Source organism: Scardinius erythrophthalmus (genome assembly GCF_964197995.2).
Source record: "Scardinius erythrophthalmus genome assembly, chromosome: 2".
NCBI classification, from domain to species: Eukaryota; Metazoa; Chordata; class Actinopteri; order Cypriniformes; family Leuciscidae; genus Scardinius; species Scardinius erythrophthalmus.
In genome coordinates, this window is record NC_138222.1 from 2749679 (window position 1) to 2821767 (window position 72089).

Here is a 72089-nt window from a genome sequence, read left to right on the forward strand (position 1 = left end):
CATTAGCAATGGAATAAAATACAGGGAATATATTTGTGTTTCAATTCACAATATGAACAGCTGTTCACTTTGACTTTAGCCTGTAAGGTTAGGTTTAGAACATGGCGTTATCTGTTCTGACATACAGTGTTAAATCATTGGTAAATTTGGCAGTAAAAATCCATTGTTTTGGTCTTGTTTGAGCTTGTGTGTAAAATAAGTTCAAGCATTTTAAATTTGTGTTAATTGTATGCATTTTGTGTTAAAGCAACAAGAAATGTGTTAATAGTATAGCTTACACAGGTGGATGTAGTGCTAACTGTGTTAAGAGTTTTGGAAAATTGTTAAAAGTATTGAAAAATCTGTCATAGCAATCGTAAAAAACTGTAAATGACTCACAGTATGGGACTGCGCGATCAGCCGACTTGGCGCAGTTCTCCAGGGTGTGGGCAGTGCAAAGAATATGCACAAGGGAGTCCCCGATGTCAACAATATGATGTATTTTTGGAACGAACCCGTTGTAAATTCCAACGTTGACGGCGGCTCCGTCCGTGCATACCGAGACCAGCTTTGTCTTCCACTCCGTTAAACTGCACGCATGGAACAGTTGAGTCCATCCACTATATCCTGTGCTGTTCGATTGGTGCCAAGATGAATTAATCCAAGGAAATCTGAGCTGAAATGTCCGTTGCTGGAAACAGAAACAATGTACACGATTTCCTGTTCCGTTTTTGTTATATCTTCGGATCCATCGAAGAGCACACCCCAAAATTCAGCTGCTTGCAGTTTTTCTCTCAAATCTGAAGTTATTGTCTGTGTGATGCACTGGATGATGCGGCTCCCCCCTTCTCGAGAATGATACGCGTTCCCGACATTACAGATTTTGCCCGTTGCTTGAACACTATAGACCCATGCTTAGACTAAAGTAACACAACTTGAAGCTTTTGTTACCATACCTCAAACACATGTACCCATACCTTAAACAAAAGCGCTGCTTTGCACTCTAGTTGCAATTCTGCAACACACTTACTCCTTTATGCAACACACTTGGTCCTGCATACTACACTCTATTTCATACATAAGACACTTCGTTCAAAAATGAAATCTCAGGGTGCCATTTGGAAAACACATGTATCCAAAATACAAAACACATCGGGTAATTGCAACCACTCAAATACACACATGAAGACACTTACTTGCAAAACTGAACACCAATCAGCCAGCTACAAAAAGCCCTCAGTTTAGCCATTTCAAGAACTTTGCAAGCATGGATGGAGGGAGAGCAAGAGGAAGAGGAAGAGGAAGATGTGGAGGATGAGGAGGACGAGGATGATGAGGAGGATGAGAAGGACGAGGAGGATGAGGAGGATTAGGAGGGCGAGGAGGATGAGGAGGACGTGGAGGACGAAGAGGACAAGGTCAAGGTCAAAGAGGCCATGCACCCACCCCTATTTCTGATGATATAAGAGCAACTTTGGTGGACCATGTCATCAACTATGGCCTGACTATGAGGGAAGCTGGGCAGAGAGTCCACCCACATCTAAGCCGCTTCACAGTGGCATCTGTAAGAACATTCTGACTAGAAAACAGGTATGTCTTCACCTCTCTACCTTCTACTCTACTCAGATGGTATTTACAGCACTGTACTACAGTATATCACATTACCACATCATGTAAAACAACAGGGTATTGCAGGGTGCTAATGCTCCTTTTGCAGCCAAAGTGGTAGTTTTTGTGAAACATACCATGATTACTTATATTGAGATGTTTCAGTACAGTGGATGATACAGTATATACAGTAAAGTACTGTAAGAAAAAGAAGCAAACCGAGGACAATTTGTGGTTGTATTTCTCTAGAATGACTAAAAGACCTTCTGGGGGAGGACGCCAACGCCTGTTCACACAACAGCAGGAACTTGCCGTTGTGGACCTAGTGAGGGCAGACAATGCCATCCGTCTCCACCAGCTACGGCAGAAAATACTTGCAGACAGGCAAGTGTTCAACAACATAAACCATGTGAGCATCACCACCATCAGACGCATCTTGGGAAAACACAACATCACCATGAAGCAGCTCTACAGGTTCCCATTTGAGAGGAACCATGTCAGGGTCAAAGGACTTCGAGCTGAATATGTACGGGTAAGTGTAACTGTCCTTTACATTTACAATACAGTATTGGTGAAATCCAGTAGCAGCTGAATATGTACCATATCAGTACCACATGGATCCATTCGGAGAGCTACACGGGTACCTGTGTGATGGGGTGAGGGTTCTGTATGTGTAGCACTGTAGTACAGTAATATGTTTTTTTTTTTTGTTACAGAGAATCTTGGCCATGGATGGAGCTGCACAACCTCATGAATTCATTTTCATTGATGAAGCTGAATTCGACCTGAGCAAAACAAGACGAAGGGGTCGTAATGTAATTGGCCAAAGGGCAAATGTGGACAATTTTTTTTTTTGCACAATTTTGGGTTGTTTGAAAATGTGCCTCCTGAAAATATGCCTTCTGAATAAACAGTGAAAATGAAAGACTGCAGTGTTTTATATAAAGTAGACTAGTGTGTTCCCCCTACTCTGAAAGTGTATGCATATGATGCAAGTATGTGTCATTTTGTCATCAGAGTTACATTTTGACAAAGAATGTTAGGTTTTGATAGCACTAGCAGAGTTTAGGTTTTGATAGTAGAGTTTCAATTTGACACAGATGTGAATGGTATATTTCCCAGTGTTGTGTCATGTTTACTTGTGTGTAGAGTTTTGGCACAATGAGCGAAGTTTTGCAAAATGTATTCAAGCAACGGGCAAAAACTGTAACTCCAAGCCTCTTCAGAAGCGGAATATCTTCCTCATATGAACGCATGGGACGTCCATGTTTCGCTTTGTGAAAGGCTAAAAGAAAAACATTACACAGTGCCCGATGTTGTTCTTCATTCAGTTTTCCTTTCCATTTGTCGAGTGGACCACTGGGCCTCTGGTCCTGGCTGCTTCTGTTTTCATTATCAATTGCTTGAACTATCTTCTGGTGCTCTCTGCTATTGGCATGTTTATCAAACGCTGGGTGATTGAAATTTTTGGTACCTGTATAAAAAGCGCCGGTTTTGTCCGCCAGAGTGGGATTTCCACGGCACATTTTGCACCACATCTCTGTGCGTTCAACATTTGTCTGAAGCCAACTGACCTCCTGCAGCCACTTTTCAGAGAACACGTGCTTCTTTTGCGGTTCAGACTCAGTCTGGCATTTCTTTGGAGGTGGAGGGACATCAAAATAAGTGCTCAATGGAGCTTGCTTCTTGGACATTTTGACGTTCTGAGGCCTATCAAATCTTAGGTACGCAAATGAGGGTTGTGGCAATTCATCTGGTACGCATTGTTTAATTGGGTCGCGCATGCGCACCTGCGCACCACTTGAATCCCTGAATATAAGCCTATTTATATTTATGTATCTGCGTGAAAAATCAATAAATACATATAATTAACACTAACCAAAAAATCATTGGCTTATCATTAATGTTTCACTCGGTGGTAATATTTAATACTTGCTGAGCTTCTGATTAATTTAGCTATATGTATATATATTTAGCTATATAAAGAGTGCTAATGACTTTACTTTTAATAAGTCCCATCTTATTTATCAATAAATTAAAAATTGAAAAGGTCATTCTTTGTCATTTACATTGGGCAGGGCATTTTGAATGTATTATATACTAATTCAATTATATTTATATACACTCTTATATTAATCTTCACTTTTGAGTTTGTTTATTTATAAAGCACATTTCAACAGTCACAGGACTGACCAAAGTGCTGTACAATCATTAAATAGAACATAGCATACGGTTAAAATACACAACAGCTGAGAGGTTACATGTATAGTATTAGACAATTGAACTATAGACATATATTCAACATCAAGTTAAAATTTAATCTGGGTCCCACTACTGAAAAGGCTCTATCTCCTCTACGCTTTAACCTTGTGCAAGGAACAGCAAGTATATTAAGATTACTGGATCTTAAGACACGGGACGGGCTGTATAAGTGTATGAGTTCTGATAGATAACTTGGAGCAAGATGGTGCAGGCATTTGAACACGAGTAGGAGAATTTTGTAATCAATCCTATATTGGACAGGTAGCCAATGTAGAGCTCGCAGGATGGGTGTGACATGATCAAATTTACGTGTTTTCGTAAGAAATTTGCCCGCAGCATTTTGAACAAGTTGAAAGCGTGTGAGCTGGGCTTTTGAAATGCCGCAATAAAGGGAGTAATCCAAGCGTGAAGTTATGAACGCATGGATGGCTGCCTCAAGGGATTTTTCAGGAATAAAATGTTTGATTTTGGCAAGAAGGCGGAGTTGATAAACTTTTATATTACATATATTAGTGTAAATTAATGATATTATTATATTACAGTTTTTCTGAATTGCTAAAACACATTTCTTGAAACTATCACTCACTTTCTCAAAACCTTAAACACAAAACCAAATTTTCACACCACATTTAGAGAACCTCTGGCTCTTCTGGCAAAATCAAACAATTGCCTCAAAACCATTTTATCTGTGCTCAAAATCAAACAATGCTTCCAGATCATACACACAACGAGTCAATATTATAAACACTACAGATCATTCATTACACACTACATCAAAAAATGGAGAACACAGAATCCAAAGCATGCAGTTACAGAAAAAAAGTATATTGTAACAAAGTAAACAAAATTTGCAATTACGTAAAAAAGTATAGTAATGACTACTAACATTAGTAAGGTGAATAAATTTCTGTATGCACTGCAAGTATAGTATTGTACTGAATATTGTATAGTTTTGAATGTCTGGATATTCAGCACTTGCATACTGTAAAAATACAGTGACCCAACTGCAAAAGCCAAAAAGGTTACAGTAAAAAACTCTACATGAAAAGCATGTTACAGTCACTCAAAAGAGTTGAGCAACTGCAAAATCAAGGTCAGTGAGAGAGATTTTACATGTATTCTGCTTCAGCATCGTGTCTTCATGTTCTGGTGGAGGAGTTTGTCCACATCACAGACACACTGTCGTCTCTGGAGGCAAAGAGAAAAACCCTAAAGCCAGATCCAGCCTTGACAGTGTTCTCCACACATGCTCTTCATCATCCTCATCCTCTTCCTCCTTGTTCACCACCTCTTACACGCACTCTTCCTCCTCTCTCTCTTATATCTTTTCAATCCATATAGGTATCAACATTCAGTGCAACATTTTGAGTCAATTTTGGCACTCTAAACGGACTTGTATTATGTACAGTTGGTTTGGTCACATCATTAGAAATAAGTGTGAACAATTTTGAGTCGTTGTGTGTAAATGATGACAAGAGTGTTGTAGTTGTGTTTAACTTTTGCCTGTCTGTGTTTAGAGTTTTGAAACACACGTGCATCACAGTGTGAAATGTGTTTTAGTGAGCGAGAATGTGTTTAGAGTTTTGCAAAAAGGGTGCATGAGATTTGGAAACAGTGTTTTAACTGCCTGAACTTGTTTAATGTTTTACAGAAAGAGTGATTTAATTGACAACTTGGTTTAGGCTATTGAGAATTTGGTTCAGAGAATGGGATTAAGTGTTTTAGCAATTCAGAAAAACTGTAATGATATTATTTAGGAGGCAAATTTTAAATATCACTTTTAATTGGAAAAAGCTTATCAGAGAACCACAGACATTCTGTACCACACAGTGGCGGAGCCAGAGGGGGGTCCGGGGTGGCACTGGACACCCCTGACATGCGATTGGCCACCCCGGGTGCCACCCCAAAATTTTATTTGCTACTGGCAGTTGCTGACGCTGATTTAAAAAAAATAATAATTACGTTCGCCGGCAGCGCGGCGCGCGCGCGTTTTCAAACGGACGAGCAGAGGACGAGAGATAGTTGCAAGATACCGAACTTCACCGAATAAGAAAACATCATATTTAAAGTAAATTTTTAAGGCGAATATATTCGGCCTAATACACGCATACAGTAGGCTACCTTGCCGTGTGTACGTTACAGTATACAAATGTTCTAGCTAATGTGAGGATAGGAGATCAAAACGGAGGCAAAGAAGAGCAGAAACAAGCGATATCATAATGCGATCACTAGGACTGTGAAGCTTTATGGGTGTAGGGTGCTGATGGACTCGATCTACTGTGTTTTGATCATCATTAAATTAAATCTGATCCTGATGTAGTCTTTGATAAAAATGCGATTTTCTCAGCTTTTTGCTCATGTTGCTTTTATGAAACTTGCCAACTCAATTCAAGTGTTGATAAAAAAGACGCATGAAGCTAGAATAAAACAGATTTTTTTTTTTTTTAAAGCACAGGGTCTGTTCTTTGGTATGTTCAGATATTCATACAACAAAATATTCTGGGGTGCCATGAAATTGTGAAAATTACCAAAAACACCAATTTTTTTTTATACTGGGAGAATAGTTATGATAAAAATGTTGGTAATTGATGATTGGAATATGAATATGATTTGAATCATATTTTAAACATGGCATATTTTTTAACAGGGTCAATTAAACATGAAAAGAAAGAGAGATAGGCTATAAGAGTTATTTTTAATAAGCACAAGTCCAGTCATTTTATGAAAAAAGGTTTAACAAATTGCAGCAGAAGCAAACTCAAATAATTTTGTATCCTCAATATGTCCTGAGTAAGGAAAAAAAGTCCAGAAGAATTCCATTAGGGGAAAGTTTTGAAAACTGTTTCTGGGGATTCACTTTTTATTTTACCTACCTTTTGTCTTCTGCATTCTCCTTACCATTGTCTCCTGTTCTTCCCTCAGACTCGTCCCCCAGAAACAGTCCCACAGACCCAGCCCAAAACTCAATCTCTTAAAAAGTACTTCCTGCCTCTATGTATTAATGGTCATGGGTAGCCTAAATGGGTTCCATTCAGACATTAACATTAAGTATTTTACAGTTATATGTCAACAAGATTCAACAAGACATTTTCACCAGGCTAAACCCAATGTTTAGACCTGTTGTGGTATTTATGCAAATTAGCACATACATAATTAGATTATGCACCATTTGTCCATGTTAACAAACAGTTTTAAAAAAAAACTTGTAATACATTTTTTGTTTGTCTTGATGTAAGTAATCAACTCAGTAATTTTCATGGTGATATCTAAAGGTTAATTTTTACCCTATTCATGTGAGAGAAAGAGTGAATAGGCTATATTTGGGTCTTTTTCTAAACTTTCCCCTAATGGGATTCTTCGGGACTTGTTTTTCCTCACTCAGGACATATTGAGGATACAAAATCAGTTGAGTTTGCTTCTGTTGCAATTTGTTCAAGGTTGACCCCCATTTTGGCTTAAAATGACTGGACTAACAGGCAGATCAGATGCAAACAGACCCCAGTCCCTGCATCACTACTGGCTAGTCAGAGTCAGTGTGGTCAGACTTCAGAACCATCAAAAGCTCAGAGCATCTACCAGACACAGGCAGTCAATCACATACCAAATTCAGGAATTTAAGTTGAGAAGATTTTGCCAGATTAAAAGGATAGTTCACCAGAAAATCAACACACAAAAAAAAAAAATAGAAAGAATAATTATAAATTATTATAATGAAATAATTATGTTGTATTAAATCTTCCTAGGATAAGATTTTATATTGATGGGCAATAAAATTGTTTAAATTTTTCAAGTACATGTCTGCTTGATGCCTGCTATATCTAATTAAAAAAAAATTGTAAATGTGAGGGTTTTTTTGTAAATAAATGCAGCAGTTCATAACAGACACATGCTACGGTATCTTATCTCCTTGGTGCTTCAGCTTTGTTTTCTGCAAATATTTTGGATGTTCAACACTTATAGACACAAACAGAGTGACCCAATTCCTTCCATAAGCTTTTCCACTGTATGTGTGTGTGTGTGTGTGTGTGTGTGTGTGTGTGTGTGTGTGTGTGTGTGTGTGTGTGTGTGTGTGTGTGTGTGTACTGTGTACCCCCGCAAGTAGCAGTGGCCACCCCCTGGCCACCCCATGTATAAAACTCTAGTTCCGCCACTGGTACCACAGGAATACCTCTACATTTATTCCTGTCTCTTCTAGTTCAGAAACTTGAGCACATATGCAGGTATGCACATGAAATTTTTGATTGATAGACCAAACCCACATTATAATGTCACAGGAGGTGGAGAGTAGCGCTGGAAGTGAACTTCATATAAATGTGCTTAAGAATAAACTGAGGATCCAGACTCTGTACATCTTTCATTCAGGCAAAATGTTGACCTACAAGGTGACAGTTTCTACTGGTGTAGAGGTGATTGCTGAGACAACGAACAGCATTTTCTTGACGCTGATAGACTCAAATCATCAGAGCAGTGACAGAATCCTGGTCAACAAATCCTATTTTGCTGATCTTAAAAGGGTAAGAACGTAAAAGATTATTTTTTATTTTAAGTAATTTCTTTATTTCTATTATGATATTATATATATATATATATATATTTCCTTTTAAATTATTTGAACATATTTAGTTGTAATTAATTTTAGTAAATTTAAATAATACATATTTTTTGTTTTGTTATCTTTCTTTCTTTCTTTTTTTATTATTTATATAGCACACATAATATAACAGACGTTGCCCAAGGTGCTTCACAAACAGTAGGATAAAACACTTAATTAAAAGTTACATATAAACAAGCAATGGAATATAAACATAAGACAGGAGACAGCTACATACTGTATCACTTTCACACAAAGGGCTAAGCCACTTCAGACTGACCCCCATGCTACATCTAATAAGTGGGTTTTTAACAGCGACTTAAACACAGCCAACGACTTTGCTGATCTGACAGAGTGCGGGAGGTTATTCCACAGTATAGGACTGACTCGAGAAAACGCTCTGTCACCTTTACGTTTAAAATTTGTTCTTACAGTCACAAGGAGATTTAAATTTTCCGATCTCAATGACCTGGACGGAGTGTATACAGACAACAACTCAGAAAGGTATGGTGGTGCCAAATTATGTAGTGCTTCGAAAACCAGAACAATGATCTTGTAATGCACTCTATACTCGACTGGCAGCCAACTTAGGATCTCAATAAAGGTGTAGCCTTTGGCTGCAGCATTTTGTATGTTTTGAAAGCGTGCCAGAGCTTTTTTATCAATCCCAGCATACAGTGAATTACAATAATCCATTCGAGAGAAGACGACCGCAGAAATAGCTCTCTCAAAATCTGTTGGAGATAAAAATGATTTGGTTTTTGCTGAAAAAAACTAGATTTAACCACAGAATTTATTTATTTATCCATTTTTAGCTCAGAGTCCAAGATAAAATCAAGGCTTTTAACCTTTTCAGAGATTGCAACAGCCAGGGGGGGGGGTATCTTTTTAGTCGCTCGGACACTAAATGGGAATTGGGGCCTGAAAACTATCACCTCAGTTTTCTCTTCATTTAGTTTTAAAAAATTTGCTGCCAACCAGTCTTTCACCTCCTGAATACAAGCTAATAGGTTACCAAAAGTATTACTATTTGACTGTTTTACCGAAAAATAAATCTGTACGTCATCCGCGTAGCAGTGAAAAGACATATTGTGTTTCCGAAAAATAGAACCAAGAGGTAGCATATATAGAGAGAATAAGATAAATCTATACTCGCGGGCGGGTATAGATATATACACTAGATGTCGCTTGGCTACGGTTTCGTTCCAATGAACAGCAGTAGCCAAGGCGACGTCTAGTGTATATATCTATACCCGCCCGCACCCTCAGATCATTTGGACGCGGCTGTGTTCAAGAGGTAACAACGATATAAATACCAGGGTTTTTCCTGCATAGAGAATTATGAGGCGGCCGCCTCCGTCAAATTTCGTGCCGCCTCCGGCTCTCGACAAAACTCGGACAGACAGTCATGTCAGATACACTTTTTCCACCGTGATGGTTTTGTTGCGGTTACCGCTTGTGTCCATTCTCAAACCGTATAGTGCTGCTGCTGCGCGCAGTGCGTGAATAAGTAATAAAACATTCAATTTCCAATTAATCGAGGGTGGATGACAGATAAATAATTTTGTGTTGAGTTTAATAAAGACACGGAACTCTCATCACGGTAAAACGCAATGAACGTGCGTCACTTTACTTTCGTTTTCAACAACGTAATTCTCTTCATGGAAAACCAATCAAGGAAAACACATCAGGAGGACTCGACAATAACGCTTGTCTGGGACCATATACTTTGTCCGGGACACGTGTGTTTTTTTCTTTCTTTCTTTTTTGAAGGGAAAAGTGAGACAGAATTGTAGCCCATCCGGACAAATGCCCTGATTAAAAAAAAAAACATTTAATATAAAAATATTCCGAATCACCGAAAACGTGAGGATGATTCTGTTTATTTAATTTAATGTAAGTGGCGATTGATAGCCTATAGTTGATAATAATATAGGCCTACTGTACTGACGGTAACAAAGTTGCGCTGTTGAGGCTCGTGCTGTTATTTATAACATATTATAGTTAAGAAACAATAGCCTTGGCTACACACGACCAGAGAGCCGTTTTCCTGAATGCCATCAAGATTGAAACCCAGACTGATTTCATAATCATAAAAGTTCAATAAACAAATAGTTAAAATTAAGTCACTTACATTTGAGACAATGACTGTTTTTGTTCTGTTTCAGCAGCGAAAATAGTTCCAAACAAAGATCATAGCAGAACCACCGCGAATCTGACAGCAACACTCAGCCGTGTTTCATTACTGAATGATTCAGCGTTTTGAACGAATCGATTGAATCAAAGATTCAATTACCTATTCATAAACTGCCTCATTCGGAATGAATCAGCCTTTTGAACGAATCGTTTGAATGAATGACTCAATGACTCGCTCTTTAAGACGGTCGCCTGCCGCCTCCTACTGGCGGTTTAGTTTCAAACATTTTTAACATTCCTTATTTGTATTTTCAAAAATATTTAAAATAATCTAATTTAATACAGTTATAATTTTTCAATGTAAATTATTTAATTTGATTGGAAACAGCCTAATGTCTTATTATTTTAATTGAATATATTGATCAAATTTAAGAATTTGAAATGAAAGATGGAGCAAACATTTAATAAAATAAAACCTTATAAATGGTACAAAAAATTATTCTGTTTTCAAACAGCGATGTAATGAAACATTGACAATTTAAGTCTGAAGGGAGAAAAGCCTCTGTTTAGGCTATTAAGGAAATGTAATTTTGCCAAAAGAAGAACTTTTATTTTGAATAAATGTTAATTTTTAATTAGCCAACTTCAGTGTGATATGTTACCATATTATCATGCTTAACACTGAGAATTTGAATAATTGTAATGTGATGATCAGATGCAGATATCTAAATCAAAGAATATGGGTGGTTTGCGGGTGGATTTTTTATTTTTAACAGTGGATTTGGGTGACTCAAAGTGCACCAGATTAATGAATTTATCTTTAAAATTTACAAAAATTTCTTACGGGGGGGCATGCCCCCGGACCCCCCTAGAGGTACCAACCTCCGCCCACAAAAATATGCCGAAAACACATTAGGCTATATGATGATCTATGAAAAATAACATTTAATTACCGTATTATTAAACTACATTATTAGGATTTTACCACCTCCGCCTCATTTTGAGCCAGGAAAAACCCTGAATACTTTTCGTTTTCTCACACAAACCGCTCGTTTCGTGTCTTAGGCCATCAATGTGTACTTACGATGGGGAATTGTTTAATTTGGACGACAGGGAATTGTTTTAATTTGGACTTTGTGCATGCTCTTTGAGACCGTGAGTCGTGACCATAGACCTGCATGATATGACTGTCAGACAAGAACGGTTTGACCTAAAAATATCTAAATTGAAACTACTGCGGAAAAAAAGACACCTACATCTTGGATGCCCTTGAGGTAAGTGAACTATCCCTTTAATATCAGTAGTTTTAAAGCTGATGAGATCATTGAAAAACTTTTGTCCAGCAATCTGTATATTCTCAAATGTCAGGGTGACACAACTGCAAACATGGCTATTTTATTATATATAATTATATAATATATAATATAATCTATCATCTTCACCAAAGTGATTTTCACCAAAACTGAATCAGATCATTTTCAGACCATGCTAACAATAAAAACAAAAAACTTAGAATTTAAGTTGATTTCTGTTCTAACTGTTCTGGTTCTGGAATAAAGCATGAGCTAATTTGATGAGCAAAATGGATGTGAGGTTCTATCTATGTTTTAGCATGTTCAGACCAAAATTAGTTTGTGTCATAGCCATCGTGACTTGAGGGTACCTGCACAGATCCGGAAGAGTGTGACCTAGTGCTCACGAGATATATTTAAAAAATTGTTTATAACATTTCAAAAAGGGCTAATAGCTTTTGCCAATTGTGAGACTGGTCTTGATAGATTCCTTGGGACATGCCGTTATCATCTAAAACATCGAAGAATGAATTGTTCTGAATCTGAACTGAATCTGATGCTGTATCTCTACAACACTTTGGCATATTGACACCAAACTTAATGTGCGTCATAGTCACCAAATCAATGTGGTCACAGCGCCACCCACTGGTCAAAAGTGATAAGCAATTACGTCACATTACAAATTGTGTTTATGATTTTTCAACTATTTGGCCTAAAATTGTCTCCGAATGTCTTTACTCATATTTGCAATTGGTCTGATGCTTCCTGCCATACTTCTCATTTTGCCTCTGCTGTGCTTGTGCCATTAATCTATGCTTGCAGCTGTATTCAAGTGCTTGGGCCCTATTGTTTTCCTTAGGATTATTATTAGGGCACTACCAACTGGCAGCAGGAAGTGTGTCACTTACAAAAGACTTAAAATAGTCCACTTAAACCTTCCAAAATCGCTTCAAACTTGGTCAGAATAATGTCAAGACATTGCTGATGTAAAATTGTGAAAAGATTTTTCTTATCTTAAAATGTGTCACCATGGTGATGCCCTTTTCTTTGTATATTCATGTGTTTTTGAGGTTCTTAGTATGAACTTTGAAACTCATGAAATTTGGCACACGCATCAGAGTTGTTGGTTTTTAGGCACGGATGGGGGGGGGGGGTATATAGTGCCAACTTTTGACTAAAAAAGTCACGTAACTCTGTACAAATATTGTTCTCATCAGGCCGGGCAACTTTCAAATTTACATTTATTAGCCCCACCTAGGAAATCAGCCTTTTTCTTGTTTTTTGTTTTAATTAATGTGGAATTTGAGATAATTGCAGGCACTGAACTTTAAAATACTCCTCCAAGGCGATTCCTGAAATTCTCACCATTTTTCCAAGACATTGAAGATGTTAAATTGCCAAAGGTTTTTTGATGTATGGAACAGTATTGCCATGTTGAAGGAATAAATGTATGACAAAAATGGGAAACCGGAAACCTGTAATCGTATATCTTCTATACGCATCATCTGATTTAGATCAAATGTGTGTTGTATGTTTGGATCATATGGATGTGGCTATTTTGAGTCATGGTCACGGCGCCACCAGCTGGCAGCAGGAAGTGTGTCATTAACAATATGTAATGAAATAGTTACACATGTGTACATACATGTGCCCATCGTGCTTTGGCCTGTCTTCCCCTGTATTTCATTTTGTTTTCTTATTAACCATTTTCTGATAAAATTAGGATACACAAATGTAGAGAAATAAAAACACTGCATCTGGTGAGATAAAATGATCAAACCTGGGCATCCTGATAGTGCACATAATCAGGGAATTAAATTAGGATGAATCCCCCTTCACCAAAGCCTATGGAGAGATGTTTCTTGTTTGTTTGTTTTCCCATATTATGTGTCTAATAAAAGTTGTCATTAAAGGAGATCTCCCTCAACATCCGTGTGAAGGAGGACTTTGGAGACGTTGTCCTGGTGAAACTTGAAAAGGAGAAACACTTGGTCAATGTTCAGTGGTTTTGTGGGCATATCACAGTGAAAACTCCCTCTGAAACATGCTTCGAGTTCCCCTGTCAGTGCTGGATAGCAGACGAAAAGCCAGTGTTTATTCGAGAAGGCACTGGTACGTGGATTATCGCTTTTGTTCATTATCCAGTTTTAAATTAAGGCATTATTATTATCCATCATACTTGTTATTATTTATTAATGATGCTTGCCAAAGGCAAAGCAACAGTATTGTTATTGATCATACTTATTACTGCTGCTTGCCATAGGCAAAGCAACACTAGTGTTCTCTTGCATACTTATAATTCTTTTTTTTTTAATTATTATTCCACACAAAAGTTTGGCATGTAACTCGTCCCGCACCGTTTGTCACAGACCCACGAATGAGGCGTCATATCGTGCGGATTATTCGGGAATGGTGTACTATGACTTTTTTAAGCGATCGGGGGTACGATGTTCGCCCCACTGGCTAAAAAGCGGCCAAAAAATCCCATAGACTTAACATTGCAACAAACTTTTACGAGTCAGAGCGAGGATTTCGCAGAAACGTGTGATTTGTCACATTTGAAGAGGCTGACAGGCTCTGTAAGAACATACCTCACAATGGGGTAAAAGTTGCACCCTTGGGGGACAGGAGCGGCCCAAAGTTTCCCCATTGACTTACTATGGTGTAGGACGGCCCATGAAATGCATGCATTTCTCCTACTATGGTAAATTGCATAGGGATTTTGTATTGAACGTAGCTCTGGATCACAGTGTCATAGAGACAAGGGAGCAGGCTCATTTTACTCAGACAACCAATCAGTCTCTCAGGATCATTGTGAAGCTATCAAGCCACGCCCTAGCAACCATTTAGAGCACCCATAGCAACAAGTTCTATAGACTTCCACTGAAAGAGATCAAAGGGATATCTTTACATAGAAGTGTCATAGAAACATGAGGGTGGTCTCGTTTGACTCGGGGCAGCAAACAGCCAATCATGAATCACCTCAACACGTCCTAGTCCCGCCCTAGCAACCATTGTCGAGCATCTTAGCAACCAAAATCCAAAGAAGGATATCTTCCATTCTGAATGTCACAGAGGCATGGGAGTTGGTTTATATCATTCATACTGACAAGCAGTCTTTGCAGTTTCATCATTGGCAGGTCCTAAGCCACTCCCTAGCAACCAAACAGAGTACCCTAGTAACCGTTTAGCAATACCTATATCTCTGCATCAGAATATCGTATAGAGATGGGGGTTGGCTCGTTTGTTTCGGTTGGGAAACAGTCTGTAAATATCACAATGGTAACTATGTAAACACCCATATCGCAACATATAGAAGCCATATTTCAGCTCCACAACATCGTACAGACATGGTTGTTGGCTCGTATACAATCATGTACAACACCCTAGCAACCGAGTGGCGAGTTTTGCCATTGCAATCACCCACTCACATTAGTTATTATTATTATTACTATTGTTATTATTATTATTATTATTTTTTAAATTAAATTGTTCAGTTTTGATTTGAATTATGTCTTAAATGCTCTCCTTTCTATGTGTAAAATGTGTGCTATGTATTTCTTTGTGTGTTCATTTAGCTGGATTGCCTCAGGATGACCCTGGATTTCTTAAAGAGAAAAGACAAGAGGAACTGAAATCTAGACGGGACAGATTTAGGTTTGAAGAAACAATTACATTCTTGAACAATATTCATTTGTTGCAGTTTTTTTCTTTACTACTCCCGGTACAGTTCAATGTGATTGACACACTAATATTGTAAATATATTGCACATATACATTATATTGTTATATACACAGGCCCGTAGCAACGAATGAAAAAGTGTGTGATTGTGTTTCATTTTTGTTATTAACATTCTAAAATACTCAAAGCAAAACCCAGGGCTGGACATTGTATTCATCCACACTACATTAAAAGAGTTTATTACAATAATCTCCACTGCATAATTTTTTTTCATATTCTAGTAACTTGCTACTTGAGTACATTTTTCATTGGATACATTTTTACTTTTACTTAAGTAATTATTTGGGTTATTTACAGTGGCCCAGTACTGCACAATACAACAAAACATAAAATGCAAAATGGAATCAAAATAGGCCATAAAGTCTAATAAGCGCTTAATCCTCTGGTGCTCCTCGCGTGGCGTGTTAGTATTAATGGGTCAAGTTATGAAGAAAAAACTCAAAGGTTGAGTTGAAAGTTGTGGTCCTTCTTCCAGAAACAAATGTCTGTCAGGCAGGCTGAGATGCGAGCAGCAACCGTCAGAACATCTGGCTGGAATGAGAGGTAGAGTTGAGTGTCATAAGTGTAGCAGTGATAGGATAAACCATGCTTCTGAATGGCAGATCCTAGTAATGACTTGTAGATGGAGAATAGAAGTGGTCCTAGCACTGAGCCCTGAGGCACTCCAGTAGCTAGATGCTGCAACCTCACCCCTCATTTTCAACTTAAATTGTGAAAGTTCTTGAAAACTTTGGACACAGTTTGTTCTTTTAAAGAAGATACTTGGCAGATGATTGCTGAAATGAAAAAAAAAAAGTTTTGAAAGTTATGTAAAAAATTGCACAAAAATAATTGTATATAAAATATATATTTTCAAAAACATGTTTTACTCTAAGACTGTGAGAAAGTCAAAGACATCTAAAAAAGTTTGAGGTTGATATCTGATTTATAGCTTCCTTACTTTGGGCACAGTACCAAACATTTCCACTAGATGAATTTCATTTCCCATTCATTTCCAATTTGCTCATTTTTGACCATGAGAGGTGCAAGTGTGACTATTTTTTTTTTCCAGGACCGTTTACTCTTTCAGAATCATGCCCATGATTTAATTCTTATTTCATGATTTGATTTGTTATTTCTTTTTAACAAAAAATAAGCGAAGAGCATCAGAGGGTTAACACTATGCAACTACGCAAACATGGATTGAAAAGCAGCAGGCTGTGCAGGACATCCAGTCGATAATGTACAATGATTCTTCTAATAAATGTTAAGATACCGATTACCAGTAAATTAATTGGAGCTCAACAATAAGAGTTGTGCAGAAATGACTTGAGCTTGCCTGTTAAGAAGGCCCTTCCTGGCAAGTTTGGAGGAAGGAACTCCAGCAAATACCAACATTTCCCTCAAAATCTTACACCTTAAATGTAAATGAGTATAGTTTTATTGTGTTCTCTGTGACTTTTGTCAAGCCTTTGCATTTTGGCCCATGATTCAGTTAATGCCAAAAGGAATTTGCCATTGTTCGGATACTCTACCCCCTGCTAAACGGCTCATTAGTTCCCAAGCCCCAAACACAGACCATTGGTTAATACACATTAAATTGGGCTGTAAGAAAAAAATGAAAACATTTCACCTCTAAATATAATTCTTGCTGTCTTTCATTTTAGTTCAGACAAAAATGATAAAGAAATGCCAATTTAAAAAAACAAAAAAACAAAAAAAAAACAAGGTTTATTAAATACAAATACATGTATAAATGTATACATTATAATGTATACATTATAATACATTTATAATGTAACAAAAACAAACAGTGTGCTGTGCACAAACAATATCGGACAATGAAGAACTGAAAACATGAACAAACTAAAAGAATAACAGGTGTGATGATATAATCAGTGTCCATAGAAACAAAGGAAACCGGAGACTGACAATAAAAGTCTATGAAAGTAAAACTAACTTAACATAACAGTGTACATGACAGTGTAACTGTTCAAGTTAATGTTGTCATTTTTCTTCTTGAAGGTGGACTGAGTGGCGCCAAGGCTTCCCTAAGTGCATAGATGGCAAAACACTTCCTCCAGAAGAAAAAAATAAAGACTTTGATTTGAATACCGGGAAAGCGTAAGTTTTGGGGGAGTGTGTCGTGGCCACAGTCCTTGTTGATTTGATAGTGAATTTTTCCTCAGTTTTCCAGAATTAAATTCATGCAAATAGTGTTCATGTCTACAATTATACAGTATAAACTCTGTTTCAGGAAGGTGTATTCAATTGTTAAAAGACTTAAAGAATTCATTCCATCCTGGAGAGACTTGGAAATTTTTGAAAAGATATTGAAAGAGTTTAATATTAACACTGTAGGTATGGACAATTTCTTCCTTTGTCAAGAATGTTTGTTTGTTTTTTTCATGCCTGTAAAGCCTTTGACAGTTGACTATTTTCCCCTTTGAAATCTGGACAGAGAAAGTGATGCGAGACTGGAGAGAGGATTACATGTTCGGCTATCAGTTTTTGAATGGCTGCAATCCTGTCATGATCAGGAAGTGCATGGATATTCCAGACAAGTTTCCAGTCACACATGAGATGGTGAAGGGCTTTCTGAAAAAAGGTGTCACACTACAAGAGGAATTAAAGGTCAGAAACATTAAGACATAAATCACTTGAACAGTTGGTCAATAATCAAATCCAAGACTTGTATCATATAATTTCACATAATTCACATAATTAATAACACTTCACATAATTTAATTTACATAAATGACTCAAATCAATGTTATTTGAACCCACGAACAATTAGTTCTAAACTTTGCACCTGTAAACACGTTTACAGGCAGGAAACATCTACATAGTGGATTATGAAATACTGAAGGGAGTGCCAACATCCAGCGATCAGCTTTATCTGACTGCACCCGTCTGCCTGCTGTACAAGAACAGATTGGACCAGATTGTGCCAATTGCCATTCAGGTATCTGTCGCATATTGTCAGGGTTCTGTCATGTCTGTCTGGTTTAATTCTTAGTTTGGTGACAGAGCTCTGACTTTCCCGGTTTGTCATGTTCTTGTGTTCTAGTCCTGTTTGTTGTGAGCACATGGCTTGTCATGTGTTTCCTTGTGCCATGTGTTCTCCTGTCTATTGTCTAGTTCCTCCCATCTTGTTATCTGATTATTGATTTATTTGCCCCATCTGCCTTACTCCCTAACCTCCTTTGTTTGCTCCCCTATTTAGTCTCCCTGTGTTTGTAGCTTAGTGCTGGTTTGTTATATCTATGTTTCCTCGTGTTCCTGCTAAAGACCTGTTTATCTTGTTTGCCTGCTTTGTTTTCATTTGTTCCTGGATTTATTTTCTATCTTTATTAAACAACCTCTGCAATTGAGTCCTCGCTCTCCTTTTCCACAACCATATCGTGACATATATAGAATCAGTATCAAATGAAAACATAAATTAAAAATAAAAGTGCTTTTGCTGTGAATCTACTCACAAAGTAAAAATGTCCTGCTTGGCTTTATTATTCCTAAATCAGCTCAGTCAAAACCCAGGGGAAAAGAGCCCAATCTTTCTCCCAAGTGATAATGAACATGATTGGATGCTTGCCAAGATGTGGGTGAAATCTGCCGACTTACTTGTACACCAGTTGGTCACGCACCTTCTCAAGACACATCTGATATCAGAGGTTTTTGAAATGGCCATGTACAGACAGCTCCCTGCAGTCCATCCTGTATACAAGGTACCTGTCTTTCAATATCCAGTCATGATATTTAGATTCAGGGCTAAACTGAAGATTGTGGTTTCACATTTGTCAGTTTATTGATGAAGAGTTGCTGGTTCTGATATCCTTGCCTTTTATTTTTTTTAACGATGGTAACGATGTTAAACAAAAACCTCCGAGGCAGGACACTGAAAGCACATTTCCTCTTTCAGGTTATGCTTTTTAAATAATTTTTTATTATTTAATGCACATGTTTAAATGCATCTTTTGCTTTTTACAGTTACTGAAACCTCATGTTCGTTTCACAATTGCAATCAATGCAGAGGCCCGTGAAAAACTCATCAGTGACGGCGGGGTTTTCCACCAGGTAGCTTTACACCTTATTTAATATATACACACATAAACAGCATCTTGCTAGGATCCAAAGCAATTTCTATTCAAATTAGATTATTTTGTATTTGTCTGCCAAGCCATAAATTCTGTCCATGATATAGGTCTAAAGACACACACAATGTTAAAGGTCCAATGACATGAAATTTTCACTTTCTGAGGTTTTTTAACATTAATATGAGTTCCCCTAGCCTGTATATGGTCCCCAAGTTTCTAGAAATTTCAATCGGTGTAAATCGAGCTTTTGCTATCTTTCTCTGCCTTTGAGAAAATGGAGGCTCATACGCGCTGATCTTGAATCTCCTCCTTGTGACGTTATAAGGAGGAATGTTACCTCCCCTTTCTCTGCTTTGCCCGCCCAGAGAATATTTTCCGCCCATGAGAAAATGAGCTAGGAAGTAGGAACGCGCGCGCGCGATTTTAGTTTGTCCACGAGAGATATCATGGCTTTTGAGCGAGCGAAGCATAATAATTGCTCAATAATTGGATGTAACGTTACAAATGAACACCGAAGGGTTAATACAGAGCTGGGCTTGCTGAACGTCTGAAACTAAAGTCTGGATCACTCTCTTTGGCTCAGCTACACACCTCGGACAAGTAAGTCAACTAATGATATAAGTGTGTTGCTTTACTGTTTATGGTTGCCTAGACTGTTACACGTAGAATGTGGCTGTCACATTAGCTATGCAGCTATGCAGTTTATGTGTGTGAATACACACACTGAAACGCGAGTGTTGTACACTTCTTATTTGGATAACCGTTTTCCTGTTGGTTATACGGCGCGCGCGATATCCGCATTTCAAGATCGCAGAGCTTGATGATGTAATTGTAATAAGATAAATTACAGATGTTACAGATCTCTCATGAAAAGGCAACAGTAGGTTAGCGTTAGCTACATGATAATAACTGTAAACCATCCGAATAAAGTATCATATCCAGACATAATATTTTAAACTAACCATTCGGAAACGTCCTGCTGGAGCTGCTGAGTTGTTGCTTCTCCATCCGGATCAGATTATGGGTCAAACTGAAATGCTTGAAAGACTGCTTGTCTTCGTGCCATTGCTATATCCAACGTAAACATGCACGCCACGGTACCGTTGCGCAAGATGGTCAAGGCCACACCCACCCTCCACCTTGCGCCGCCTTTCTCCTCCTCATTAGTATTTAAAGCTACAGACACCGAAACGGCCTGTCTGAAGGAAGCTCATTCTGGGACTGGCTTATAGTGGCTATAATTCTGCACCGAGGCTGAATTTTTGAAAAGAGATTTCAGATACAGTACTAGGGACCACTAAGGCCTATATTAAAGCCTACAAAAAGTAGCATGTCATGGGACCTTTAACAAATCTTCATCATGACAGGCCTGAGCCATTACCTGACTTTTTGTCTTGTGATATTCTGTCTTTTTGCTGAATGCTCTTACTTCTATTTCATAGGCTACGTTGTATTTAGTTAACTGGTGTTTGCTTAAACCGACAGACCTAAGTAGTTCCTAAATTTCCCAAATGCAAAATAACCCGACCAGAATAAAACTTCACCCATAATTCCCTAGATCAGGGGTGGGGAACATCGGTCCTGGAGAGCCACTGTCTTGCAGAATTTAGTTCCAACCCTAATCAAACACACCTGAACCAGCTAATCAATGTCTTTAGGATCATTAAGGCTACAATCAGATGAGTTTTTATCAGGTTTGGAGCTAAACTCTGCAGGACAGTGGCTCTCCAGGACCGACGTTCCCCACCCCAGCCCTAGATGGTGACTTGACTATGCTAAATAAGTGCTGAACATATTGAGGCAAAAGATTAACTGAATTCTTGGTATCCAAAGATTAGTAGCGTCAATGCAGATGGGATAGCTGAAGTGATTAAAAGGGCCATGGAGACTTTAACCTACAAGTCCCTGTGCTTCCCTGAGACCATAGAAGCTCGAGGAATGGAAGATGTGCCCAATTACTATTATAGAGATGATGGCAAGATGATCTGGGAGGCAATACACAGGTAGATGTAGCAACAGTTCAGATCCTGTACTACTAGTTCAAAAGAGTTATTTTTATTAATTTGTCATCTTGTTGATCTTCCTGTAGTTTTGTTTCTGCTGTGGTCAAGATCTACTATGTCAGCGATGAGACCGTTCAAAGAGATGGGGAGATTCAAGACTTTGTTAAGGATGTTTCCCATGGCATGAATAATTCTAACAGTGAGTACAGGTTTGATTAAATTTTAACCCTAACACTAATGCCCTGTTTACACCTGGAATTAAGAGGTATAGGTCGATACCAGGGGCTGACCTAACCCTGATCTAGCACTGGGGCTGACCTAACCCTGATCTAGCACAGGGGCTGACCTAGCCCTGATCTAGCACAGGGGCTGACCTAACCCTGATCTAGCACTGGGGCTGACCTAACCCTGATCTAGCACTGGGGCTGACCTAGCCCTGATCTAGCACTGGGGCTGACCTAACCCTGATCTAGCACTGGGGCTGACCTAGCCCTGATCTAGCACTGGGGCTGACCTAGCCCTGATCTAGCACTGGGGCTGACCTAGCCCTGATCTAGCACTGGGGCTGACCTAGCCCTGATCTAGCACTGGGGCTGACCTAGCCCTGATCTAGCACTGGGGCTGACCTAACCCTGATCTAGCACTGGGGCTGACCTAACCCTGATCTAGCACAGGGGCACAGAGTAAACATAGATAGGTAGATCGCCAGTGAGAATAGATCAATTATATTCTCTGCGTCCCATCCAGAGACAACACGTGGAGGTTCCAGAGGTCTGGACGTGGTGCCATTAAGTGCCCCGTCTCTAAGATAGTGGGTTTTTCTTCAGAGGAATCCGCCAGGGAGAGGCTGTCGAGAGGAGCATGAGTTCTGGGATCCAGGTCTGGTTGGGCCAGTATGGTGCAACCAACAAGACCTGCTCTCGTCCTCCCTGACCTTGCTCAGTGTCAGTGCAAGTTGGCTCACTGGGGGAAATTACGTAGGCCATGAGGCCAGTTGTGTGCCACAGTATCCATTCAGAGGGTCCTCTCAGTCAGGCGGTAAAACAACTGGCAGTGGGAATTGTCCGCAGAGGCAAATAGGTCTACTTGTCCAACTCTGAAGCGACTCTAAATCAGCTGGACCACCTGGGGGTAAAGTCTTCATTCTCCCGAGAGCGTGGGCTGTCCTAAGAGCTCAAGGGCTACACAATTGAGCTCGTCCGGGATGTGAATGGCGCTAAGCGACTTCAGATGCTTCTGATTCCAGAGGAGGAGATGGCGGACGAATGTCGACATGCAAAAGAAAGTGTAGACCACCCTGATGGTTGATGTACGCAATGCAAAGGCATTCGTTTTCAACACAAACAGGTCACCCGCCACTGCGCAATTCCTACAAATTATTGCGGGTAGAAGTGGTTGAAAGTGAACAAAAGAGAGTAAAATACCAGGTGTAAACGGGAATGTGGCTCCCTCACCTACTTGTGATCCAATCTACCAAAACACATCTTAATACCTGTGTAAACAGGGCCAAATTACATGATTACAAGCATGCATGATATTCTTGTATATTCTTAATGCATCTTTGTGTGTTTCAAGTCACCCTTAAATGTGTGCACAAGTTAAATGCATACTGACACTGTTTTCAGAGTTTCCACAGTCTCTGAAAACTCGAGAGGAGTTAGTCAAGTACCTGACCATTGTGATATTCAACGCTTCAGCACAACATGCTGCTGTCAACTTTGGACAGGTGAGATTACACACTACATTACACACAACAAGAGCATCAAACATTGCTTGGCAAAATTCTGGATAATATCTATAAGCTAATATCTGTGAATAAACTTTTATGTTCCAGTTTGACTGGTATAGCTGGATCCCCAACGGTCCTTCCACCATGCGCAAGCCACCTCCCGAACAGAAGGGCCAAGTGGATATGAAGTATATCATGGAGAGTCTGCCTGACCATTTACGTTTCTTCAAGGTTCTAGGAACATTTTGGGCCCTCAGTCGGTTCCAGGAGAACGAGGTTTGATGTCTTTTTCGAATATACTTTCCACTTGAAATTGTAGAGAACATGGCAGCAGTCTAGTCTAAATCAATGTGAAAAAGAAATAACATGTTACTAGATGAGGGTACAGAGCATCAAGGTATTAGTTTAAAAAAAAATAATTTATGTAGGCTCAAATACATTTGAATTATTCTTATTGTTGTAGATTGTTTGTTTGCTATAGTGTATGTGTTCTGCGACACTGTCAACACAATATTTTCAGTCAGGTAGAGCAATTCATTTAACTGACCCTTTGCTAAGTTCCACATTAAAAACATCATCATGTTTGGGGAGCAACATAAAATGTAACTTTATTTAATGGTGTTCGTATTTAAAATACTATATTAGGAGCTTAGCACAAAAACTGAGAATGAAACTTCTACTAGTACACTATATATTGCTGCCACGGTCACACTTTTAAGATTCAAAACAGTGTTGAATAAGTAATCCAAAATATTAAAATTACGTTACTTTCCTTGAGTAAACTAATAGAATATGTTACAAATTATATTTTATGCAATGTATTCTCTATACATTTCTTACAATCCTAACAGGCAAACTTTTGCCCTTCTCTAATGTTACTCAATGGAGTCCCTTTGTGTTTGTACAGTTTTAAACTATATGATGAAAAAGCAATCATTTATCGTTTTTTCTGGAGAACATATAATAGTGACATAATTAATTTATGTTTTGATTAAGGTTACAGACGGGATAGTAAGAAAACAGTTCCCAGTATTGTGATTATGTAGTGGTAAAGTTCTGTTCACTCACACTTATGTTATCAGCTCTCTGACACAAATTTCCACCTTCAACTTAAATACTTAGTAAAGTCAAAAATAAAATTGTCTGTACAAGTCATATCAACTCATTATTTTAAATCTTGACTTAGTTTTAGTTGAATCTTGTACAACTTATACAATTAAAGGGATAGTTCACTTTGAACTTAAATTTTGGTATGTTTTAGCTTACCTCAAGGGCATCCAAGATGTCTTTTTTTCCACAGTAGTTTCAATTTTTATATTTTTAGGTCAAACCGTTCTTGTCGACACTAGATGTTGCCTTGGCTACTGCAGTTCATTGGAACGAAACCGTAGCCAAGCAACATCCATACATATACCCGCGAGCGGGTATAGATATATACACTAGATGTCGCTTGGCTACGGTTTCGTTCCAATGAACTGCAGTAGCCAAGGCGACGTCTAGTGTATATATCTATACCCGCCCGCACCCTCAGATCATTTGGACGCGGCTGTGTTCAAGAGGTTACAACGACATAAATACTGTTCGTTTTCTCACACAAACCGCTCGTTTCGTGTCTTAGGCCATCAATGTGTACTTACGATGGGGAATTGTTTAATTCGGACGACCGGGAATTGTTTTAATTTGGACTTTGTGCATGCTCTTTGAGACCGTGACCATAGACCTGCATGAAATGACTGACAGACAAGAACGGTTTGACCTAAAAATATAAAAATTGAAACTACTGCGGAAAAAAGTCAAGTCAAGTCAAGTCAACTTTATTTATATAGCGCTTTTCACAATACAGATTGTATCAAAGCAGCTTCACAGTATTAAATAAAATAGTACATCAGTGTATGTTTCTGGTGTAAAACATCCACGTTTGGTAATGCAGATCAATAGCACTGTTGAATCGATTAATCAAATTAAGTATCCCCAACTGAGCAAGCCAAAGGCAACAGTGGCAAGGAACCGAAAAACTCCATTAGGTGACCTAATGGAGAAAAAAAAACCTTGGGAGAACCCAGGCTCAGTCGGGGGCCAGTTCTCCTCTGGCGTTTATGAAGTAGAGACCGGATTTAACTGTAAGATTAAAATATTATATGAATGCCTGGCTGAAGAGATGCGTCTTTAATCTAGTTTTAAACTGGGAGAGCGAATCTGAGCAACGAACAGTATCAGGAAGGCTATTCCAGAGTTTTGGTGCTAAATGTGAAAATGCTCTCCCTCCTTTGGTGGATCTGGATATCCTAGGTATGACCAGAAGCCTCGAATTTAGTGATCTTAAAGAGCGCGATGGATTATAGGGCGATAGAAGATCCGTTAAATAAACTGGAGCTAAGCCGTTTAGGGCTTTATAAGTCAGTAGCAATACCTTGTAATTAATACGGAACTTTATAGGTAACCAATGTAGTGATGATAAAATTGGTGTTATATGGTCAAACTTTCTTGATCTAGTAAGAACTCTAGCGGCGGCATTTTGGACTAACTGTAGCTTGTTTATTGAGGATGCAGGACAACCAGCTAATAAAGCATTACAGTAATCTAGTCTCGAGGTCATGAATGCATGAACTAGCTTTTCTGCATCAGAAACAGATAGCATGTTACGTAATTTAGCAATATTTCTAAGGTGAAAAAAGGCTGTTTTTGTAACATATGAAATATGATTTTCAAAAGACAAGTTACAATCTAATATAACACCCAGGTCTTTTACTGTAGAGGATAAAGTAACAGGACACCCTACTATGTTAAAGTTGTATTGTGAGAGGTTTTGTGGGTGGTTTTTTGAACCGATAAGTAGTACCTCTGTCTTATCTGGATTTAATAAAAGAAAATTGTGCGTCATCAAATCTTTTATATCTTTAACACACTCTGTCAATTTGGATAATTTAGCGTTTTCATCCGGCCGTGATGAAATATATAGTTGAGTGTCATCAGCATAACAATGGAAACTAATTCCATGTTTCCTTATAATATTTCCAAGTGGCAGCATATATATTGAGAATAATAGAGGGCCTAACACAGATCCTTGCGGCACTCCATAGTTTACTGGAGTTATGATCGATTTTTCTCCGTTTAAATAGACAAAATGGTAGCGGTCAGATAGGTATGATCTGAACCAGCTTAATGCTTGTCCTTGAACACCGGTATAGTTTTGTAGCCGATCTAAGAGTATTGTGTGATCTATAGTATCGAACGCAGCACTAAGATCAAGTAAAACTAGTATTGAGATACAGCCTTGGTCAGAAGCTAAGAGTAAATCATTTGTGATTTTAACGAGCGCAGTTTCAGTGCTATGATGCGGCCTGAACCCAGACTGAAACTTTTCATAGGTGTCATTTTCTTGCAAGAAAGAGCCCAGTTGGGCAGACACAACTTTTTCTAATATTTTGGACATAAAAGGAAGATTTGAAATGGGTCTATAATTTGCTAGGTTATTTGGGTCTAATTGTGGTTTCTTAATTAGTGGTTTTATAACTGCCAATTTAAATGTTCTTGGAACATGACCTAAAGTTAAAGACGAGTTAATAATATTGAGGAGAGGCTCTTCCACTATAGGTAACACTTCTTTCAATAGTTTAGTTGGTATGGGATCTAATAAACATGTTGTTGTTTTAGAGGAAATGATACATTTATTTAACTCTTTTTGTTCTATAGTTGTAAAGCACTGTAATTGTTCTTGCGGGGTGATAATCGAGGCTGAATTATAAGGCGCGATTGAAGATTGAACGTTTACAATTGTGGATCTGATGTTTTCTATTTTCTCAGTGAAAAAATTCATGAAATCATTACTACTAAACTGTAACGGAATATTTTGTTCAGGTGACGCTTGTTTATTTGTTAGTCTAGCCACGGTGTTAAATAAGAACCTAGGATTGTTTTGGTTATTTTCTATTAGTTTGCGGAGATGCTCAGCCCTGGCCGCTTTTAGGGCCTTTTTATAGCGTGACGTACTGTCTTTCCAAGCGATTCTAAAAACCTCTAAATTAGTTTGTTTCCATTTACGCTCTAAATTACGGGTTTCTCTCTTTAGAACACGAGTAGTATTGTTGTACCATGGTGCTTTAATTTTCTCTCTGACCTTTTTTAGTCTCATAGGTGCAACAATATCCCATTTTCCAGAGAGAACGGTGCTCATAGTGCTGGTTAGTTCGTCTAGTTCATCTGTTTGTTTAGGTTCAGGCAGCAGCTGAGACAGATCCGATAAGCAATTTGAAAAATTATCTATGGTGGATGGAAGGATTGTTCTGCCTAATCGATAACGCGGCGCAGCATGATATATTACCGGGGTACGTAATATGCAAGTTACCATGTAATGGTCAGTTACATCATCACTTTGCGGAATGATATCTATATCGGTTGGATCGGTTCCATGTGATATAATTAAATCGAGTGTATGATTAAAACGATGAGTCGGTCCGGTAACGTTTTGCTTAACCCCAAAGGAGTTTAATAAGTCTATAAACGCAGCCCCTAACGTATCATTTTGATTATCTACGTGTATGTTAAAATCTCCAACAATTAATATTTTATCGACATTGACCAATAGATCTGAGAGAAAATTTGCAAATTCTTTTAGGAAATCAGCGTAAGGCCCTGGTGGTCTGTATACGGTAGCCAAGGCTAAAGATAATAGGGATGTTTTTCTATCATCTAAGAGCGTAACATTTAGTACAAGTACTTCAAATGAAATAAACTTATAACCCGTTTTCTGAGTAACATTGAGAATATCTCTATAGATAGTTGCAATACCGCCGCCACGACCAATCAGACGGGGCTCGTGCTTATAGGAGTATCCTGATGGAGTAGACTCATTTAGACCGAAATAATCATTTGGTTTAAGCCAGGTTTCAGTAAGGCAAAGTACATCTATGCTATTATCTGTGACTATTTCATTTACAATAACTGCCTTAGGTGTGAGTGATCTAATGTTTAAAAGACCTAGCTTTAAAAATTGTTTTTGTTTACTAATAGCAACATTTTCTGTTTTAATAACAATTAGATTTTTCCTAGATCCTGCAGTAGATTTATTATTTGATCGCACTAAACGAGGAATAGACACAGTTTCTATGCAATGTTCTACACTAGTATTTATATCAGTTAATTTGGTGCAGCAGAGACTATGATTTGGACTTTTGGTTACTAGTCAAAAGGTATTTAACGTTTTGGAGATGTTATCTGACAGAAGATCCGATCTGAATCTGTTTGGGTGTAAGCCATCAGCACGGTATAGCCTAGGACGCTCCCAAAACAGATTCCAATTATTTACAAAGAGCAGTTTCTGCTCATTGCACCATGACGTTAACCATTCATTTAGCGCGAATAATCTACTAAACTTGTCATGTCCTAGACGGTACGTGGGAAGCGGTCCTGACACAATGATCGTTATATCAGGCGATGTGCTGCGTACCGTATCGATCAGATTCCTGAAGTCTTTCTTCAGAACTTCCGTCTGGCGCAGCCTGATGTCGTTCACTCCCACGTGCAATACCAAAGTTCCGACGCGCTCGTTATCGTTCAGAATCTCGGGAACGCGAGCAGCGATTTCAGAAACACGAGCACCAGGAAAGCAGTGACTGTGCACCTTATTTTTACCTGATGTAGCATGGACGTGCCGAACAATGGAATCACCGATGATCACAGCATCGCGTTCTGTTTCGCGAAGAGGGGAGAAGCGGTTTTGTGTGGATAACTCGAAAACCGGGAGGGTCGGAGAGGGTCTTGGTCTAGACCTGACTCGCGTCTTCCGCTGCGGAAATATCCAGGCTTCGTGGTGGCGTGTTGGAGCCGGAGTGAACGAGACCATGGCTGATCGCGACCTTGGCGCTCGGGACCGATGCCGAGTAACGCACGGAGTAGACGAGGTCGGAGTCAGCGGGTTAGTAACATTAATCTCTGATTTGTGAGCATCAGCGCGTGATGTTTCAAGAGCTAAACGCCGGTCTCTCAGCTCGGCCTGTCTCACTAAAAGGTCGTGGATCTGTTTCTCAACAGCTTCCAGCTCAGACTGTACCGCGTGCAGCTCAAATGTGTCCTCACCTGCACCAAAAGGTAGACTACATACATCTGATATATTCGCCATTTTAACAGATGGACAGTAAGTTAGCAACGACACTACCAGTGATGCTATCAATTAATACTAATTTCTGACAAGCGTCTTAGATATAATCCGTCTTTTAAGTGGTACGGGTGTAGAGTAGACGCACGATAGGTGAAAAATGTTTGTAAGTGAGTGTTGAGAAGACGCGTTCAGCCGTGATCCCCGGGAGTAACCTATAGGAGTATCCAGCGTTGAATCACTAACAGGCTTGAGACACGTCTGCTCAACAGTCCGCGTTGTAACTATGAGGTTTGAGCAGTAGTGCTTCTCAGTGAGGAAAAGTAGAAAATGTTTGTTGTAAGTAAGTTTAAAGAGTAAAATCAAGAATTATAAATCAAATCGATAGAGCTCCAAAGACAACAACGCGTTCAGACGCGACGCATGCGCATTCGACAACAAAGACACCTACATCTTGGATGCCCTTGAGGTAAGCTAAAACATACCAAAATTTTATTTCAAAGTGAACTATCCCTTTAAGCTGAAATTGGTTAAATTATTTTGAGTAATGGAAAAATATGACTTATTGATCATATATTTTTTTACAGTGCTGTAATCGGCTTTTCTCTGTTCAGCTGAATGTAAAAAGCATTTGCACTAATTCTTATCTCTGCTGATCTGCAGTTCTTAATCATGTTACCGCATTAGTTTACAAGTTCTTTAAAGAAACAAGGCAAATAAAAATGCTTTGGAATGTCAGACTTCATTCCAAGAATAATTTCATTCAGGTTTCTACATTTCTATGAAAATCGTGCTGTTAATGAAAATCCCCAATTCTTTGTTTGTTTTATAAGCTTGTCTGAGTGATTGACAGTAACCAAGGGGGCGGAGCTTAGAGAAGGGCCAGTTTACATTGTAAAAGGAAAGAAAGATGTTGTTCTGCTTTCTGAAGAACTTACTTTCCCCCCAGCTGTACTTGGGCATGTATCCAGAAACGTGCTTTACAGAGCAACCAGTGAAGGAAGCCATAAAGACTTTCCAAAAGAAACTAGATGAGGTGACCAACATCATCAAGAGCCGGAATGAGGGATTACCATTTGATTATTGTTATTTGTCCCCAGACAAAATCCCCAACAGTGTTGCAATTTGAGAAAATATTTTGCCAGTCCTTTAGTGTTAAAGTGTAAGTTGCAGGTTAACCACCACAACCAATTAATGTGTAAATTAAAGTGCTCTATAGGTATATATGTAGTTATTTCTGTCTTAAAATGCGTTAAAATAACATTTATTGGGGTTTCTTCAAAGGTAGCGTGTTTTTTACGTTAACTGGGTGATGACGTCATAAGAGGAACTCGCAACCCATACTCCGCTAGATTCTTACTGTATTAAGGCTATTTGGAGAACGACTGAGGATGTGGGAAACCATCAAATTCTTTAGGGACCACAGCCGTCATGTAGAATAGCAAGGAGGGACAACGACTGAAGACATTATTTACTTACATGGTGTCAGTCCAAATCAGAGATGCACGCACTGCACAGGCATCAATCGCTAGTCTCATCATCGACGCCTCAAACGTCATGTAATACCCTTCCTCAATCCACGCTTTATCAACTTCTCACGATTTAATTTGCGATGTTTATTGTCAGAAAAGAAAAAGAGAGATCGATGTCCCCATCACTGTGTTTGTGTGGGCTATCAGCAGTGGAGAGTGTGTGCTGCCGTGAGGTGAACGCGTTCTGGAGTTTAGTGGAACAGCTCGACCCGCGACCGGCTGATCTGACGTGCCTGAACCCGTTTGTTTTGCGAATAGCTTATTCTCATTTCAGGCAGGATCACGGTCCCCTTGAAGTCAGCACACACGAGTATGTTTACAATGGAGTTATTTTATCCATAATTTTTTTATCATATAAAACATACAACCAACTTTTCTGTAGTTATGTAAGGCATCTATAGCTTTCAAAGAAATACAACATTGAAGAGGGAATGGCATCCGAAATGAGTTTAACCCGGCACTTAAACCCCATGTTAAGCCGATGCATGTCTCCAGGGTCATAGTCATCATTAGTGAAGTGCTCGCTGCATATGACGGCTGACTTGGTCACAGAGGCAGCTGTAAAATCCGCCCGCTTGGTAGCCACAAACCTCACCCAGGCACGAATCAACCTTTTGTCCTTGGGGAAATTGTGGACCCTGTGCCCTGTTTTTGACGAATTTGTACATCCCGCACAAACACAACGGTTTACCATTTTGCTAGCGTACTATTGACTATGCTGGTAACTCTACTAAGCCCCTTTCACACAGAGATTCCGGAAAGTACACGGATAAAGTGACCCGGGTTCGTTTGATTTTGGTTCATTCACACTGCCAGTGATTTTCCGGAATCATCGAGTGCGTTCACACACAACCCGTAAAAATCTCGTAAAGACACGTGACATCGATGTGACTTTAATGTCTCAGCAGTGTCTTAAGTTTGCTTATGAGCTGCGATTTCTCTCTCGAGAAACCACGCTTGTGCATTTTTTAAACTTGCGCATTATGCACCGTTTCACAGCTGGCGAACGATCCCGGCTTCAGCGCCATCACTACGACACGCCATTATTACGGCTTTTGTTCACACAGGGTGCGTTCCGGGACTGAACACGGCAATGTTACTAGGTCCCCAACACGGCATCAATCCCGGGTCGTGTTTGCGTTCACACAGAAGGCGCTCTGGCAATTTGCCGGCAATTTCCCGGGTTCAAAGCGCTGCGTGAAAGGGGCTCTAGTGAGTTCCTCATATGACGTCACGCCCCATCTAGTGGAAGGGAGCGGGAGCGGTTAAAACCACTGTTAAAAGTGCTTTTCATATTATATTCAGCATTTTGGTATAAAAAACAATGGTGGGCGGTTTTTATCTTTGTTTAATAAACACATTGCATTATCTTCGTGAAAAATTTAACCTGCAATTTACACTTTAATGGCCAATGTGTGCTTGACATAGAAAAGGAGAAGAACAGCTCTACTTAAAATATTAAGTATTGTAAAACACAGAGCATTCTGCCTTTTGAGGCGATTCATAGAAATTGTTGTATTAACTCTTTTTGTATTTGACTGTTAATGGGAAATAAGGGATATTACTTTGTAATGCCATCTGTGCACGCATGTATGTTATCTGAGGGGTGATTGTCTGATTCACGCCAGGAAAGCAGAACAGTTTATTTGACTATATGCTTTAAAGAGCTAAACTTGTGTTATAATCCATTTTTATTGTTTTTCTTTTTTATTATTTTCTTTTTTCATATAAACTTGCATATTCATATATCCATACTGTGGTAATCATTTACTCATCTTTTGATTCATCAATTCAAATTCTTTATTACTCAGATGATCTATTGTTTAGTCTATAGTCTATTAAATAATCATTTGGCTTATTTTTGACCTTACAGTTATATTGAGATCCTACATCTATATTGATTTTGCGCTGATTGCGCAACTGTTTTCTTTTTTCATCAAAAGCAATTTTTCCTGTTCTTTGCCATTTTATAAATGTTACTGTGTTTACTGTAGCTCTAGCAGTGAATTATGCTAGGCCATATATTCATTCATTAATTTGTGTCTGTTCTGATATAAGATAAATTTTCTGTGAACAAATACAATAATTGAACTTTGGTGTATTTCTTTTTGTAACTTGAATAAAATAAAAATGTTTTACCCCTAAAGTAACTTGTGTATTGATTGCATACTGGAGAAAATGAATATTCGAATGTGGAAAAACGCCCGCGGTAGCAGAGGCGCGGCTGTGTGCTTTGCGAGTGGGCGCGCTGCCTGAGGGGTCAGGGACAGGTCATTTTATTTAACGTTAAACAGAAACATTACTAAAGTGTACGCTACTGTACTAACTGAATAGATATTGCATGAATAAGGTAGGTTAGATACAGCAGTTCCGTGCACAGCACTGCAGGCTTCCACTGGTTTGATTATTTACCGTTTCATGTCAAGGAAAAGTTCCATGTTTACCACAGCACAGCTCGCTCGGAGCGTTCAATGTCGGTTCTTTATACTGTAAAACTTCAATTAATGTTAATAATATTTGTTTCAATCACTGAATGAAGCCTGCTATATTAGAGTCGCGACCTTAAATTGCTTGCACAAAACTCTTGATCAGCACATTTGCTTATTGTTGTTGTTCATTTAAACCGTTATGCGCAGAGAGCGTGACGGCTCATTCGCGCCGCAAGACCTCCAGACGCGCGTAAACGCGTCTTTACATTGACTTAACATTGAAAACACTCGCGCCAGACGCTCTATTCGCGTTTGGTGTGAACGCAGCATGAGGGTGAGGGCGAGAGAGAAAGAGGTCTGCGGTCTTGGCCATTAGTTGATTTACTTGTTTATGTGTAGTATACATTAATGTAAAATATGTTTAAACTTAAATAAACTACCTATCCAAGTAGTTATGTCTCTTTGTTTTAATTTGTCCTGGTATTGACGTAATGCGCGTCATTGACAAAATGCGCAACCAGATGTTCGAATATAAGCTATGTGTTTTTTTTAGATGGGAACATTCGAACGTCATTTTTGAGCAATTTTGACAGCCCTAATGAGTATTACATGCACGCAGTGTTGCCTTGGGCTTGCGCGCTAGTGACCGACAACACAGAAACAAAGAGACAGCTATAGCTGCCCTGCTGGAGTTACGTAGTATGCCGGTGGAGCTATGTGGCGACATATACATGGTTTTATTTAAAAAAGGGAGCTTTACACACAACCTTATCAGAGCTAATGATAATGACCTGTATTGTTATATATTTATGTAGTCTTGATTTGGGTGAGTACAGTGGTTTTACATTTAAAAGGGTTGTAAATCTAGTTCAAGTAAATTTTAGCACGCCATAGTCAACTTTTAGCAGGTAATTTCACAACAACAAAAATGTGGCTAGTAAAAATGCTGTGTGGCTAGTAACTTTGGAAAACCAAAAAAAAGTTAATGTCAAGCCCTGTTTGTGACCCACCACAAAACCATCACATGGGTAAAATGTTTACATGGAGATAATCTGAAAGCTGAATAAATTAGATTTCCATTAATGTATGGTTTGTTATGATATGACAATATCTGGTCGAGATATGACTATTGTAAATCTGGAATCTGAGGAAGCAAACAAATCGAAACATTGAGAAAATCTCCTTTAAAGTTGTTCATTTATGTTCATGATTGTGCTGCATTCACTCACACAAATAAATGTTTTATATATTTACGGTAGGAAATTTACTAAATATCTTCATGGAACATGATCTTTACTTAATATGCTAATGTTTTTCGGCATAAAAGAAAAATCGATCATTTTGACCATGTGTATTGTTGGCTATTGCCTCAAACCCGTGCGACTCAGCGGCTGGGTCATTCTCTAATTTAGGGTACATTTCATGTCAGCAAAAAAGCACAAAAGCACTGTCCTTTCTCAGTGGAACATTAAGTGTCTCAATATAGTATATTAATTCAGTGTTACATATCTGTTATCTGCAGAGCTTAAATATTAACTGTTTTTACATTTTTTTTTAATTAAAAACATGTTTTTACTTCAGAGTTTGTCAACTATGTTACGGACAAACAGGGTGTTATACAAACCATTCAATTCAGTCTTGCACTTGAAATTAAATGCAATTTAGAAGGCTCTTGAGTCTATTTCTGCCACACATACAATTGTTATTTAAAAGGATTTTTATAATCAACCTTTTTTTAAAGATGAACATGCAATGCGTTTATAACTGTCCTTATGGACCAGGATGTTTTTCATCATACATCTCCATTAAAGTTATTTTTGATCATTAAAAAAGATGTTATAGTAAACTCGAACCTATGCAAATAAGTAGAATGCTTAAAAATGTCAGAAACATTAATATTGGCTATTTTAACTTTAAAAATCTAAGTGTAACCTAGGTGACAATGAAAATCACACGGTTGACACTAGTAACCTAGTTGACTGGACATATTGTTAACCATGGACAACATTTTATTCATGAGACAGAATTTAATTAGCAAAGTTGCTTTCGGTGAAAACCTCTTTTATTTTAAATGTAGAATTATTAAACAGTACAGAAATGCACATAATTCCACAGAGAATACATTGAAATGCACACTAACAACAAACAAACAAAACTTTCAATTCACAAAGACATGTGATGTAAAATCATCCTTTATGCATTCAAAAATCTGAAATGATCAAACACTACACACATAAATTCATGGGAAATTGAATATAGAGTGATCAGGAAATAGCTAGAGGTCAGAGGAGAATGGGCCGACTGATTCAAGCTGATAAAAGAGCAACTTTGACTGAAATAACCACTCGTTACAACCGAGGTATGCAGCAAAGCATTTGTGAAGCCACAACACGCACAACCTTGAGGCGGATGGGCTACAACAGCAGAAGACCCCACCGGGTACCACTCATCTCCACTACAAATAGGAAAAAGAGGCTACAATTTAGGCATAGTATTCTGAAGCATTACCCAACCCAGCATTTTCAAAAGCCTACATATTATGGTACATTTTCAGTTAATTAAGCCTTTAATGCATTATGACCACCTCATTCAGGATTGTGTTTTTAATTGCTCTGAAAAACAAGATTAGAATTTCAAAATTTGGTAACACTTTACTTAAAGCCCTTGTGTATAATGCATTATAAAGGTAGGCTATTTATAATGTACATTACAATACATTATATCTTTTCGTAAATCATTGTAACCAAAGTTAAAATGCATTATAATATTTGCAGATTCTGAAATTGGTTGTTTGTCATACTTAAATGCATTATACTTTCTAAAGGCGTGTTCAATGAAGTATTATAATTCATGAGACCATACAATGCATTATAAGGTGCATTACAAGGCAGGATTACTGCATTAAAAATGCTTTTATAATGCATTATACATAAGGGCTTTAGTAAAGTGTACCCGAAATTATGTTTCATATATTTTTGAGATTTTCAGATATCCACTTGAGTGGACACTAGTATGCATTTTTGGTTTTAACTGAAGAGATAATGCACTGAACATAATACAGTAATAGCACATCCATACAGTGTATTTAACAAAGATATAATCTAATATATAATTTTATAAAGATATCATTTAACAAATGATATAAAATCATGTGAAAACCATCAAATATATACAAAAAATATATAGTACAGCTTTATTTATTGCAAACACAATTGGATTTGTTCCCATTCAACCAGCAGACGAAGAACTTCAGACAAGTTGTACTTCGGTTGTCTTTGATATCAGAACATGAGGATGTGATTTGTTGTGGAAATTCTTTCTCCACTTTAAATAATAATTGGAAGACAGCTGGAGATTTCAAAAGTTATAAAGATCTTTATTTCTTGCAAGAAAGGCAGTTCACACATCAGTCAAGAGTCTGATATGGAAGGGCGCTGACTTCTCCTTTTTGCCCAGCTATATACCCTTAACACATCCTGGTCTGTCTCAAAAGATCGCCTTGGTTTACCTTAAAAGGCAACATGTCTCTGTTCGAAATCTCTTCTAGCATAAATTCTATCTAGACAAAGCAATACATGTCTGCAAAAGTTTCCTGTTTTCAGCTGCTGCTCAAATTCACACATTTTGCTTATCTCTATTTCTATCAAAGCTGCGCACATACTTTTCACACTTGAAGTACAACAATAGGTCACTTTGAGTACACATAGTCTCTTTGCTACTAAGTCGTCTATCACCCAGAACATTTTGTTCCTGTAACCTTATATGATTATATTTCTTTAAATGCTTATGAGTAAAAATAAATGTTCAACGTTAACACAAGTTGTACACACAGAAGTAAAAAAAACACATCTAAATGTAAAATTTCCATAACACTCCACCCCATGTTCATTCAAAGAACATACACACAAATTTTGACATTTACTTCTCCATAATCATAGTTTCCTGGTTTGGCCTTTCCTATAACAATTATAAGTTAGTGACTTTAATACCACCTAATATCTCTAATCATACCATGTTCCATCTTTTACTTTAGAATACCTGTCAAATATTCCTTTAATTAGCATCCTAAGTTGTAATTAAAATACCACCTGTTTCCAATGTTACATACCATAGTACATTGCCTTTTAACTTTGAATCAAGTTTCATTATCCTTTGCTAAATTTTGAATCACATTGATCTATTAGGCCTTTAACAGGCTGATACCTGCTGATTAACCATTTTTCTTAACCATATTTTGCTAGCTTTTAGACTATTGTTTTACTTAGTAAGATCTATTTAAGGATCTGTGTAATAAAATCTAACCAAAAAAGTTCTAAAATCTTTTCATTTTTATCCTTAACACAAATATCAATAATTGTATTATTTTGTTTCAAACAATGTCATTAATTTTAAAATTAACTCAGCTCAAACCAGCTCTTGCCATTTTATCTTTAATTACCTATCTTAAAATCCTATTTTCCAGAATTAACTGATGGACATAACATGTCCTGCCTCTATTTGCTGGCAATGCGGAATAATTCATAATGGATCCATTGATCCAGATCATTAAATCCGTAACTTCATTCTGAATTAAGAGAGTTTTTTTAGAATTTTGCTTTATGAGCAAATATTCTATTTCACTGAAATGTCTTAGATTCATTTTAGTTTTTAAATTTAACATGTTTGAGTTACATTGTTCTTGGTCTTGGTTTTACCTTTGTGCTCATATTTTTTCTAATACGTTGAAGACCTTTCTCAACAAAACAAGTCCATATTTCATTTCTGGAAGCCTGGCTAAATTAGCAAGCACTGTTACTGTATTTATAGATAGACTAGACCCGCACTCACCTCTCAGATATCAAATACAGAAATTAGACAATACATGAAAGGAAAATTTCAATAATCACACTGGTAACTTCTTTAACTAATAATAATCCAGAAATTAAATGTGTTTCCAAAAATCAATCTCCTTTTGAAAGTTTTTCTTTTGCTATTTTAACAAATGGAAACACCTAAAAAATATTTAATTTAGTCATTCATTCATCGCTATAGAAGTCTACCCAATTATCTATTTGGACCTAGTCCAGCAAAGTTACTTAGCCTCCCTTATTAGAGAACAATTATTACCACTATTAATTTTTTAGCATCTATGATATCTGAATTAGGGTTCTAAAACCCTCAAGTTTCTTCAAAAATAGTCCCTAGATTATTTATTATCTTTACAGTAATGTACCTATTTAGAGTCCTTATACTCTACAGAATTAAGACATTTTCCTCTTCTTAATTTACGAGTACCTGAATGTACCTATTAATTAAGTAATTGTTCAAATCATGAGATCTATATCAATTCTCAGTCGCACAGTTTGATTGAACTGAATAAAAACATCAATTAACATCACACAAAATTAATTATCATGCTAAGCTTAAACCATTAGTTGGTCCACATCTTCCTCCAGATGTGTTGATCATCTCGTTGCCCCATGGACGTTCCATCTTCACCAGGGTGATTCTTTGCGAAACGTTGCAATGGGCTTATCCCACGTTGGCAAGGGAGGAAAAGTTACTAGCACTTCCTTTGTCCCTCACTTTACGCTTTGCGTTGTCGTTGGTGTCGGCGTTTGGGGTTGCTGAGGCTGGTTGGTGTAGTTTAAGTCGAGATGCTTGGACGGAGGTGTCACTGCACCCCAGATGGGACCTTTTTTGTGGAGTGAACCACTTCCTGGCTGCTTTCACCTGTGAATGGAGACCTTAAGTATTTTTGTTAATTACAACATCATGTATCATGTCGCCGGACTCATCTGCTTATCCGGCCGGTCGTCCTTTTTTTGATGAGACCTGTAAAATTTCATGTCAAACAGTGACAAGTCAATACTTTATACATTTGGAACAGAATCAGTTCTGTTCGATGAGATCCATCATGACATCCTGTAAAAAGTTAAATATGGGGTAGACAGGACAAGCTTGCTTGCTCTCTGCCTTCCCAAAGTTATACGCTGTGCGTGTGGCATTGTTTATTTCTGCCACAACAATAACCCATACCACAATAGTTAGCCAAATTCATCCATGGTTGTTATTTTATTGGGAATATTTTCTTCCCTGTTGGGTCATATTTTATCTGTTTAGATACAGCTGTTTTGATTGACATCATTTATCTCAGTGTCTCTCAGAACACCATAATTCACACACTCACTTTCACACACTCCACACACCCCTCTCTGGCCAGAGATTCATTCATTCATTCATTCATTCTTGTCTGCCTTAGCAGTTTATGAACTGAATGGGGAACATATATTAGGAGTGGAATACCACCAAATATGAACGGTAACAAAGTTCGACGACGACGACAGAAACTACTGAACGTAGACACACTGTGGCATTCCCCTTGCGACAGTGTCTGAACGTTACGATATCAATTCTCAGTTGTCCGATGCAGTCGTCATGTGTTTGAGTTTAACACCGTGAACGTAAACCTAACTTTTCAAAATCAAATAGATTAAACACTTTAAATAGAAATCGTATAGACCTACAATTGCAGTTGAGAGAATCCGTTTTAATTTCTCAAATGCAATTTGTCATTCTTTGCACAATTTACATTTTTCAAACTTTTTGTTGTTGCTCATAAGCTATTTAAAAGAAGATTTGGAAATCTTCACACAATCTTTGATCCCTGGACAAAAATAAAAACATTTCTATCTCGTACCCCTGCTGATGACAGCTTGTGATTTCAAAAGTCTAGAACCATTGAAAACATTGTTTCTATTAAAAAAAAAAAAAACCTTTTAAATGAAATGGAGTGACCAATATTTTTGTCAAATCACAATTCATATTTCCCATATGCACAATGCACAAAAATTATCTTAGTTAAACATACAGTAAACCATTGACTTTTAGAATCTCATAGATCAAAACCATTTTTCCACACTGTCTCCCAGGGATAACGGGATACAAATTCTAGACGCCTTCATATAAAAAGTATAATATTTAAACACGTGCAATTCATACTATTTATTCATCACTTTAACAGTTCTGATTCCCTTAATATTTTTCCTTAGTGACTGTTTGTAAAACCCTGTGCTCTCAGATTGCCACACATTTTTGTGGTTGGCCACCAATCTTTAGTGAGTCACATTGTTTCACAAAAAGCCCCAATTCTCTCCACTCTGCAGTCAGTGGTTTAGCTAAAGAGATGTCAGGGACGGCCCCCTCAACATCATACAGTAATGCTTGACTATCAGTCAATTCAACCTTCACAGCACACCATTTATCTGACCAAATTAACTCTGAGGTTTTCAGTTCCTCACTCTCTAGTTCAGACCATTTTTCAGCAAAAATTTCATCTGGCTCACTGCTAACATGACATGTGCAATGCAAATCACTTTCTTCCATAAAATCATGGTCAGGAGGCATCCTATTTGTGGCTTTGTTTTGCAGACCACACTGAGGAGTGCTCCATTCAAAAACATATAATGTTTCAGTTGGCATTCGCACCATACTCATATCAGCAGTGAGGCCACTGTCATCACAATACGTAAGTATTATGTTCAGCATAAGTTCAGCTTCAGTTTACACATCAAATCTCTTCTCAGAAGATTACAAGGACAGGTAGTAGTTACAAGAAAAGCATGAGAAAATGAGCGATCACCAATCTGACAAGACAAATCTGCTGTATATGGTTCCTTTACCAGATGCCCTGTGGCACTTCAGGAGGTTGTCCATTTTCCAGATAATACAGTTAAATCAGGCAATTGTTCATTTTTAATTCCTGAGTTCGTCACTTCACTGTCAATTTAGAACTTAATTTTCTTTCCCTCGACACTAATGTCAATCATTGGTAATTTTGCAAATGCTTTATACCAAAAGTTCAGTGTCAGCAAGCGAATTTTCTTCATTGCAAGAAACAGCAAGCACATTTTCTTCATTGCAAGGAGCAGAAAAAAAAAGATAAGATTAGACATATTTACCACCTGGGAGTCAGACCCTTCACCGTCGCTCCCCTCCCCCTCCACTTTCAATCTCCTTGTGGCTCTGGTGGCTGTTGGAATCCTTTCTTCTTTGGAGGATCCGGACAGTCATTTCTCCAGTGTCCTTTTCGCCCACAATTACAACAAGCTTCAGGGTCCATTGCGGGTCGGTCACCCATTCTACGTCCTCCTCCACCCCATCTTCAGCAGAGCCAGTTGAGTGTCTTTGTCAGTCTTTTTCTGTTTGTTCTTGGCTTGGTCTCTCAGCAGCTGTTGTTGATGCGTTGCGTGTCGCCGGATTTCTTCCAGACGCGCTTGGTGGTACCCCACACAAGACGTTTTGACCTTTTTCCCTATTTCAGGGTCCAGACCGTCCAGAAAAAAAAACAGTTTTCAGATATTCTTCATACGTACTTATCTTTGATTGTCTGGCCTGTGCTTCTCTTTGGGTTGGTGAACATTTACGAATTTTGCGGATAGAGGAGTGTAGTCTGGAGGAGCAGAGGGCAGGGTGATCGAACCTAGCAAGCTTCGATATGGGTGTTTTGGTGGGCTTGCTTGCAGACTCGTTCCCTCTTCTTCTTTGTCTTCCTCAGGATCTTGACTTCCCATTGCTCCTGGTTGTCTTTGTGGTTCGTGGAGGGCCACTGCTGGTGGTGGTTGGTAGGGGGAGTAGGGAGCCGGACAGCGGTCGTCCTCAGCCAGGCGGGTTTTCATGCATCTCATTCCCTCGGAAGAATTAGAAACAGAGTTTAGTAAAGTTTTCCTGGCTTCCTCTGCCTTTGTCTCTCTACTATCTGTACTCTCTAATGGTACTAATGCTGCGTTTATCTGTCTTCTTTGTCTGGTAATTGCCTCATTTAACCATACATCTATAATTCGACCATCAAAGTCATAATTATATTTTTCTGTATATTTTTTGGACTTGCTTTTTGTCCAATTTTCCTTTGTCTTTTGCAGATGGCTTACACTTAGACATTAAACACACATTATGCTTACATTAAACACACATTAATTAACTGTGGTATCCTATGATGCCACCCCGTTCCATTTTTTCCTTGGTCATGGAACACTAATTCCCTTTTGAGAAATCCACTGTCTCCAACTCTTTATCATTAACATTACCCATTTTTGCACAAATTTTACTCAACAGTATTTATATTTGCGTATTTAAATCCTTTCCCTTCACGTGGTCACCACGTACATTATTCACTGTGTTAATTCTTCCCCCACTGCGTGGCCACAACGCCTGCCTAAATCCGTCGATCTAGGACTTTCCAAAAATGCCTACATCCGTCGATGCTAGGTCTTTTTCCCAGACAAGTGCCTTGTTAAATATTTGGAAGTTACTTTCAGGCTTATTCCAAAACAGCACCTTGTCTGGACGTTTGAGGACTTACTATCCGGCTTATTCAACTTATTCTCAAACTCTGGCCCTTTTGGGAAAGCAATTAACACATATGGCATTTGAGAAGTTACTATCAGGCTTATTCTCAAACCCTTTTTTTAAATTACTTTTAGGCTTATTCCAAACTCCTGACCCTTTTAGGAAAAATATTCAATACGCAAATAATTTTCTTATTTACCACGTAAATAATTTTCTCTCACCGTGCTTTTTGCAGCTTGGTTCTTTATTCGGGATCGCGTCCACCTAGGCCTGCCGTGGTGTCCACAATTCTCCCGTCCCTTGCATTTTTAGCGTTGGGGTATCGGAGCCAGAGACTTCTTGTCTTTGGGATGTTCAATCAATTGCTTCGTCCACGGAGGTCATCAGCTTTGCGATTCCCAATCCTCGTCGCCATTTGTTGTGGAAATTCTTTCTCCACTTTAAATAATAATTGGAAGACAGCTGGAGATTTCAAAAGTTATAAAGATCTTTATTTCTTGCAAGAAAGGCAGTTCACACATCAGTCAAGAGTCTGATATGGAAGGGCGCTGACTTCTCCTTTTTGCCCAGCTATATTCCCTTAACACATCCTGGTCTGTCTCAAAAGATCGCCTTGGTTTACCTTAAAAGGCAACATGTCTCTGTTCGAAATCTCTTCTAGCATAAATTCTATCTAGACAAAGCAATACATGTCTGCAAAAGTTTCCTGTTTTCAGCTGCTGCTCAAATTCACACATTTTGCTTATCTCTATTTCTATCAAAGCTGCGCACATACTTTTCACACTTGAAGTACAACAATAGGTCACTTTGAGTACACATAGTCTCTTTGCTACTAAGTCGTCTATCACCCAGAACATTTTGTTCCTGTAACCTTATATGATTATATTTCTTTAAATGCTTATGAGTAAAAATAAATGTTCAACGTTAACACAAGTTGTACACACAGAAGTAAAAAAAACACATCTAAATGTAAAATTTCCATAACAGATTCCATCAAAGATCTCTACAACCGGTGACAGTGCGACTCTGTGGAAACACAAATCAGACTGTGTAGAAAACACTCACCAGAGTATGTTGATTTACTCTTCTTAGGACACATTTGTAGCGTTGCTCTCCTCTCTGAGAAAACCTCAGACTGACTGAAATCTATTGATGTTTTAAGACTGTGGAATAACTAGTGATCAGGTGTTTTATATCTCCTCTGAAATGAAGTAACGCATTACAAGTCACATGCATAATCAGATTACTTTTTGACATAATGAGTAAAGTAACATTACAGGTGACGTGCGTTACGTAATCAGATAACTTTTTGATTATATAATCAGATTACTTTTTGATGTAACAATTAAAGTAATGTTACAGGTAACGTGCGTTACGTAATCAGATTACTTTTTGATGTAACGAGTAAAGTAACATTACAGGTGACGTGCATTATATAATCAGATTACTTTTTGATTATATAATCAGATTACTTTTTGATGTAACAATTAAAGTAATGTTACAGGTAACGTGCGTTACGTAATCAGATTACTTTTTGATGTAACGAGTAAAGTAAAATTACAGGTGACGTGCATTATATAATCAGATTACTTTTTGATTATATAATCAGATTACTTTTTGATGTAACAATTAAAGTAATTTACAGGTAACGTGCGTTACGTAATCAGATTACTTTTTGATGTAACAATTAAAGTAACGTTACAGGTAACGTGCGTTACGCAATCAGATTACTTTTTGATGTAACGAGTAAAGTAACGTTACAGGTGACGTGCATTACGTAATCAGATTACTTTTTGATGTAACGAGTAAAGTAACATTACAGGTAACGTGTGTTACGTAATCAGATTACTTTTTGATGTAACAAAGTAACATTACAGGTGACGTGCATTATATAATCAGATTACTTTTTGATGTAACAAAGTAACATTACAGGTGACGTGCATTATATAATCAGATTACTTTTTGATGTAACGAGTAAAGTAACATTACAGGTAACGTGCATTACGGAATCAGATTACTTTTTGATGTAACAAAGTAACATTACAGGTAACATGCATTATATAATCAGATTACTTTTTGATGTAACGAGTAAAGTAACATTACAGGTGACGTGCATTATATAATCAAATTACTTTTTGATGTAACAAAGTAACATTACAGGTGACGTGCATTACATAATCAGATTACTTTTTGATGTAACAAAGTAACATTACAGGTGACGTGCATTATGTAATCAGATTACTTTTTGATGTAACAAAGTAACATTACAGGTGAAGTGCATTATATAATCTGATTACTTTTTGATGTAACGAGTAAAGTAACGTTACAGGTGACGTGCATTACGTAATCAGATTACTTTTTGATGTAACAAAGTAACATTACAGGTGACGTGCATTATATAATCAGATTACTTTTTGATGTAACGAGTAAAGTAACGTTACAGGTGACGTGCATTACGTAATCAGATTACTTTTTGATGTAACAAAGTAACATTACAGGTGACGTGCATTATATAATCAGATTACTTTTTGATGTAACAAAGTAACATTACAGGTGACGTGCATTATATAATCAGATTACTTTTTGATGCAACGAGTAAAGTAACGTTACAGGTGACGTGCATTACGTAATCAGATTACTTTTTGATGTAACGAGTAAAGTAACATTACGGGTAACATGTGTTACGTAATCAGATTACTTTTTGATGTAACAAAATAACATTACAGGTGACGTGCATTATATAATCAGAATACTTTTTGATGTAACAAAGTAACATTACAGGTGACGTGCATTACGTAATCAGATTACTTTTTGATGTAACAAAGTAACATTACAGGTGACGTGCATTACGTAATCAGATTACTTTTTGATGTAACAAAGTAACATTACAGGTGACGTGCATTACGTAATCAGATTACTTTTTGATGTAACAAAGTAACATTACAGGTGACGTGCATTATATAATCAGATTACTTTTTGATGTAACGAGTAAAGTAACGTTACAGGTAACGTGCGTTACGCAATCAGATTACTTTTTGATGTAACGAGTAAAGTAACATTACAGGTGACGTGCATTACGTAATCAGATTACTTTTTGATGTAACGAGTAAAGTAACATCACAGGTAATGTGCATTACGGAATCAGATTACTTTTTGATGTAACAAAGTAACATTACAGGTAACATGCATTATATAATCAGATTACTTTTTGATGTAACGAGTAACATTACAAGTGACGTGCATTAAGGAATCAGATTACTTTTTGATGTAACAAAGTAACATTACAGGTAACATGCATTATATAATCAGATTACTTTTTGATGTAACGAGTAACATTACAGGTAACCTGCATAATGTAATCAGATTACTTTTTCATTTAACAAGTAAAGTAACATTACAGGTAACGTGTGTTACGTAATCAGATTACTTTTTAAGGTAAATAGCAAAGTAACATTACAGGTAACATGCATTATATAATTAGATTACTTTTGATGATTTTGATGATTACATTGCAATGATTGTTAGATTACATTATAATAATAACACAAATACATCGACAGCCAAAATGAAGTACAACAGTCACAGTAATAGTATGAATTGTAGCTGAAATGTAGGTAGAGATGCATGATGTTTACTTTAGTCCAATTTAGTGGACAGATGATTAATCAGAATGTCCTCCCAATATGACTCCTTAGATGTTTGGTGCTACAACATTTTTTTTTTTTAACCTGTAAGTGTCTCCTAGGACATAAGGGAATGGATTGATATTCTGGAGCAATTCTGACTTACTCTAACTCTAACTGGATTCGAGTGCACTGTAGAGGTTGATGTGCAACTATGCCATTAAAACTGCTTAAATAGCTGTCCAATGTAGTGACCTCTATGTGTGAAAAGGTTCATGTTATTTAAGATGGATATTTAGAGTTCACTTCCATGATTTTTTTCTTCAGCAGACCCTTGTGAAAAAGAAGTCTATTAACTATAAGTACCTTTGCAACAACATGTAATCTATCAGTCATTATATTATTAGTAGACATTCTGCTTAATATCCGATAACACTTTATTTTAATGCTCCCAAACAGACATTTTACTGACTATAAGTTACTTTTCAACTACATGTTAACTTATTCTAATAATCCGAACCCTAACAGTCTACTAATACTCTAATGACTGCTGGTTGACATGTAGAAGCAAAGTTACTTTATTAGTTGAATACTGAAATAAAGTGAAACCTACCTGCAATCCATGAAAGTTTGCAGATGCTAAAACAAAAGAGGTAATATTTGCCACCTGGAATAATTATGATTACCTTATTAAATGTCTCTGTTGACTTTTATGTCAAATACTTTAATTTAACCAATTACTTCAATCAGAATACTGTTACAAATATAATTTTATCAACACAACTACCATATCCAGTGGTGAGATGGTATGATTGTCCAGAAGATTTTAGAAGCCTGGTTTCACAAATGTATATGTCCCTTTTAGAAACACAAATGTAAATGCTTATTGAGAAGGATTTAGAAGCGGTATATATATATATATATATATATATATATATATATATATATATATATATATATATATATATATATAATAGTGGCACACTATTACATTTCCATGAACTAATTTTACCCAGTGTAAAGGCGAAGCTGGTCTATATTTAGCCCATCCAGCAGATGCAGGAGATATTTGCACCGCCAGCCGCTGAGATTTACAGAATATTTTCCACACTGAGTGTTGTGTGTGTATTAATATCACGCTCCCGCGAGCCACTGACACATACTGCATGACAGTAATGTGTTGCACTTGTTCCCTCGGTTAAATCTGTCCACTTGTTGTGGAGAATACGCTCCCCAGAACAGGTGTGTTTACTGGTCCAGTCCCACAGCTGGACGTTTGCACCGCGTTCATTGGTTGATCACAGCGTTTGCATTTCACATCGTGCCCTTTGACCTCTGAGATCCAGTCGGGACATCGTCTCCTGTGTTTGTGCACTTGTCAGCTATAGGCCATACGATATAACAATGATCACATTCATATCAGTTGTTATCGATAACTATCCCGATAAATGTCAAATCTCACTTTCTATGAAGTTTATGGCAGATTATTTGCTCCTGATTGAAATCTGTAGAAACAGTGTTAATTGTGGTTTTAAAACTATCTTTATTGTCAGAATATGATGAACACTTCACGTTTAACTAAATAAATATCTTTATAGATATTCTGACTTTGACCTCCAGGCTGTAATGTTAATAATAGTACATGTTTTGTCTCTCAGAAATGCTCATTTGACAGTAGTTTGAGTTTAGATGCAGATGTAAATCTGTGTTCAATAACAAAAACAGTAACATCTGTAAAAAATGGTAACAAGCTCATCATTTATATAGTATACTGTTTGATTTTAGTAAAATTAATCAAACTTTTTTGTTTTATAGAGGAAAATTATATTGCGATAGTTTTATCGCACAGTCCAAACTCATGACTTGCTAATGTTAGATAAAAATACAATTGTTAATTTTTCTTGTTGTCCAAACATATGAAACTTTAGATAAAAAAAATGAATGAGTAAAATCAATTATAATTAATGCTGTATTGTATACTATTTTTATCTTTTCCGTTTTTCATTTTTGTACATTTTAATTAAAAAAATGTAAGTTTTTATAAATGTGTTTTTCTCTTCTGTCAAACTTTATTAGTTTTCTAATAAATAAACATTCATTAGTTTTATTTTTGTAAATATCTATATAGTTTATTAATTATTTTGTACATCAACTAAATTAAAAGGAAAAATGCAACTTGCAGAAATAATAAAAGCATTTTTTTCTTCATATTTTAATGTTTAAGTAACAAAAACATTTATGAAATGGTAAAATTCAAGGACCGCTTTCATCCCCCAAATGGTTTGTGCAGAAGAAGTGTTTCCAACAAAGGACAAGGCTATTAAAGATGGGTGCATCTGTGTTTTTATTAAGGGGAAAACTGCTACAAATACACTAAGTGTCTTATTAAACCTCAGTCAGTATTACAGCTTCAGAAATGCACACCATCATTAACATCATCATTGTTATTCCTGTTATCTGGTTATTATTCATAGCCGTGAATAAGCCAACACACCGATGGCGCCCCCTGCCTGTGGCAGCACAAAACACCGCTTCTCTGGTCAGATGAGTGCATTTCACTACTCAATCCATGACATGTCCAAGAGTCTGGCACGTTTCCTTCTCAAGCATCCGCGATTACGCTTTCAACATATTCCAAAGAGTTGCTGTAACGCGTCGAGTCCTTAAGAGGGTTTCATTTCTCCTTTATATACACACGCCACAAGCCATCCGTTGTTCTTCTGGAGAGCCGTCAAACAAACACAAGAAATGCAGAAGTCCTGTATGTTTATGTGACAGTGCATTGATGTTACAATATACAAAAAGAGTGAAAAATATACATTTTAAGGTCATTCCCAAAGGTATCAGGACTTGGAGAGCTGTGTTGTACAATATCAAAAGTTTCACTTAAAAAAAAAAAAAAAAAAAAAAAAAATTACATACTATGCTACAGCTGTGCACATGAATATTGTTTGAGCAATATATTTAGACACTTAAAAAAAACAAACAGTAAAAACATTGGGATACTGGGAACTTAGTTGTCTTTTTCTACTTTCTACTCCTCAATATCGTTCTTTCAGAGCAAGACCATTAAACACCGACACCATGTAAAAGCCAATCAGAAACACATTGCCATCAAATACAGTCAACACATTTTCAGGAGGCAATTTTTCAGCTTTTACTTCTGCTTTAAGTTAGGATTTTTTTTTTTTAAATATAATAATACTGAAAAGCGTTTCTGAAAATGTTTAGTTGAACTTGACCAACCTTTTCCACACAACAATGACATGAACAATGACAAATTCCTCTGCCTCGTGTCAAATACATTTGGCAGTAAGTTACTAAATAACTGGAACAAAATTCCTACTCGATCATCAAAAGACATTTGAGTTAATTAAAGTGCAATGTTTTTAACATGCTTCCTCGCAGAAAGGTGATCGCACCTTAATCCAAACCTCAACGTGTGCCAGCGAACAACACGTGGCAGTCCTGCCATTTTATGTACAATTTAACCATAAAACAAAAGAAGAATAAAGTCATCACTTATACTATGAATGTATAAGCCTCTTAACGGGCCTCTTAATAAATACCAACAAGGACATTCCCAACATTACCCAGAAGGCCTTACACATTATAAATGGCCCCGTATTCAGTACAAATGTACATCAAAAGACAAATGACAAATAACACTGTGTCCTAATGAGACGTCACACGTTTCCAGCGAAGAAATTTGTACGTAAACGTAAAAGCACATTTGTTGATAATTCACGCTCTGACGGAATTACCGTCTCAACTTTGATATTATCCTCAAAAACTCAGATTTGCACAAGAGAGATGCATGTCATGCCATTAGGACACGGCGCTAGTCTTAAAGAAATCAATACAAACTCTATAATGGCTTTTAAGAAAACCATACAGGAATGATCACTCTAAGTGATTACACAATAAACTTTCTAAATGATTAGAAACCGACAGCAGGACATTTATAGAAGTTCATAAATGTTCCTTTTTCCCCCCAAGTCATGTTGAGTCACTTTCCACAGACCATTACAGAATTCAGACCGATCTACAGTGTTGGGGAAAGTTACTTTTAAAAGTAATGCGTTACAATATTGCTTTACTAATTGCGTAACTTCAGTACTTTTTATGCAAAGTAATGCGTTGCGTTACTTTTTCCTCATAAATGTGTTTATCTAAAGTCATTTTTGATAATACGTATGGCTGAATTGGATCATTGAGTGTCAGCAGCAAAGACAGTGGTTAATAAAGTGAGATTAAATGCATAAAGTATATTTGTGTAATTTAACATTTAATTTTTGCAGGTTTGCGTAATATCTGGAGTTTGCATTTCACAGTTTTTATTCATTTTGAGGAATACTAAATGGGAAAACAATGGTTTGAAAAAGTAACTGATATTTTGCTTTAAATTGAAAAGTAATGCATTACGCATTACTTGAAAAAGTAATCTGATTACTTTACGCATTACTTGAAAAAGTAATCCAATTACTTTACGCATTACTTGAAAAAGTAATCTGATTACTCATTACTTGAAAAAGTAATCTGATTACGTAACTTGCGTTACTTGTAATGCGTTACACCCAACACTGGCGATTTAATTCCCAGTCTGAGAGTTTCCGATTAGATGATGATTGTGACACGCTTAACCTTGCTAAAATAGTGGTTCACAAACTGGAGATAATCACAATGACTCTTATAGCGACAGATTAAACAAACACACCGTTTATCAACACAGAAATGAATCACAAGTTAAAGCACATCATCTTATTTTAAAAAAAGTTGCTAATTTCAAAAACAAATGTTTCCAAGCAGCCCTAATGGTCTTCAGCTCTTCCGCCACGACTGGCTCTAAATATCAAAAACACTGTATCCGGTAGAGTTATCAAAGCTGTATCAAATGGGAAATGATGCACCAGTATCACACAAATCCACCAAACTGAAGCTTGTAGATCTGGAACATACTCTATACAAGTACATGAACACAAATGATTCAATGCAAGCTCAATTTCACACGTTGCGTTTCTCGAAATGAGCCAAAATCATAACTCAGGAGTGATTTAGTAGACATTAGCATTAGGGATGCACGATATATCGGCCACCATATCGGTATATGTTCATTTTTAATGTTATCGTTATCGGCCCGATAAGAAAATTTGGCTGATATATTAAATCTGATAAATAATGTATTATTTCCTTCAGCTGAGACACTTCAGATGCGCACTGTTCAACATGATGATTTTGAGTTGCTTGAAATATAATTGGAATCACTTCAAAAAAAGGAAAATACAGTAAAGTGCAACATGTGCAGCGCAAATCTGTCATATCGGCTACATAAAACTATCATGAGAACATTATAATTATGTGTTTGGACATTGTTTTTGTAATCAGGCTCTCAAAAATTATTAAAAAATTTTGGATATAGATTTAATGGCCAATATATCGGTTATCGGCTATCAAATATAAAGAATTATCGGTTATCGGTATCGGCGAATCCCTAATTAGCATAAACTGTTTTCTTCTAGGGTTTTCATTCATGTTAACTATGGTAGACTGTTTGATTAAGAATATTGTTGCGTTACGTTAGGTAAAGTCTGTTAAACTGTTCATAGCAAGACACTAAACATCCAGTTTAATAGCACAGAAATTTAAATGTGACTAATGCATTCTTGAGTAATAGCAACAACATTTCTGAATACTCCTCAGGACGGGCTCAGGCTTCAGTAGTTTTAAAACACTAACCAATTATGATTATGCATCACGCACACGAGGAGAATCTTTACAGATTGTCTTCTCTCAAATCTCAAACATGCACACACTACAAGATATTAAGAGTCATGCACCTCACATGATCTCACGGGGAAGCGCATGTAAACAAAAGAGTTAGCATCAATTTCTCTCCGGGTTTGGCAGTCGAGTTGCAACAGCGCAGATTTTTCCTCGGATTGTCGGGAGGATAATCAGGGGATAAATTGGCCTAAAACTCCTGTAGTCTGACCCAGGGTTAAGAAAACATTGGTTTTACATATTTTAATGCTTCGCTGATTGAAGTAAGTAAAGCAAGCATCAGGTTAAGCACATACAAACGGACTTTCCTCAGTGCTTCGGCCAAACATTCACATTAGTGTACTTGTGTAGAGCATGTTTCGCTCAGCTCCAGGCATATATAACACTCTGTGGCTGAGAAGAACGGGGAAAGGAACAGAATACTTGGGTATGTCTGCATAGTGGAGACAGAGTCCTATAACACATGCCTAAGCCTATCACACCAATGCATCAGCGCTCGTTCACAGGCTTGGATTCAACATGTACAAAGTACTGAACCCCACTATCAGTAGTAGTAAACGACAAGAAAAGGAATCTGCACACTGTTCCACTTCCATGGCCTGAAAAGTGAAGCCAAAACATTGATCGCCCCCTGGTGGTTGGCTGCAGTATAGGTTGTAAACCCCGCCCCCTTTCCATGTCATCGAATGGGACGCGAGCCATACAAAAAGATCCAATTACACTTCAAATTATTTTTTTCTCGAATATGGTTTCTGTCATTTTAGGTAGTTCTCATCATGCTGATGTATGTTCAAGTGTTCATTTCTCCAATAAGTTTGGTTTTAGTTAGTTATTTAATGCTGCGCAGACTACGGCTCCGATTGTCCCTTCGCAGGGAGTTTGATTGACAGGCGATCTGACCAATCATAATCTGCCATCCACCGAATCCGCCATTTTGTCCGACAAAGCAGCCAGGAGAGTTAGTAGATTAACATCGGTGGGCTTGCACTTGAAATACGGTGTGTACTGACATCTTTCCCCCATTGAAACAACATACCTTCTGATGTTCATTCATGTTTATTTGATGCTATAAATTAAAGACTGTTTCTTGGATATTTTGGCTTAATTTTTCTACAGTGGAAGGAAGTGGGAGACACTTTGTCCATCTTTTTGTACAGTCTATTGGACGTTCTCAAGTTTCTCTATATCAATTCTGCCTTCAAGTCACATCGGAATTTCACATCACGTTTTCTGACAGCCGTTAATGGAAAAAAGGTGCTTTTAAAAAGCACAGGGTGTAATTACAGCAACTACCAGCAGGGGTGTAATGCCAATTAACCAATCGTTGTCCATTTGGTGATCGTTAAATACAAAATGACACGTCCCATAATTCTCTGATGAGATATATGCAAAAAAAGCTTGCCAAACGCATCCCTTTTATTCCAACCAAACCACTTGAATTCACGTCACGATTCCTGAACTCGTAAATAAAAATCAGCACTAGTGAGTGATGCAGATGAACAGTACCAATGAACAGATCAAGATCTCTAGAAGCTCGCCGTCATATTATCAGTGCACCATTTGAAACGGAAACTTTTTTCCAAAAATATAAACTTTAATCTTATCCGATGCTTCTTAGAAAATATTACTGTAGCAAGTTAAGAGCAGAGTATATGCAGTCCTGTCGGTCAGTATTCTGGTATTGAACTATAAAAGAACAACGATACTAGAATTCAGACATGTAGAAAACTGTGACGAGTGCAAGTATTCACATCAACTCTTGATTAAAAAAAGGGCGGATGGTTTTCAGCATTCCTTAAATGATGACATGAGTGATAATGAGTCTCTCGTTCTCTCGTCTCTGTATTGGTATTGCCTAAAGATGAGAGTTCATCACGAGGACAGCAAACCCCAACATGGTTTTAATAATTCAGCTGATCCCTCCGTACTCGATTTCACTTCACGTTTGGATAGAAAACAACAGGAAGAACAGCAAGAACAAGCATGGTGATATTTATCTATTCCTTCGTCTGACCTTTTGCATACATCACTGTTTTGTTGGTTTGATGGTGGCGATGGAACTAAAGCTACTTCAGGATCAAGCTGGAGTGTAGCTCAGAAATATAGACCAGAAGAGAGGTAGAGTGAGAGGAAATACAGAGAAACAATGGAAATATTGAGCCTAAAACAAGACAGGCGAGAAGATCCTTCACATGTTTGCGTTTGTGTAACAGGATATGATGTCAGACTCTCAGCTCTCGGCCAATGAGAGGGTCAGTGCTGCCTGCAGTGCTGACTCCTCATCAATACTGTAATCCTGCGTTCACAAACAGAAAAACAACAAGTCCAGGTCAGTGTGGTTTAGTCTTTAAGTCTTTAAGAAATATCAAGATGTTACTCTACTAAATTCGAATTAATTCATGTATTTATTAAGCACCGATAAACACATCAGCAGTTGAGCCATAGTGCTGTACAAATAAGATAAAACAATGAAAGGAAAGAAAAATAATAATAATAAAAGGAAACAATACAAAATAAAAATCAGAAAATGTAACATACAAAGTTTAAAAAGACAAAGTAAAAAAAAATAAGATTTCAATTTAGATTTAAACTCATAAACAGAATTTGACATTTTCACAGATAAGGGGAGACTATTGCATAGCCTAGGCCCACCTCTTGCCTTTAACCGTGATCTAGCCTGAGACAAAGAGCAGTTTCTGTGTACCTGAGACATCATGTTGGCTTATTTTCGTTTAATAAGTCAGACAAATAAGAGGGTGACAGATCATTTAGGGATTTAAAAACAAAGACCAATATCTTAAAATCAATTTTATAACACACTGGCAGCCAATTTAAAGATTTTAAAGGGATACTTCAGGATTTAGCATTAAGCTTTGTATTAGTAGAAAACCTGTAGTATTTTCGAATTGCCGTGCTTTCCCTCCCTCATATCCCCCTGAGACGAGAGATTTATGTATTTTTTGTCTGGAAAAAATCCTCCAATGACGCAAAAATCGTCATTTTGCGTCATCGGAGGATTTTTTGTCCAGAGGCGAGAGACTACAGCCAGTAGGAGGAGCTCTCCTGCATGTGTTCAGCCCGCCCATAGAGGGTGGGATCTCACTCACAGAATGTACACAGTGTCAGCCGTCTTTCTTTGGAAGCTAAGCTAGCAGGCTCTTGTTCTGTGGAGAAAGCTGAGTAGTAGGAGAAAGCTGAGTAAGTAGGGGTTACCATCCTCTTTTTCCCAGACATGTCCGGCCGTCGAGATAGTCCAAAATTTTCGGGATTCGGCTTTTGCTTTCTGCAGTCGCCATTCATTGTTTACATGCACACCTTTAGTTTCAATCTAACTGAATTCATTCCAATTGGTGGATCTGAATGTAGTGTTTACATGAACGCTAAACAAGTGATCGGTTGATGTGCGTTTTAACATTGCTAAGAAAATTCCCGCTCCTCCGTGAGAGATACGAGACCGGTGCGTCTCACAGGCGCTCATCAGTAATCACGCCACTGGCCTCGCGCCGTTCTCCCGCGGCCCTCAGTCTCGTCCTGCTCGCCACAGTAAACATGATGAATGGTGACTGTAGAACGCAAAAGCCGAATCCCGGACATTTTGGGCGATCTCGAAATCCCGGGCAAACTCGTCACGGAGTCTCACTAGTAGCCTAGCCTAGTTGTTTTCAACTGCGCTCTCTAACCGGTAGGCGTGGCTTGGGCGTGGCCTCCTAGGGCAGCGAAGCGAGTGCATTCTGGGAGTTGTAGTCTTTCATCCACATGAGCCAAAAATACATTTTCTGGATTTTCTCAGTCTAGAAAGCTCCAAATTCAAAAATGATTTCACATTTCTTCTACATAAATGACCTTTTTTAAATACACATTCATCTTTCCAGAGGTGAAGTATCCCTTTAAGATCGGAGTAATATGCTCTCGCTTACAAGTCCCGGTTACAAACCCGGCTGCAGCATTTTGGAGCATCTGGAGTCGTGATATTGAAGACTGAGGCAGACCAACATATAAAGAGTTACAGTAATCCAGGCGCGATAAAACAAGGACATGCGTGACTGAATCTTTAAAAGATAACCAAGACTTGACTCTAGAGAGAAGTTTTAATTGGAAAAAACATGACCTCACTACTGTATAAGTTGATCAAATTTTAGGGAGGAATCTAAAAGGATTCCCAAAGGTCTTACTGTTGGTTTGATGAAGGTGTTCAGATAGCCAAGATTAAGGTTTACATTAGCCTTTAAATAAGTATTTAAAAAAATACAACAGAACAAAGACACAAATGAAATAACCAAGACTGATAACTACATTAGCGGATGCTATCGTTCTGTTTATTCTGCAGTTTTGTCGCCTGTCTCTTTAAATGCTCGCGCTCATTAAAGCAGGATGGATTCTGATTGGCTGTCAATGTTTTTATCATTCATCAGCTGGAAAGGAATCGTTCTGAAAGTGATTCCAACGATATCGTTTCTCTGTGCCGTTATTGTTTTAGTTGTGCTGTAGACTCTGCTATTCTTTTATATTTAGAAAGATTTTAGAGCGATATCTTTACCGTTACAGTAACGGTCGTATTCAGGTAAGAAACACTTCCTTCTTGAGCTGCACAATTCTGGATACATTTTTTGTTTCAAACAGAGATTGCGATTCTGAACAGCCAAATAAACAAAATAATGTTAATTTACTAGAGGTTCTGACCAACTGTTAATTGCAGCCGTCTATTTAAAATGTTTAATTAATCTGAATTACTTAAACTCAGGTTAAGTGAATGATTCAATGACTCATTAATACATCACTTGTTTCATTACTGGATGAGTCAGCGTTTTTGAACGAATATCTTGAATGATTCAATGACAAATACACTTTTAACAGTCACTTGTCGCCACCTACTGATACAATCTTTATTTGAAGTGTCAAGTTACAGTCAAACGGTGATTAATTGAAATTGTGGTCTTTCAAAGATTAATCGTGCAGCTCTAATACCTACAGAAATTGAATTAAGTAATCACATGTAAAATATTCTTCCTTATTAAAGCTACTAAAGTCATTCAGCCAAGAGCAACGAGTGATTTTCTCTTTGTCTTTTGTTGTTTTAAGTAACATTAATGACAGACAGCAGCAGGTTTATTAGGCTACTGTCACTTTAAGAACTAATCCATGGATCCAATGATACGATTTTCTTCCAACCGTTTACTTTCACTTAAGACATAACCGACTGTCAAATGAATACTCACCAAAATTGGATATATTTTTGTGTGTATTTATCCTTTCAAGCGCAATAGTATAAACAAATACATTTTTGCATTTCAGTTGTAAAGTACTTGCATTAAAATGTAAAGAAATGACTGTATCACCTTAGAGAATAGTGGAGATTAAAAACAACACAACAACAACAACAACAACAACAACACATGTCCAGGGGCTCGTTCTTCGTACGTTGCTTATTACATCCGAGATCAAATGACACATCCAAGATGACATCATCGTGCTAATCATGATCCGGCTAATTGGGTTCTTCGAACTCACCTGTTGTTTATGATTAGTATCGCTGGATTGAGTTATCTGAGATAATTGCGCGTTCATGCGCTGGTTTAAAAGGGGATATGTATCGATCGTAGAAACATTGATCAGCAACGCTGCTATTGGCTGTTCAGCGTGGCCAAAGAGCACGCACAGTTTTTCTCCTCAGCAGAGCAAGATAGTCGAAGTTTATTCGTAATTTTAATGTTTAATCAAAACGCCAGGGAACACAAAGTCTGCAAAAGCCAGGAGAGAGGGCTGGCAAAAAGTAGCAGACAATTTAAATCCGTTAAAAGTGGCCATGTTAGATGTTTTTATCACTAGCCTTATTTGTATTTTAATAATTGCATAATTAGGCTACTTTGTTCATTGTAATGTCAGAGTCACCACACTAGAACATGGGAACAAATAAAAGTGAAGTACAAAAATATTCTACATAATGGTAATTTTTAGTTATATTATAGTCTCTTCTCTTCTATAAAAGGCACTGTTAAATAAATGGTTGTCTGTTTATAAAAGCAACCAAGAAAAAGGCTGAAAAAAAGAAAAAATCTTAGTAGCCTACACTGTAAAATCATTGTACAAATATTGCTGCATTAAATGAAGGCCGCATTAAAAGTAATGATGAATTGCTTTGACTTGTGAAAGTGAAAACTGATAAACTTATGTTAATGTAAAAATATTTTGCCATGAGTTATTGATCACATTTTCCCGAGTGTAGTTCATTGTAATGACATTGGCCCTCATTTATCAATCTTGCGTAGAAACGGGCGTATATTATGGCGTAAGATTATGCTTACACTCTTCTCATCGCCTGATTTATGAAGCTGTGCGTACCTTTGAAATTCTGGTGTACGCAATACCTGCCCTTGATAAATGCCGCGGCTGAAATCGATCGTCATTAGAATAACACGCCCCTATATATTCAAGTCTCCGCTCCCCCCACGCCCTCATTTTACGCCATGGACACACGGAAGACGGCAAATTAAAGAGAAACTTCTTTGAGAAAGAGAAAGCGAAACCAGGGAAGTGGAAAGAAACAAAATTGATTTCTAGATTTTTATTATTAATGACGCTTATTGTTATTTAGAAGAAGAATGTCGTTATTATTATTTGTATTATTATTATTATTTAAAAGAAGAAGAATGGCATTTTTATTATTTTGTCAGTCTGAATTATTTTTTTGGTCATTGAAAGCCTTTCATTACTAAACCCAATCCGTGCATACCTGCCGGGCCTAACCCTGGCCTAACCATCGTTTCAAAGAATAGTACAACGGCGAGCGCGTCGAGTATAAACGCCTCGTCCGTTTGGGGAGGTGCGCGCGCAGTCTGCGGAGACTCGCGCTGCGGAGCCAGGCGAAAGTATAAACAAGGCTCGAAACGTCAGGTAAAGCGCACAGGCTCGCAACTTAAGGAATACATATGCCTACAATTCAAGTGCTTTGGTAAAGTCACACAAATTAAACATTGAAGTCCATGTTGCACAAAAATAAACACTGAAGTTTATAATTACTATGTTGTTGTTTTTTTACAGTGGGTCATATTATATTATATCTTTTAGTTTGTCAGTGCGTTTTGTGGTGTTAGGAATTGTTTTTCTGCGCATTCCCACACTCAAAACGTGCGTACACCACCTCCTGAGCTGGCGTAGGATTTGAGCGTGCCGTACGCCAACGTCCATATTGATAAATCTCAAAGTCAACGTGGTTTTAGGTGTACGCCAGGTGTACGCTGGAAATTTGGTGTACGCACTTTTGATAAATGAGGGCCATTGTGTTTTCCTCTTTTGTGCACTTTTACATAATACACCAACACTTGTATCTGTTCCCAAGAAAGTGGTGGCTGAAATATGTGCAGTAAGTGGACATTTTCTAACTTTCCAAAGGAAAGAAAATATAAGACTTTGTAATGTCCATTTGTTTCCATTGCACTGGACAGTGAATAAAGCCTCTCAGATAACTGTCATATGGAGGAACTAGCCTACCTGCAAGTGCATAAATAACTTTACTTAATTTATACTTGAATGCTTTATGGCTGCAATATAAGTTGCAGGATTCCACATCTACAGAAAGGCCTACAGAAGAGTCTGCACAGACAGAGGAGACATAGGCCTACAGGTGGGCAGTGTATAGACAACTTTTCCTTTTTATTTGTTGCATGAGGCATGTGTCTAATATCTCTTGTTGCAGGCACTTGACCACTGGCTTTTCTTTACAAAGAACACTTGAAATAAAACTCAAGGAACTAAGCATATTTGTCTTTTATTAAACATTTAATGAAATGTGTTGGTTTTTTGGGCAATGTTGTGTAATATGACACATGCAGCAATGCCACAGGCCCTGTCAGGTGTCAGGTGTAATACAGTGAGCTTGATATTTAATTGTGGAACTTTCCTTACATCTTTCAAATAATGTGCATAAATGTGAATCTCTGAAAATACTCAAGTCATGCACAGATCCTGGACTTTTTGCTTTCACATTTGTGATTATGGAAGATTTTAGTCAACTGCCTTTTTTTTATTTGATATAATATTATTAATCTGGAATATTAAGAATCCCAATTGTAACTGGGCTGCACATTTACGTTGTGAACCCCCTTTCTGTTCACATAATCCCCTTCATTGAGGCTTTGATGGCAGTCTATGGAGCCTAGTCTATGGTACCAATCACGTTAGTGAAGCCTGAGTGACATACTGTAATCGGCATGGTCATGATTGTATGATCTTCATAAAAAATGATGATAGCCTAAAAAAAATTGCTTTAAAAAAAAGTGGCTTGGAAATGCCACAAAAAAAAAAAAATACTTTTTTAAACCTAAAAGCGCCAGGTAAACTCCAAATGTCACGACAGACAGCACTTTCCATCAAGTTCTCCGCATCTCCAATAGTGTAAAGGAAAGAGCCACTCGCAAATAATCTTAGGGCAATGCAAACAGTTTGTGCTGTAGTTAAAGCCCGACTCCGACAAGTCGAAAATAAATGTGCGTTTCCAACAATTTAATAATGTAAACGACAATCTCACGAGTCACGAGAAAAAAAAAACATCTCAGAAAGTGCACTATCGCGCTGCGCTGGACTTCCCGTATCAGCTCCGCTTATGAAGCCGGGATCTAATCCTGTTTACATGAAATAAGCCTGCTCCCGAGCAGGTTTAAGCTTGCGCAGCTGTTGCTATGACAGCAAGTCCAGGATGAGCTTCGAAGAACCAAACGATCCAAGATCATGCCAAATGGTCAACAATCAAATCCAGCTAACTGAGTCAGCGACATACGAAGAACGAGCCCCAGATATGCAGTATAGTAATTAACATAAGGGGAAAATATGCTTAATTGTCCTAAAAATGTCACAATATGTTAACTTAATTGTCCTAAAGAAATATTCCTAATTTTCTGTATGCAAATATCTTATATTTTCTATGTAATTTGGGGTGAAATGTAAACAGTACATATTCACTTGATCAGGAAGGAGTTGCTCTCCTTGGTTGAATCTCATTAAACATAGAAACTGAACTGCTGTTTTATTTGTGATGAGGTTTTGTACGAGGTTCCCTCTCTTCTGCAGATGTAGGCAGGAGAAAGGAGGACAGCGTTAGAACACCAAATGAAGGATATATAAATGTAAAGTATACGCCTCCTCACCACAAATGTGTCATAGGAGAATTTGTGCCGGTGGAGAAGATGCTGCAGAAAGTTTGAGCTCTTATAGCTGGGGTCGCCCCAAGGCATCGCTGAACACACCGGACACACCTGCACAGCAACACACACAAGAGGAGAGTTTACCAGTGAGTTAAAGTCAAATTTTACATTTGATTACTTAAAGGTGCATTGATTGATTGATTGATTGATTGATAACTTTATTAATCCCCCAGGGGGAAATGTACACGTCACACGAAGAAATAGAAAACATAAACAACATTCACAACAGCAACAAGTCTTGTTCTCCAGTATCAATTTCTCAAAGCATTGTGATTATACACAACCAAGTAAAAAATAGTCTGTCATCTTGTATAACACTGGTTGTAAACTCTAATTCGAAGAGCGGAGAGGGGGATGGGGGGAGGTACGACCGTTTGATTGACGAACTTACTGTCCAATGATTCTAGGTGGTCTTGGAAATGATTGGCTGGAGTTTTTCGAGTCCTGCCCGTTCCACAGATGATTAAATCGCTTAATTTTCATTTCAGTGCTTCTAACTCAGTGGCTGTAAGTGGGTTAGGAATAGGATTTCAAGTGATTTTGAAAAAATGGACAAAAAAAGAGAATCACATACCCCACCTTTAACTTATTCTTCTCCTTTTCCAACAGTCCCCCCCCCCCCCAACATGTGACAGAGTAGAAGACCACAGCAGAGACTACAGAGTCATAGAAGGTCTTAAATAGTACATGACAAACCCCAAAGACTCGCCTTAACAAATGAACACGACTTTGACCCTTCTTATAAACTTGCATTGTATTGTCAGACCAGTTGAGCTTGTTGTTCAAATATACACCCAGATACTTGTAAATTGTTACAATCTCAACTTGGACTCTCGGTACCACTTACTGAGGATGAGCTAAAATCAACCACATTTTCCTTTGTCTTACTAGCATTTAGCCTGAGACTGGTTTCTCTCACACCAGTCCACAAAACTCTTTATTAGCTCCCATATTCTCTTTATTATACTCTTTATTATACCCATATAGGGATTTGTAAATATATTATTCCTAGCCTGATTTATATAACATTTTATTCCAAAAAACATGGCAAAAATAATTGTTTTAAGGCTATTGGCAGTATATTCTGATTTACAGGATAACAGAAGTAGATATCCATAAATCCCTCTGTAAATTTTTCCCCATCTAATATGTGAACACAATGAAAAAATCATTTTTAACCTGGCTTTATCCAATCCTCAGATTACGTTTTTTTTAAATATACGCAAATTAGTGCATATTTAATTAGGTATTGCCTAATTTGCATATTTAAACATTAAATTACAGAAAACTTGTAACACATTTTTTTCTCATCTTAATGTAGGTAATCAACTGGGAAAGTTTCATGGTGATATCTGCTAGTTAAAAATGTTACCCTATTCACCTGTAGTGTCTCGCCTTAAATCAATACATATCACTGTAAATTGTAATGTGGACTCGTGCATTTTCTGTAAAGCTGCTTTGAAAATCACTGTGTACTGTGAAAAGCGCTATACAAATAAATGTGAATTGAAATTGAATTGAACTTCAAGGTAACTCACACTCACCACTTTGTTGGGGTCATTGCGATGGTTCTCCATGCAGTGCTTCACCAGCTCCTGTTGGTCCAGGTTTCGAGCGCCACAGAACGGACACACAAATGTGGAGCGGTTTGGAATATTGCTGTCGATGGAGAAAAACATGTTCCTGAAAACCACACGTACAGACACCGGTAACACTTTACAGTAAGGTTCATTAGTTAACAACCTTACTTATGAACTAAGAATGAACAATACTTCCACAGCATTATTTTATTAATCTTAGTTAATATTAATTTCAACATTTACTAATACGTTATTAAAATCCATGGTTGTATTTGTTAACATTAGTTAATGCACTGTGAACTAACATGAACAGCTGTATTATTATTAACTAACATTAACAAAGATAAAAAAAATACAGTAAAAAATGCTCATGGTTAGTTCATGTTAGTTAATGCATTAACTAATGAACCTTATTGTTAAGTGTTACCCAGATACCTTACAGCAAAAATGACTCAATTACACAAGTCACCAATATTTATTTTTGACAGCATTTACAGTCCCCCTGTAGTCAATCATTTTAACTCATCTCTGATCACCAAAATGACATATTTTAACGTTTTTTTCCAAGAAAAAAATCTTCATGCCTTAAAATATCTTGAATGTAACCCGACACCCTCGCCTCATTTAGTATGCTCGGTTCTATGAATATGCAAATGAGCCCCGCCTCCACTCACTCACTCACTCAGCTCAGAGATCCACTGGTTGACGATCACACGTTGATCTGATTGGTTACAAGGTAGTTTGTGACGTCAGAAACACCAGCGATTTCAAAGCGTGTTTTTGAGACTGTCTTTGGTTCACTGCAGTTTTGAAGAGGAAATACTCAGCAATGCTGTCGACTTATGAATTTACACATGGTTTGTCTTAAAGCAGATTAAAAACACCACATAGACACAAACTACATTAAATGCTGTTTTTTCTCAAACAGGGGGACTAAGTATGTAACTCATACTGAATGTAGGCTCTCTAGTCCTCATACCCTCAGAGACACGGCAGTGAAAAACAAGAAACAGTTGATTTGTGAGAGGAGAAATCACGTTTATTTTCTAAAATCCCATATAAATTGGTGAAAAGGTGCAACAATCACTCTTAAAGAAATCCAACTTTATTGTACTTGTAACTTATTATATTTACTGAGAAAAACTGTCTTACTCTTAACCAACTAAATATCACATTTCTACAGAATTACATAATGAGAGCAAAAGAGTAAATAGGAAATGAACAGAGTTGTGTAACAAACTGATTATCATTGCTAACATGAATTATGCAAATGTGCATCCAGAGGGTGTATAACACTGAAACGAAGTCTAGAAGAAATGAGCCAATAACCTTGTGTTCTCATGCCTGAACAACTTCAGGGGTATTACGTTTATTTAGCAGACTAACGAATGTTAACACGCCAATGGAATATTAATATTGAATAACTTGCGTTACAGGCTAACTTTGCTTAGATAGCCAGCAAACATGGACAAGCGGAAGGAAACAGTGCGTTTCTCTCAGGATTATGGGTAATGTAACACTTCACTGGGAATTCAGTTCAATTTAATTATATTTTTACTTCCGGAAACCACATTGTGATGCTCTATACTGCCAAAATTTGTACATATTATATTATAATTCCATAAATCACATTCTCAATCAACACTATGTAAAGGACAATAACAAAGGCAATCAAACATGTAAACGTACCTTGGTTTACATTTCCCTTTCTGAGCCAGATATATACTCTTTTACTCTACTTTTTCAAATATTCCCTTTCATGCAGTGTGTAATAGAGATGTTTGCAAATGTAAAAGGTCTGTATAGTTTTAAAGATCAAAGCGCACAACAAATAAAGTTACTGACTCCTAAAACAAAGAATCGATTCTGAACTGTCAGTAATTCCAGTCTCTCTTTCTATGTAACTATGTAACTAATTTGCATAACGCCAGCCTGTGGTCTTGATTGGCTGAACAGCGTCTCTTAGCTCCGCCCTCAAACACTGTAGTGTATCTGAGACTGGAGGAGTTTGGTTCATGTTGTTCATGTCGAAAAGACGCTGCAAATCCACTTTGATGCTCTTCTAAAGCACTGGAATTGATATGGAAAAATGACGCCATCATAATGGCCGTTTTGTTTCCGTCACGCACTGTAAGCATTTGACCAATCAGAGCAGACTGAGCTGTCTGACCAATCAGAGCAGAGCAGGCTCTCAGAGAGGCGGGGTTTAGAGAGACAATCTTTGAACAAACCGTTTTCAGACTCTTTGAGAAATGAGGTGATTCTGCAATGTATATAATGAGAAATTGAAGTGTATTTGACCTTGGATGCGTGTAAACCTGTTGTAAGAGACTCCAAAACAAAATGGGAACAGTAGCGTAGCCAGGAATCACAATGTGGGTGGGCCCAGAGAAAATCAGGTGGGCACAGCCTAAAATGCATCTGTTATCAAAATAGGCCAACACAACTACACCTGCTTGAATACACCACAGTTTAATCAGAGCACAAGCATGTAAGTCATCATAAGCAGTGTTAATAAAGAACAGAACGATAAGAACAGCATTTCCACTGCGCGCGGCCAGGCCACACCACACACACACGCGCATCTGACAGATGCGAAACAACATCATCAAATCAGCAGCAGGACAGTAGTGGACAGTGTGTAAAAACCAAAAGCTAAAACTTCAGTGTCCCTCTGTGAAATGTGCTCATCGTTGTGAAGGGGGGATGGGCTGTTCGCAATCATCTGAGTCTGACTCCGAAATGCGCTACGCGGGCATTTCGTCATCACCATGACAACCAAACAAGAATCAAGAAACATTAAGATTTATTTTTATAGGTCAAAATTGTTATAATCGCAACATAATTTCCTAGGCTACCTTGTGAGGCCACTGAGTGACTAGATGGGCCTGACTGACAGGTGGGTGGGCCCAGGCCCACCCAGGCCCACCCGTAGCTACGCGAGTGAATGGGAAGCCTTTAAAATAGTATAATAGGGCACTTTAAATGCTGCCATGCAGCTTGAATACCCTGATGGTCTGGCAAAGATGTTTGCATGGAAAAGACTGAGAGATAACTGGATTAACAGATGAGGCAGACAAGCATAGAGAAAAAAAAAATTGTGTCTGACACAAGGTGGAAAGAAGCAAATATTTACTTCATAAATGTAATAACTTGCTGCATTGCTTATTTTTAACCCCTCCCTTCCAGCCATCCGTCATATAGACGCTTTTCTCGATAAATTAAATTCCTAAAAACATATTTATATATTTATTTATATATATTTATATTTTATTTGTTCTGCACGGATATCACATGGATACAGTACAAGGAGGGGAACGAAACCCAATTGGGTTTATACAGAGCTCCACTCCACATAAAGTCTTGTCCTGACTTGTGGTGTGCGATACTGAACTTATATCTTGATATTTTCTGGGATGTTGTCGATACCGATAACTAGACATTATTTTGCCGACTGTGTTTTTGTGCTACTTTAGGACTGTCGTGACTACCAATGCTTTATTTCTAATCGGTGCGGTTTACAGCCGTGACAGAACTCAACTTTTCCATTGCGAAGCAATATTTGCCCCAGGGGGGTTTTACTTTTAAAATGGCAATTATTATTATTATTTTTTATTAGATGCATGTATGTGGCAGCAAGTGAGTCACTGAGTCATTCGTTCAAAAGATTTGTTCAAATGGCTGATTCATTCAGTCATTGAATGAATCACTCATTACAGTAATTCATTAAAAATGCAGATTCATGTCAGCTCGCACATCATTAAAACAACAATAATGATATTATCATAGAGTACACATATCACACACCCCTAGTCCTGATCTACATTTTTCTCGATTCACTTTATTTATCTGCTTATAGAAGTAAAATGGGTTGTGAATGTTGTTTCATGCTGTCTTTAAATATTTCTTCAGCTCAAAAGCTCACTCGAGTTTGTTCTAGATCATCAGACGTGAAATTAAAGCAGTCTGAAATAGTTTCCAGTCACACATATTCAGTCATTTAGTTTCATTTTCATGGACTTTTAGTTTGCTTTTCATTATTTCCTGTTGTCTTTGTTCACTTTTCCCGCTCTAATCGGTTACCATGGCGTTTCATTGGATCATCACACCTGTTAGTCTTTCAGTTCATTATTGTATACTTAAGCTCCTGTGTTTCCTCAGTTGTTTGTGTGTTTGTTACGCTTTGTTGATATTCTCAGTTTATTCGGTAACACTTTACAATAAGGTTCATTAGTTAACATTAGTTAACTACCTTATGAACTAAAAATGAACAATACTTCTACAGCATTAATTAATCTTAGTTAATATTAATTTCAACATTTACTAATACATTAGTAAAATCAAAGGTTGCATTTGTTAACATTAGTTAATGCACTGTGAACTAACAATGAACAGCTGGATTTTTATTATCTAAAATTTACAAAGATTAATAAATACTGTAACAGATGTATTGCTCATTGTTAACTCATGTTAGTAAATACATTAACTGTAAAGTGTTACAGTTTATTCTTTTATTAAATGCCTTTGAATTAGAACTTTTAACTCCTCTTCTTCTTGAACTTGAACCTTATTGTAAAGTGTTGCCGAATAAACAGAATATCGACATAGCGTAACAAACACACAAACAATAGTCGGAAATGACTAACAGGTGTGATGATCCAATGAAACGCCATTGTAACCGATTAGAGCGGGAAAAGTGAACAAAGACAACACTGGCACTGAGACAGAAATCTGCATAGTTCTACAACATTTGTGAGATGTTTCCACAAAGAGTACGATACATATCCGTGATGCAACAGACACACAGTGGGAATTCATCAACTTGCTCTGCTTTGAAGAGCTAATTAATTATTAATTAATTAATTCTGTCGTTCTTTACTCTTCCTTTGAAGCACAGGAAGAGAAACACACACACAGTTTAACCTGAAGTCATCCGATTGGTCTTTTATCGGATTCCTGTCTGCAAAACTTCAGACATCAGTTTGACGTCTCTAGATCTAAGTATACCTACACCTGTGTGTGTGTCTACGAGTGTCTCTTAAGAGTGAAACGCGTCCTGGATCCATATTTTAAAGCGTTATGACTCTTGTCCCGAAGAGCATTGAGTGCTTTAGAGGAGCATGAGCCATAAGGCAGTGTTTGCATGAGGGAATTGTGGGATTGGTTGTGCTTTAATGTAGGCGGAAAGAAAGAAAACGCTGTTCTAACACCGTCCAAAACAAGAGCAATGCAACACATTTCGAATGACGTAATTCCATTGTTTGTCCTGACTGACACTTAAAGTCTGTAGTCGATCTTTAAAATCACCAACCTGACATATTTAAATGTTTTTTTTCTTGAAAACAAATTTCTTCATGCCTTAAAATATCTTGAATGTAACCCGACACTCTCGCCTCATTTAGTATGCGCGGTTCTATGAATATGCAAATGAGCCCCGCCTCCACTCACTCACTCACTCAGAGATCCACTGGTTGGCGATCACACGTTGATCTGATTGGTTACAAGGTAGTTTGTGACGTCAGAAACACCAGCGATTTCAAAGCGTGTTTTTGAGACTGTCTTTGGTTCACTGCAGTTTTAAGGAGGAAATACTCAGCAATGCTGTCGACTTATGAATTTACATAACGCTCCACGCATGTAAATGATAACATCAGCAAAATGTAGTGCAGAAAGTGCATATATTTATTTAACTCAATCACAGAGTTTGTGATTTCACAATAGCAGTATGCTTTATGATTTCTAAATGTTTTTTAAACATTTAATTGCATCCAAAATAAGTGTGTTTACATAATATATGTGTGTGTACTGTGTATAATTATTTTGTACATATAAATACACACACATGCATGTATACATTTAAGAAAAATGTGTTATTAATATATAAAATATGTATATTTATATTTAATATATATATATATATATTAAATATAAATATATATATATATACAGTACATGCAAATATTTCTTAAATATATACATGCATATGTGTATTTATATTACGATTAATTGTTGCACAGCCCTAGTTTTTTAAAAATAGTACGGAATAGTAAAAATGCAAAGCATATTTTTTCAAGTAACAATAATGTGAGATACAAGGCAGGCTTATAATGTAGAATCACCTGAGGAGTATGATCTAATCCCAGTGACCTGCAATGACCCCTGACGCTTACCTGGGAATGGGCTGTGAGGTCGGGACCACAGGCATGAACTTCGGGCAGTTGGCCATCTGTTCCTGAACCTTTGTGCAAGATGAAATATGCGACCGCATTTTGACCAGGGTGACCTGAGACATTCACAGAGACATGACAGAGCAGCGTGAGTGACTTGAGCTTAATACAAATAACACCTTCATTAAAGGGGGGGTTGATTATGATTGGACTTTTCTAGCTTTAGTTAGTGTGTAATGCTGCTGTTTGATCATAAACAACATCCGCAAAGTTACAACACTCAAAGTTCAAAGCAAAGGGAGATATTTGCTTTTACAGAAATAACTTTTTAAGGACTACAACAAACGGCTGGTAGAGACTACACAACATTCCTCCTGGGTTAGTGACATCATGAACCCTAGAATTTACATAAACCCCGCCCCCTAAACGCGATTTATAGATTATCATGACAGAATATTCTAATCAATGACTAGATGATAGTTAACTCCACATCAGCTTCATAAATTCAGCAACTATCCATTCAGAAATGTCCTGTTGCTTATACATGTTGTCACTTCTTCTCGAGTCTCTCCATCTTTCTGACTTCGGTTTGAACATAAAACGCTGAAAGTTTTAGAAATGTTCAGGACACAAGCTCTTGAAGCTCCGCCCCCTGTGCCGGGAGCAGCAGCTCATTTGCATTTAAAGGAACAGACACAAAACGGTGTGTTTTTGCTCACCCTCAAAAAGTGACAATTTTAACGTTATATAAAAATATCTGTGGGGTATTTTGAGCTAAAACTTCACACACACACTCTGGGGACATCAGAGACTTATTTTACATCTTGTGAAAAGGGCATTATACCACCCCTATAAAGGGATAGTTCACTTAAAAATGAAAATTCTGCCATCATTTACTCACCCTCAAGTTGTTTCAAACCTGTATGATTTTTTTTTCGTCTGCTGAACACAAAGGAGGATATGATATGAAGATAAGAATGATGACAGAATTGACATTTTTAAGTGAACTACCCTTTAAGGGTATTTAACTAGCCATTTCTAATGTACTGTACTGTACAGTGCAAATGTGAGCCTTGCTGGTCATGTTTTTAAACCCAGCAAACATGTTTTGCTGACTTGACAAAACTAAAATATCTACAAAACTGCTGTGTCAAATCACCAGTGAGCAAAAAGAGAATAAAAAAAAACTGCAAAATAAACATAATAAAAGGAAATGTAATGGGAAGCAATATTCAATTTGAAATATAATATGCAAAATGACAATGCAAATGCAAATGTAAATATAGAAATGCATTGTCATTTTACATATTACATTTCAAATTGAATATTGCTACCCATGTGCTTCCATAGTTTAGAGGTCTCTCTAAGCTCATTTAGGACATCTCAAGGCTGGGGTATATACGTCATTTTCCACGTTACAGACTCAACCTCAGATGAGCACGTTTGACATGCGCGGTGTCACTGCTTTTCTATACTCTACTAGACGTCAGGACATTCACACAGAGAGGTAAAAGAAGAAGTGATATGTGGACAGAAATGTATTAATTTGTTACAGGACAATGCGCAAAACAAAATTCAATGGAATGTGGGAGACACCCGGTGGATCTTTTTGGTAAAGCGCCTCAACAAAATTCAAAACTTCCAATTTATGTGATATCAACTTCAAAATTGGAACACAACTTGGTTAGATAATGGCTTTGATTTTTATAGTAATTTTAGAGTAAAAATTATTTTGAAAAAAATATATTTAGTATAAAAAAAGTGTAGTACAGTACATTTGATTTACAGTAAATCACTTTTTCATACTTTCTTTTTAGAAGTGTTTTCACATCAGCAATAATATTCCAAAGCATTCTTGAATTACAACCATTTAAGTTTGGATACACTAAAAATAATGGGTTGTTTCAACCCATGTTTGGGTCACATATGGACAAACCCAACCATTGGTTTACATTTTTTAACACAACGGCATATTTGACCCAAACATGGGTCATTTAGAGTTTAGTGCATTTTCCCATCTATTCTCAAGAAGGGGAGTGACAGTTAAAGTTTTTTCTTCATTGGAATAGATGAAACTTGGTAAAGGTTTTGGCACTTGCAATGTGAATGTGAAAAAAAATCATGGACATGATTCGAACAGGTTAAATGGTCGTGAAAAAAAATAGTCACACTTGCAGTCAAAAATTACACATTGGAAAATTAATGGGAGACGAGTTTCCTCTAGTGGAAGCGTTTGGTACTGCAGCCGAACAACATCTCACTGAAAGCTCATTTACTGAGACATCAACATCAACTTTGGATCACAACTTGTTTAGATTTATGGCTTTAGTTTTCTTGCAGCTTTAAAGTAAAACGTGATTTTGAAAATATATATTTCACATAAAAATTTCAAATAATATTTTTGCACATTTTTCATAACAATAAACGTAAAATTCTGTAACTTTTTTTAAGTTCACTTTTTAAAACTTTTTTAACTTCAGCAATAATCTGCCAAGTGTCGTCTTTTAAAAGAGATCAAACTTCAGTCTGTCGCTCTAAAGCGTTCAAGATTTACCACAGTTTAAGTTAGATTAAATTTAATTTTCAGGTCTATGCTCAAAAAAAAGTGAATAAATGGATTATAAATACAGCGTAAATTTAATTTAGTACCATAAAATCCCTTAAAAATACAACATATAAAAAAAAAAAAAAAACATTATCAAACTAAAATATAGTACATTAATTTCATTGAAATAAAAAAAATACATTTCGATCATTTTTGACCGACACACAAAGAGCACCAGAGGGTTAAATCGTGAAATACAATATTTGTCTACTAACCTTTTTGCTGCACCCCCGACATGGAGCCTTGTACGACGAGAGCTGTTTCTCCACGCTGGAGGATTTGTCCACTTTCTTTGGATCGAAAGGCATTCGGCAGAGCGGACAGAGCGGAGATGTGACC

General features: G+C 37.4%; 2 protein-coding genes across 4 annotated transcripts in view; one reads left to right on the forward strand and one right to left on the reverse strand.

Annotated features, from left to right (window-relative positions):
- Positions 1 to 8206: 8206 nt before the first annotated feature.
- Positions 8207 to 30772, forward strand: LOC308686805 (polyunsaturated fatty acid 5-lipoxygenase-like). The gene is made up of 14 exons (XM_081358804.1): positions 8207 to 8363; positions 13782 to 13980; positions 15447 to 15525; positions 17615 to 17713; positions 17847 to 17950; positions 18051 to 18223; positions 18420 to 18554; positions 19111 to 19314; positions 19577 to 19663; positions 21517 to 21686; positions 21773 to 21885; positions 23312 to 23412; positions 23521 to 23691; positions 30459 to 30772. Exons 1-14 carry the CDS (start codon positions 8217 to 8219, stop codon positions 30636 to 30638), a joined length of 1962 nt encoding a protein of 653 aa, XP_081214930.1. The 5' UTR covers positions 8207 to 8216; the 3' UTR covers positions 30639 to 30772.
- A 19945-nt stretch (positions 30773 to 50717) lies between these two features.
- The window catches only part of rnf166 (ring finger protein 166), a 29822-nt gene continuing 8450 nt past the window's right edge, over positions 50718 to 72089 (reverse strand). Inside the window, exons 2-6 of one of the 3 annotated variants that reach the window (XM_081358811.1) lie at positions 71966 to 72089; positions 69149 to 69261; positions 62937 to 63057; positions 61342 to 61449; positions 50718 to 54497 (exon numbers count right to left, since the gene is read on the reverse strand). The exon at positions 71966 to 72089 is cut by the window's right edge and continues 33 nt beyond it. In XM_081358811.1, coding sequence (XP_081214937.1) covers positions 54432 to 54497; positions 61342 to 61449; positions 62937 to 63057; positions 69149 to 69261; positions 71966 to 72089 — 532 coding nt within the window. In that variant the 3' untranslated portion in view covers positions 50718 to 54431. Of the gene's footprint in view, positions 54498 to 60957; positions 61259 to 61341; positions 61450 to 62936; positions 63058 to 69148; positions 69262 to 71965 lie in introns of those variants that run through there. The other 2 variants (XM_081358812.1, XM_081358810.1) reach the window with 2 other exon arrangements.

What these genes read in the sequence shown, in the direction of transcription:
- LOC308686805 (XM_081358804.1), top strand. Translation starts at nt 8,217, where the DNA reads ATGTTGACCTACAAGGTGACAGTTTCTACTGGTGTAGAGGTGATTGCT. An exon ending in TTGTGCCAATTGCCATTCAG is followed by an intron (nt 18,555 to 19,110) that starts GTATCTGTCGCA and finishes TTCCTAAATCAG; the next exon opens with CTCAGTCAAAACCCAGGGGA. An exon ending in ACGGCGGGGTTTTCCACCAG is followed by an intron (nt 19,664 to 21,516) that starts GTAGCTTTACAC and finishes TGGTATCCAAAG; the next exon opens with ATTAGTAGCGTCAATGCAGA.